The sequence below is a fragment of the Somniosus microcephalus genome, chromosome 3 (assembly GCF_052327205.1).
Source record: "Somniosus microcephalus isolate GS21.2 chromosome 3, FLI_Smic_1.0, whole genome shotgun sequence".
Taxonomy (NCBI): domain Eukaryota; kingdom Metazoa; phylum Chordata; class Chondrichthyes; order Squaliformes; family Somniosidae; genus Somniosus; species Somniosus microcephalus.
Genome location: NC_140989.1, coordinates 244,884,246 through 244,956,334, shown reverse-complemented (window position 1 = coordinate 244,956,334; position 72,089 = coordinate 244,884,246). Strand labels below are relative to the sequence as shown.

Here is a 72,089-nt window from a genome sequence, read left to right as displayed (position 1 = left end):
AGGCCCTGTTTAACTGTAGCAAGACATCCTTGCTCCTGTACTCAAATCTTCTTGCAATGAAATACCATTTGCCTTCCTAACAGCTTGCTGCACCTGTATGTTTGCTTTCAGTGACTGGTGTACAAGGACACCCAGGTCCCTTTGTACATCAACATTTCCCAATCTATCACAATTTAAATAATACTCTGCCTTTCTGGTTTTTCTACTGAATTAGATAACTTCACATTTATCCACGTTATACTGCATCTGCCATGTATTTGCCCACTCACTCAACTTGTCTAAATCGCCTTGAAGCCTCTCTGCATCCTCCTCGCAACTCACAATCCCACATAGTTTCGTGTCGTCAGCAAACTTGGAAATACTGGGCCAGAAATTCGTGAACGGGGCTTGCCGCGCGTGCAAGCCCCGTATATGCACTTACCCCACGTTCCTGCCGATCACCTCCAGGGACGCCTGGAATTGGTGTTTCAAAAAGAAGAATCCCGGGCAGCGTATGACGTCACGCCGCCCAGGAGTGCAGCCAGCGCGAAGCCTGGAGCGTGCAGTGCAAGTGAGACACGCCCCTTAAGGTCTCATTGTAGCAGGACACGCCCCCAATCTCTCCAAGCAGCTGCAGAGGACTTTGTAGTTACACAGCTGCAGGGAAAGTAAGTTATCTGCTATTTTATGAATGTTTTGTGAACTTTTATAAAATTTTAAAAACGTTTACATTATTTTGAAGAATCTGAAGTAGTTTTAAACAGAATTAAAGCAATTTAAAGACTTTTAAAAGCCCTAAAAGAATTTTTTTAATTCCATGTATTTATTTAGCAATGTCGTCGTCATACGTGTCTTCACACTGTTCCCTTTGGGGAACTGTATGAAGTGGTGGAAGGATTTATGGCCATGATTAACGCTCATTCCGTGACCATAACCATCTTTGAACCAGCCATTAGGGCGGTTAGTCCTATGGCGGGAGGGTTTTACGGGCTCCCACAAGCTATACAAGGAGGGGGGGCCACCCACACCCACGGACGCAAATATCCCACTGGATGTCAACCCAGAATTTAGAGCCGGAGCTCCGACTGCACTTGCCGGGACTGTCTGGAGCGGGGTTCGAAACCCTACCCTGATCTGGCCCAGCGGCGGGGATCCTACCGCTATGCCAAAGGCCCAATCCGATTAGCAACGTGAAATGGCTGGAATGAGCACAATTCACGGCATTAAAAGAACTCACAATTGAACTGATGATGACCTCAGCAATCTCCTCAAAGAGGTGGAGGCGCAGCGCCTGCTCATCATTGGTAATGAGAAGTCAAAGGCGCCGCAAAAAGGGCAGATGATAGCTTGGTCTTTCAAGTGGCAGCATAGGGCTCCAGTCACGGGGAGGGAAAAGGCGCAGGAAACGTATGGGTGTCACCTTTTGTGCAGAGTGGGCCTTTTGTGTAGCAGTAAGCATCCCCGCCGCTGGGCCAGAAGGAGTAGGGTTTCGAACCCCACTCCAGACAGTCCCGGCAAGTGGAGTCGGAGCTCCAACTATAAATTCTGGGTGGACATCCAGCGGGATACTTGCGTCCGTGGGTATGGGTGTGGGTGGCCCCCCCCCCTCAGATGGGTTGTGGGAGCCCGTAAAACCCTCACGCCATAGGACTAACCACCCTAATGGCTGGTTCAAAGATGGTTATGGTCACGGAATGAGCGTTAATCACGGCCATAAATCCTTCCACCACTTCATACAGTTCCCCAAAGGGAACAGTGTGAGGATACGTACGACGATGACCTCTTGCGCAATGCACCTCCTTGGACCCTCAGTCGCAGATGCGAGGGGGCAAATCGTGCAATTGTTAAATTTTTCATTTTATTGACATGTAAAATGTTGGCCCAGTAATTCCCTTCCAAATGCGCGAGTACGGTCGGGGTACTTACGCGTCTGGCCGGAGGAAATGCCGGTTTTCAGCATGCACAGTGCATGTGGGGAAAACCAGCATTTCCTGTCCTCTGAACGAAGGGGTTCAGAGGCAGAACGCGTGCGACTGCACAGGCAGCGCGTGCGCAGTAAAATTCGCCGCTTTCATTCATGCTTTCAGTGAGGTCAAGTCATTACAACTTACACATGAAAAAAGCATGGGTACAGTTGCTCCAGAGGCTGTGGAGGAAGATATTTCTTATCGTGGAGCTTCTGAAAGTATGTATGTCTGTATATATTCCTTTGCGTGTTATGTATATATTCCTTTACTTATGTGTATGAATGTATTATTTAATTATGACTTTCAGAGAAAGTAACTTATTGGAAAATCATAATTAAAAACATACATTCATACACATTAGTAAAGGAATATAAAACATACATACATATACGTAAAGGAATATATGTGGACATACATACATAATTACTTATTACTGATGAAAAGTTTCTTTCTTAAAAGTGCTGGAAATGTTACATTACTCATTTTAGAACACTCATGTTCACATTCCATTCACACAGCCACAATTGCTCCTTCTACCTACCGTTCTGAAAACCCGTTTAAAAAAAAAAATTTAAACTTTAAAACTTACTTAAAATTTCTTAAAATAACTTCCCTCCCTTTCCCAAACAAAAATATTGCATTTCAGAAGTTCCACGATAAAATATATCTTCCTCCGCAGCCTTGGAACAACTTTACACCTGCTTTTTTCAAGTGTAACTTGTAAGGACTTACCCTCACTGAATCCATGAATGAAATCTACGAAGTTCACTGCGCAAGCGCTGCCTGTGCAGTCGCACGCGCTGTGCCTATGAACCCCTTCGTTCCGAGGTCTGGAAATGCCGGCGTTCCTCGCATGCGCTGTGCATGCTGAACGCCGGCATTTCCAACGGCCAGATGCGTGAGTACCCCGACCGTACTCACGCCTTTGGTCACGAATTTCTGGCCCATTACATTTGGTTCCCTCATCTAAATCATTGATATATATTGTGAATAGCTGGGGCCCAAGCACTGATCCCTGTGGTACCCCACTAGTCACCGCCTGCCTTCCTGTCTGTTAACCAATTTTCAATCCATGCCAGTATATTACCCCCAATCCCATGTGCTTTAATTTTGCACACTAACCTCTTATGTGGGACTTTATCAAAGGCCTTCTGAAAATCCAAATACACCACATCCACTGGTTCGCCCTTATCTATTCTACCAGTTACATCCTCAAAAAACTCCAGTAGGTTTGTCAAACGCAATTTCCCTTTCATAAATCCATGTTGACTTCATCTAATCCTGTTGATATTTTCTAAGTGTCGTGTTATCACATCCTTTATAATAGACTGTAGCATTTTCCCTACTACTGATGAGAATGAGGAATTAAAGGAAATTAGTACTACTGATGTTAGGCTAACCGATCTGTAGTTCTCGGTTTTCTCTCCCTCCTTTTTTAAATAGTGGGGTTACATTTGCCACCCTCCAATCTGCAGGAACTGTTCCATAATCTATAGAATTTTGGAAGATGACAACCAATGCATCCACTATTTCCATGGCTACCTCTTTTAGTACTCTGGGATGCGGATTATCAGGCCCTGGGGATTTATCAGCTTTCAGTCCCATTAATTTCTCCAGCACTATTTTTTTACTAATACTAATTTCCTTTAATTCCTCCTTCTCACTAAACCCTTGGTCGCCTAGCATTTCTGGGAAGTTATTTGTGTCCTCTTCTGTGAAGACAGAACCAAAGTATTTGTTTAATTGCTCTGTCATTTCTTTGTTCCCCATTATAAATTCTCCCATTTCTGACTGTAAGGGACCTACATTTGTCTTCACTAATCTTTTTCTTTTTACATACTTGTAGAAGCTTTTACAGTCCGCTTTTATGTTCCTTGAAAGTTTACTCTCATACTCTATTTTTCCCCTCTTAATCAATTTCTTGGTCCTTTTTTGCTGAACTCTAAACTGCTCCCAATCCTCAGGCTTGCTACTTTTTCTGGCAACTTTATATGACTCCTCTTTGGATCTAATACTATCCTTAATTTCTTTTGTTAGCCATCGTTGGGCCGCTTTTCCTTTTGTGTTTTTGCACCAGAAAGGAATGTATAACTGTTGCAATTCATGCATTAATTCCTTAAATATTAGCCATTGCCTATCCACCGTCATTCCTTTTAATGAAACATCATGCTGTAAAGCACCATCCTGAAGAAGAGCCAGCTCCAATAAAGTGGCAACCATCTAATATCTTTCTAAATTTTGACTTGCAAATTACTTTTGTTTGGCACATGTGCCTTATATAACAAAACCCAGATCGTCATCATTTACCGTGTACCGTGGGAATGTACAGAACTGGAAAAGACTATTGAGGTCCATCTGCCTAGCCCAGTGGTCAAAGGCATGTTATGGGCAAACTTATGGGAGAAATAAGAGGGTTAATGGATGATCAAGCGATTGATTAGACAGGATTATCTATATTCCTTCAGTACACTGATTTTGCAATTGTAATAAGCTATGTTCATGTGTACCTCGCGGTTGGTTAGAATGTGGTACTTGCTACCACATGGAGTAGTTGAAGCGAATAGCATAGATGCCTTTAAGGACAAGCTAGATAAGTACATAAAGGAGCAAGAAATAGAAGGATGTTCAGATAGGGTTCGATGAAGTAGGGTGGGAGGTGTCATAAATCTCATCATCGAGAAACTACCTATGAAATAACACTGGATGGCCAGCTGGTGGCGCCGTCCAAGGAGTATAAATACTCGAGCATTGGCCCCAGCTTGCCAGGGACATTTTGTAAAAGACAAGGAGCTAGTGGATACAACTAGACTTCCATGTTCTGAAATAAGTTGATTAAAGCCTTGCTTTATGCTCAAACCAAGTGCGTAGTGAGTTTTATTATGCCAGGAGGAGACTCGTGTGGAGCATAAACACCAGCACGGACCGGTTGAGCCGAATGGTCCGGTTCTGTGCTGTAAGTTCTATGCAATGCTAGTCTAGTGTTACAAACAGGCCTGGCACTGCCATCTGCTGGAGTATCTAATCATTGCCGCTGTATCTAATCATTGCTGGAGTATCTAATCATTGCGGGAGTATCTAATCATTGCGGGAGTATCTAATCATTGCGGGAGTATCTAATCATTGCCCGAGTGTCTAATCATTGCCGGAGTATCTAATCATTGCAGGAGTATCTAATCATTGCCGGAGTATCTAATCATTGCCGGAGTATCTAATCATTGCCGGAGTATCTAATCATTGCCGGAGAATCTAATCATTGCCCGAGTATCTAATCATTGCCGGAGTATCTAATCATTGCCGGAGTATCTAATCATTGCCGGAGTATCTAATCATTGCGGGAGTATCTAATCATTGCCGGAGTATCTAATCATTGCCGGAGTATCTATTCATTGCCCGAGTATCTAATCATTGCCCGAGTATCTAATCATTGCCGGAGTATCTAATCATTGCCGGAGTATCTAACCATTGCCGGAGTATCTAATCATTGATGGAGTATCTAATCCTTGCCGGAGTATCTAATCATTGCCGGAGTATCTAATCATTGCCGGAGTATCTAATCATTGCCCGAGTATCTAATCATTGCCCGAGTATCTAATCATTGCCCGAGTATCTAATCATTGCTGGAGTATCTAATCATTGCCGGAGTATCTAATCATTGCCGGAGTATCTAATCATTGCCCGAGTATCTAATCATTGCCCGACTATCTAATCATTGCCGGAGTATCTAATCATTGCCGGAGTATCTAATCATTGCCGGAGTATCTAATCATTGCAGGAGTATCTAATCATTGCCGGAGTATCTAATCATTGCCGGAGTATATAATCATTGCCGGAGTATCTAATCATTGCCGGAGTATCTAATCATTGCCCGAGTATCTAATCATTGCCCGAGTATCTAATCATTGCCCGAGTATATAATCATTGCCAGAGAATCTAATCATTGCCGGAGTAGCTAATCATTGCCCGAGTATCTAATCATTGCCCGAGTGTCTAATCATTGCTGGAGTATCTAATCATTGCAGGAGTATCTAATCATTGCCGGAGTATCTAATCATTGCCGGAGTATCTAATCATTGCCGGAGTATCTAATCATTGCCGGAGAATCTAATCATTGCCCGAGTATCTAATCATTGCCGGAGTATCTAATCATTGCCGGAGTATCTAATCATTGCGGGAGTATCTAATCATTGCCGGAGTATCTAATCATTGCCGGAGTATCTATTCATTGCCCGAGTATCTAATCATTGCCCGAGTATCTAATCCTTGCCGGAGTATCTAATCATTGCCGGAGTATCTAATCATTGCCGGAGTATCTAATCATTGCCCGAGTATCTAATCATTGCCCGAGTATCTAATCATTGCCCGAGTATCTAATCATTGCTGGAGTATCTAATCATTGCCGCAGTATCTAATCATTGCCGGAGTATCTAATCATTGCCCGAGTATCTAATCATTGCCCGACTATCTAATCATTGCCGGAGTATATAATCATTGCCGGAGTATCTAATCATTGCCGGAGTATCTAATCATTGCAGGAGTATCTAATCATTGCCGGAGTATCTAATCATTGCCGGAGTATCTAATCATTGCCGGAGTATCTAATCATTGCCGGAGTATCTAATCATTGCCGGAGTATCTAATCATTGCCCGAGTATATAATCATTGCCGGAGTATCTAATCATTGCCGGAGTATCTAATCATTGCCCGAGTATCTAATCATTGCCCGAGTATCTAATCATTGCCCGAGTATATAATCATTGCCAGAGAATCTAATCATTGCCGGAGTAGCTAATCATTGCCCGAGTATCTAATCATTGCCCGAGTATCTAATCATTGCCGAAGTATCTAATCATTGCCCGAGTATCTAATCATTGCCCGAGTATCTAATCATTGCCGGAGTATCTAATCATTGCCGGAGTATCTAATCATTGCCGGAGTATCTAATCATTGCGGGAGTATCTAATCATTGCCGGAGTATCTAATCATTGCCGGAGTATCTATTCATTGCCCGAGTATCTAATCATTGCCCGAGTATCTAATCATTGCCGGAGTATCTAATCATTGCCGGAGTATCTAACCATTGCCGGAGTATCTAATCATTGATGGAGTATCTAATCCTTGCCGGAGTATCTAATCATTGCCGGAGTATCTAATCATTGCCGGAGTATCTAATCATTGCCCGAGTATCTAATCATTGCCAGAGTATCTAATCATTGCCCGAGTATCTAATCATTGCTGGAGTATCTAATCATTGCCGGAGTATCTAATCATTGCCGGAGTATCTAATCATTGCCCGAGTATCTAATCATTGCCCGACTATCTAATCATTGCCGGAGTATCTAATCATTGCCGGAGTATCTAATCATTGCCGGAGTATCTAATCATTGCCGGAGTATCTAATCATTGCAGGAGTATCTGAAACTCTGGCAATGATTAGATACTCTGGCAATGATTAGATGCTCTGGCAATGATTAGATACTCCAGCAATGATTAGATACTCGGCAATGACTGGATACTCCGGCAATGATTTGATACTCCGGCATTGTTTAGATACTCGGGCAATGGTTAGATACTCGGGCAATGATTAGATACTGGGCAATGATTAGATACTCGGGCAATGATTAGATACTCCGGCAATGATTAGATACTCTGGCAATGATTAGATACTCGGGCAATGATTAGATACTCGGGCAATGATTAGATACCCCAGCAATGATTAGATACGCGGGCAATGATTAGATCCTCAGGCAATGATTAGATACTCCGGCAATGATTAGATACTCCGGCAATGATTAGACACTCCGGCAATGATTAGATACTCGGGCAATGATTAGATACTCTGGCAATGATTAGATACTCGGGGAATGATTAGATACTCCGGCAATGATTAGATACTCGGGCAATGATTAGATACTCTGGCAATGATTAGATACTCCGGCAATGATTAGACACTCCGGCAATGATTAGATACTCTGGCAATGATTAGATACTCCGGCAATGATTAGATACTCCGGCAATGATTAGACACTCCGGCAATGATTAGATACTCGGGCAACGATTAGATACTCCGGCAATGATTAGATACTCGGGCAATGACTATATACTCCGGCAATGACTAGATACTCCGGCAATGATTAGATACTCCGGCAATGATTAGATACTCCGGCAATGATTAGATACTCCGGCAATGATTAGATATTCGGGCAATGATTAGATACTACGGCAATGATTAGATACTCCGGCAATGATTAGATACTCGGGCAATGATTAGATACTCGGGCAATGATTAGGTACTCCGGCAATGATTAGGTGCTCGGGCAATGATTAGATACTCCGGCAATGATTAGATACTCGGGCAATGATTAGATACACCGGCAATGATTAGAGACTCTGGCAATGATTAGATACTCCGGCAATGATTAGAAACTCTGGCTACTCCGGCAATGATTAGATACTCCATCAATGATTAGATACTCGGGCAATGATTAGATACTCGGGCAATGATTAGATACTCGGGCAATGATTAGATACTCCGGCACTGATTAGTTACTCAGGCAATGATTAGATACTCGGGCAATGATTAGATACTCTGGCAATGATTAGATACTCCGGCAATGATTAGATACTCGGGCAATGATTAGATACTCCGGCAATGATTAGATACTCAGGCAATGATTAGATACTCTGGCAATGATTAGATACTCAGGCAATGATTAGATACTCTGGCAATGATTAGATACTCGGGCAATGATTAGATACGCCGGCAATGATTCGATACTCCGGGAATGATTAGATACTCTGGCAATGATTAGATACTCCGGCAATGATTAGATACTCCGGCAATGATTAGATACTCCAGCAATGATTAGATATTCCGGCAATGATTAGATACTCGGGCAATGATTAGATACTCCGGCAATGATTAGATACTCCGGCAATGATTAGATACTCGGGCAATGATTAGATACTCGGGCAATGATTAGGTACTCGGGCAATGATTAGATACTCCGGCAATGATTAGATACTCCGGCAATGATTAGATACTCGGGCAATGATTAGATACTCGGGCAATATTTAGATACTCCGGCAATGATTAGATACTCCGGCAATGATTAGATACTCGGGCAATGATTAGATACTCCGGCAATGATTAGATGCTCCTGCAATGATTAGATACTCCAGCAACGATTAGATACTCCGGCAATGATTAGATACTCGGGCAATGATTAGATACTCCGGCAATGATTAGCTACTCCGGCAATGATTAGATACTCCGGCAATGATTAGATTCTCTGGCAATGATTAGATACTCCGGCAATGATTAGATACTCCGGCAATGATTATATACTCGGGCAATGATTAGATCCTCCGGCAATGATTAGATACTCGGGCAATGATTAGATACTCCGGCAATGATTAGATACTCCGGCAATGATTAGATACTCCGAATCATTGCCGGAGTATCTAATCATTGCCAAAGTCTCTAATCATTGCCGGTGTATCTAATCATTGCCCGAGTATCTAATCATTGCCGGAGTATCTAATCATTGCCCGAGCACCTAATCATTGCCGGAGTATCTAATCATTGCCCGAGTATCTAATCATTGCCCGAGTATCTAATCATTGCCCGAGTATCTAATCATTGCCGGAGTATCTAATCATTGCCGGAGTATCTAATCATTGCCGGAGTATCTAATCATTGCCGGAGTATCTAGTCATTGCCCGAGTATCTAATCATTGCCGGAGTATCTAATCATTGCCGGAGTATCCAATCATTGTCGGAGTATCTAGTCATTGCCCGAGTATCTAATCATTGCCGGAATATCTAATCATTGCCGGAGTATCTAATCATTGCCCGAGTATGTAATCATTGCCGGAGTATCTAATCATTGCCAGAGTATCTAATCAATGCCCGAGTATCTATTCATTGCCGGAGTATCTAATCATTGCCCGAGTATCTAATCATTGCCGGAGTATCTAATCATTGCTGGAATATCTAATCATTGACGGAGTATCTAATCATTGCCCAAGTATCCAATCATTGCCCGAGTATCTAATCATTGCCCGACTATCTAATCATTGCCGGAGTGTCTAATCATTGCCCAAGTATCTAATCAATGCCAGACAATCTAATCATTGCCGGAGTATCTAATCATTGCCGGAGTATCTAATCATTGCCCGAGTATCTAATCATTGCCGGAGTATCTAATCATTGCCGGAGGATCTAATCATTGCCATCGTATCTAATCATTGCTGGAGTATCTAATCATTGCCCGAGTATCTAATCATTGCCCAGTATCTAATCATTGCCCGAGTATCTAACCATTGCCCGAGTATCTAAACAATGCCGGAGTATCTAATCATTGCCGGAGTATCCAGTCATTGCCGAGTATCTAATCATTGCTGGAGTATCTAATCATTGCCGGAGTATCTAATCATTGCCAGAGTATCTAATCATTACCAGAGTTTCTAATCATTGCCGGAGTATCTAATCATTGCCAGAGTCTCTAATCATTGCCGGTGTATCTAATCATTGCCCGAGTATCTAATCATTGCCGGAGTATCTAATCATTGCCCGAGTATCTAATCATTGCCGGAGCAACTAATCATTGCTGGAATATCTAATCATTGACGGAGTATCTAATCATTGCCCGAGTATGTAATCATTGCCAGAGTATCTAATCATTGCCCAAGTATCTAATCATTGCCCGAGTATCTAATCATTGCCGGAGTATCTAATCATTGCCGGCGTATCTAATCATTGCCGGCGTATCTAATCATTGCCCGAGTATCTAATCATTGCCCGAGTATCTAATCATTGCCCGAGTATCTAATCATTGCCGGGGTATCTAATCTTTGCCCGAGTATCTGATCATTGCCGGAGTATCTAATCATTGCCGGAGTATCTAATCATTGCCGGAGTATCTAGTCATTGCCCGAGTATCTAATCATTGCCGGAGTATCTAATCATTGCCGGAGTATCTAATCATTGCCCGAGTATCTAATCATTGCCGGAGTATCTAATCATTGCCGGAGTATCTAATCATTGCCGGAGAATCTAATCATTGCCCGAGTATGTAATCATTGCCGGAGTATCTAATCATTGCCGGAGTATCTAATCATTGCCCGAGTATCTATTCATTGCCGGAGTATCTAATCATTGCCCGAGTATCTAATCATTGCTGGAATATCTAATCATTGACGGAGTACCTAATCATTGCCCAAGTATCTAATCATTGCCCGAGTATCTAATCATTGCCCGAGTATCTAATCATTGCCGGAGTATCTAATCATTGCCCAAGTATCTAATCATTGCCGGAGTATCTAATCATTGTCCGAGTATCAAATCAAAGCCGGAGTATGTAATCATTGCCGGAGTATCTAATCATTGCCGGAGTATCATAATCATTGCCGGAGTATCTAATCATTGCCGGAGTATCTAGTCATTGCCGGAGTATCTAATCATTGCCGGAGTATCTAATCATTACCTGAGTATCTAATCATTGCCGGAGTATCTAATCATTGCCCGAGTATCTAATCATTGCCGGAGTATATAATCATTGCTGGAGTATCTAATCATTGCCCGCGTATCTAATCATTGCCGGAGTATCTAATCATTGCCCGAGTATCTAATCATTGCCCGAGTATCTAATCATTGCCGGAGTATCTAATCATTGCCAGAGTATCTAATCATTGCCGCAGTATCTAATCATTGCCAGAGTACCTAATCATTGCCCGAGTATCTAATCATTGTCGGAGTATCTAATCATTGCCCGAGTATCTATTCATTGCCGGAGTATCTAATCATTGCCGGAGTATCTAATCATTGCCCGCGTATCTAATCATTGCCGGAGAATCTAATCATTGCCCGAGTATCTAATCATTGCCGGAGTATCTAATCATTGCCGGAGTATCTAATCATTGCCCGAGTATCTAATCATTGCCGGAGTATCTAACCATTGCCGGAGTATCTAATCATTGCCCGAGTATCTAATCATTGCCGGAGTATCTCATCATTGCCAGAGTATCTAATCATTGCCGGAGTATCTAATCATTGCCCGAGTACCTAATCATTACCCGAGTATCTAATCATTGCCGGAGTATCTAATCATTGCCCGAGTATCTAATCATTGCCGGAGTATCTAATCATTGCCGGAGTATCTAATCATTGCCGGAGCATCTAATCATTGCCAGAGTATCTAATCATTGCCCGAGTATCTAATCATCGCCCGAGTTTCTAATCATCGCCGGAGTATCTAATCATTGCCGGAGTATCTAATCATTGCCGGAGTATCTAATCATTGCTCGAGTATCTAATCATTGCCGGAGTATCTAATCATTGCCGGAGTATCTAATCATTGCCAGAGTATCTAATCATTGCCCGAGTATGTAATCATTGCCAGAGTATCTAATCATTGCCGGAGTATCTAATCATTGCCCGAGTATCTATTCATTGTCGGAGTATCTAATCATTGCCCGAGTATCTAATCATTGCCGGAGCATCTAATCATTGCTGGAATATCTAATCATTGACGGAGTATCTAATCATTGCCCAAGTATCTAATCATTGCCCAAGTATCTAATCATTGCCCGAGTATCTAATCATTGCCCGAGTATCTAATCATTGCCGGAGTATCTAATCATTGCCGGCGTATCTAATCATTGCCGGCGTATCTAATCATTGCCCGAGTATCTAATCATTGCCCGAGTATCTAATCATTGCCCGAGTATCTAATCATTGCCGGGGTATCTAATCTTTGCCCGAGTATCTGATCATTGCCGGAGTATCTAATCATTGCCGGAGTATCTAATCATTGCCGGAGTATCTAATCATTGCCGGAGTATCTAGTCATTGCCCGAGTATCTAATCATTGCCGGAGTATCTAAATTTGCCGGAGTATCTAATCATTGCCGCAGTATCTAATCATTGCCGGAGTATCTAGTCATTGCCCGAGTATCTAATCATTGCCGGAGTATCTCATCATTGCCGGAGTATCTAATCATTGCTCGAGTATCTAATCATTGCCGGAGTATCTAATCATTGCCGGAGTATCTAATCATTGCCGGAGAATCTAATCATTGCCCGAGTATGTAATCATTGCCGGAGTATCTAATCATTGCCGGAGTATCTAATCATTGCCCGAGTATCTATTCATTGCCGGAGTATCTAATCATTGCCCGAGTATCTAATCATTGCCGGAGTATCTAATCATTGCTGGAATATCTAATCATTGACGGAGTATCTAATCATTGCCCAAGTATCTAATCATTGCCCGAGTATCTAATCATTGCCCGAGTATCTAATCATAGCCGGAGTATCTAATCATTGCCCAAGTATCTAATCATTGCCGGAGTATCTAATCATTGTCCGAGTATCTAATCAAAGCCGGAGTATGTAATCATTGCCGGAGTATCTAATCATTGCCGGAGTATCTAATCATTGCCGGAGTATCATAATCATTGCCGGAGTATCTAATCATTGCCGGAGTATCTAGTCATTGCCGGAGTATCTAATCATTGCCGGAGTATCTAATCATTACCCGAGTATCTAATCATTGCTGGAGTATCTGATCATTGCCGGAGAATCTAATCATTGCCGGAGTATCTAATCATTGCCCGAGTATCTAATCATTGATGGTGTATCTAATCATTGCCGGAGTATCTAATTATTGCCGGAGTATCTAATCATTGCCCGAGTATATAATCATTGCTGGAGTATCTAATCATTGCCCGAGTATCTAATCATTGCCCGAGTATCTAATCATTGCCCGAGTATCTAATCATTGCCGGAGCATCTAATCATTGCCCGAGTATCTAATCATTGCCGGAGTATCTAATCATTGCCGGAGTATCTAATCATTGCCTGAGTATCTAATCATTGCCGGAGTATCTAATCATTGCCCGAGTATCTAATCATTACCCGAGTATCTAATCATTCCCTGAGTATCTAATCATTGCCCGAGTATCCAATCATTGCAAGAGTATCTAATCATTGCCAGAGTATCTAATCATTGCCAGAGTATCTAATCATTGCCGGAGTATCTAATCATTGCCTGAGTATCTAATCATTGCCAGAGTATCGAATCATTGCCAGATTATCTAATCATTGCCGGAGTATCTAATCATTGCCGGAGTATCTAATCATTGCCGGAGTATCTAATCGTTGCCAGAGTATCTAATCATTGCCGGAGTATCTAATCGTTGCCCGAGTATCTAATCATTGCCGGAGTATCTAATCATTGCCAGAGTATCCAATCATTGCTGGAGTATCTAATCATTGCCGGAGTATCTAATCATTGCCGGAGTATCTAATCATTGCCGGCGTATCTAATCATCGCCCGATTTTCTGATCATCGCCGGGGTATCTAATCATTGCCGGAGTATCTAATCATTGCCGGAGTATCTAATCATTGCCCGAGCATCTAATCATTGCCGGAGTATCTAATCATTGCCGGAGTATATAATCATTGCCGGAGTATCTAATCATTGCCGGAGTATCTAGTCATTGCCCGAGTATCTAATCATTGCCGGAGTATCTAATCGTTGCCCGAGTATCTAATCATTGCCGGAGTGTCTAATCATTGCCGGAGTATCTAATCATTGCCGGAGTATCTAATCATTGCCAGAGTATCTAATCATTGCCGGAGTATCTAATCATTGCCGCAGTATATAATCATTGCCAGAGTATCTAATCGTTGCCCGAGTATCTAATCATTGCCGGAGTATCTAATCATTCCCCGAGTATCTAATCATTGCCAAAGTATCTAATCATTGCCCGAGTATCTAATCATTGCCGGAGTATCTAATCATTGCCCGAGTATCTAATCATTGCCCGAGTATCAATCATTGCCCGAGTATCTAATCATTGCCGGAGTATCGAATCATTGCCCGAGTATCTAATCATTGCCGGAGTATCTAATCAATGCCGGAGGATCTAATCATTGCCCGCGTATCTAATCATTGCTGGAGTATCTAATCATTGCCCGAGTATCTAATCATTGCCGGAGTATCTAATCATTGCCCGAGTATCTAATCATTGCCCAGTATCTAATCATTGCCCGAGTATCTCACCATTGCCCGAGTATCTAAACAATGCCGGAGTATCTTATCATTGCCGGAGTATCCAGTCATTGCTGAGTATCTAATCATTGTTGGAGTATCTAATCATTGCCGGAGTATCTAATCATTGCCAGAGTATCTAATCATTGCCAGAGTTTCTAATCATTGCCGGAGTATCTAATCATTGCCAGAGTCTCTTATCATTGCCGGTGTATCTTATCATTGCCCGAGTATCTAATCATTGCCGGAGTATCTAATCATTGCCCGAGCATCTAATCATTGCCGGAGTATCTAATCATTGCCCGAGTATCTAATCATTGCCGGAGTATCTAATCATTGCCCGAGTATCTAATCATTGCCGGAGTATCTAATCATTGCCCGAGTATCTAATCATTGCCGGAGTATCTCATCATTGCCAGAGTGCCTAATCATTGCCCGAGTATCTAATCATTGTCGGAGTATCTAATCATTGCCCGAGTATCTAATCATTGCCGGAGCATCTAATCATTGCCGGAGTATCTAATCATTGCCCGCGTATCTAATCATTGCCGGAGTATCTAATCATTGCCCGAGCATCTAATCATTGCCGGAGTATCTAATCATTGCCGGAGTATCTAATCATTGCCCGAGTATCTAATCATTGCCGGAGTATCTAATCATTGCCCGCGTATCGAATCATTGCCGGAGTATCTAATCATTGCCCGAGTATCTAATCATTACCCGAGTATCTAATCATTCCCTGAGTATCTAATCAATGCCCGAGTGTCTAATCATTGCAAGAGTATCTAATCATTGCCAGAGTATCTAATCATTGCCAGAGTATCTAATCATTGCCGGAGTATCTAATCATTGCCTGAGTATCTAATCATTGCCAGAGTATCGAATCATTGCCGGATTATCTGATCATTGCCGGAGTTTCTAATCATTGCCGGAGTATCTAATCATTGCCGGAGTATCTAATCATTGCCCGAGTATCTAATCATTGCCGGAGTATCTAATCATTGCCGGAGTATCTAATCATTGCCCGAGTATCTAATCATTGCCGGAGTATCTAATCATTGCCCGAGTATCTAATCATTGCTGGCGTATCTAATCATTGCCGGAGTATCTAATCATTGCCGGAGTATCTAACCATTGCCGGCGTATCTAATCATCGCCCGAGTTTCTTATCATCGCCGAAGTATCTAATCATTGCCGGAGTATCTAATCATTGCCGGAGTATCTAATCATTGCCCGAGCATCTAATCATTGCCGGAGTATCTAATCATTGCCGCAGTATATAATCATTGCCGGAGTATCAAATCATTGCCGGAGTATCTAGTCATTGCCCGAGTATCTAATCATTGCCGGAGTATCTAATCATTGCCGGAGTATCTAATCATTGCCGGAGTGTCTAATCATTGCCGGAGTATCTAATCATTGCCGGAGTATCTAATCATTGCCAGAGCATCTAATCATTGCCGGAGTATCTAATCATTGCCGGAGTATCTAATCATTGCCCGAGTATCTAATCATTGCCCGAGTATCTAATCATTGCCCGAGTATCTAATCATTGCCCGAGTATCTAATCATTGCCCGAGTATCTAATCATTGCCGGAGTATCTAATCATTGCCCGAGTATCTAATCATTGCCGGAGTATCTAATCATTGCCGGAGGATCTAATCATTGCCCGCGTATCTAATCATTGCTGGAGTATCTAATCATTGCCCGAGCATCTAATCATTGCCGGAGTATCTAATCATTGCCCGAGTATCTAATCATTGCCCAGTATCTAATCATTGCCCGAGTATCTAACCATTGCCCGAGTATCTAATCATTGCCGGAGTATCTAATCATTGCCCGAGTATCTATTCATTGCCGGAGTATCTAATCATTGCCCGAGTATCTAATCATTGCCGGAGTATCTAATCATTGCTGGAATATCTAATCATTGACGGAGTATCTAATCATTGCCCAAGTATCTAATCATTGCCCGAGTATCTAATCATTCCCCGAGTATCTAATCATTGCCAGAGTATCTAATCATTGCCCAAGTATCTAATCATTGCTGGAGTATCTAATCATTGTCCAAGTATCTAATCAATGCTGGAGTATGTAATCATTGCCGGAGTATCTAATCATTGCCGGAGTATCTAACCATTGCCGGAGTATCATAATCATTGCCGGAGTATCTAATCATTGCCGGAGTATCGAGTCATTGCCGGAGTATCTAATCATTGCCGGAGTATCTAATCATTACCCGAGTATCTAATCATTGCCGGCGTATCTAATCATTGCCGGCGTCTCTAATCATTGCCAGCGTATGTAATCATTGCCCGAGTATCTAATCATTGCCGGAGTATCTAATCATTGCCGGAGTATCTAATCATTGCCAGAGTATCTAATCATTGCCCGAGTATCTAATCATTGCCGGCGTATCTAATCATTGCCGGCGTATCTAATCATTGCACGAGTATCTAATCATTGCCGGAGTATCTAATCATTGCCGGAGTATCTAATCATTGCCGGAGTATCTAATCATTGCCCGAGTATCTAATCATTGATGGTGTATCTAATCATTGCCGGAGTATCTAATCATTGCCGGAGTATCTAATCATTGCCAGAGTATCTAATCATTGCCCGAGTATCTAATCATTGCTGGGGTACCTAATCATTGCCCTAGTATCTAATCATTGACCGAGTATCTAATCATTGCCCGAGTATCTAATCATTGCCGGAATATCTAATCATTGCCCGAGTATCTAATCATTGCCGGAGTATCTAATCATTGCCGGAGTATCTAATCATTGCCGGAGTGTCTAATCATTGCCGGAGTGTCTAATCATTGCCCGAGTATCTAATCATTACCCGAGTATCTAATCATTCCCTGAGTATCAAATCATTGCCCGAGTATCTAATCATTGCAAGAGTATCTAATCATTGCCAGAGTATCTAATCATTGCCAGAGTATCTAATCATTGCCGGAGTATCTAATCATTGCCTGAGTATCTAATCATTGCCAGAGTATCGAATCATTGCCGGATTATCTAATCATTGCCGGAGTATCTAATCATTGCCCGTGTATCTAATCATTGCCGGAGTATCTAATCATTGCCGGAGTATCTAATCATTGCCCGAGTATCTAATCATTGCCGGAGTATCTAATCATTGCCGGAGTATCTAATCATTGCCGGAGTATCTAATCATTGCCCGAGTATCTAATCATTGCCGTAGTATCTAATCATTGCCGGAGTATCTAATCATTGCCCGAGCATCTAATCATTGCCGGAGTTTCTCATCACTGCCGGAGTATCTAAGCATTGCCCGAGTATCTAATCATTGCCCGAGTATCTAATCATTGCCGGAGTATCTAATCATTGCCGGAGTATCTAATAATTGCCGGAGTATCTAATCATTGCCCGAGTATCTAATCATTGCCCGAGTATCTAATCATTGCCCGAGTATCTAATCGTTGCCAGAGTATCTAATCGTTGCCCAAGTATCTAATCATTGCCCGAATATCTAATCATTGCACGAGTATCTAATCATTGCCGGAGTATCAATCATTGCCGGAGTATCTAATCATTGCCCGAGTATCTAATCATTGCCCGAGTATCTAATCATTGCCGGAGTATCTAATCATTGCCGGAGTATCTAATCATTGCCGGAGTATCTAATCATTGCCGGAGTATCTAATCATTGGCGGAGTATCTAATCATTGCCTGAGTATCTAATCATTGCCCGAATATCTAATCATTGCCGGAGTATCTAATCATTGCCGGAGTATGTAATCATTGCCGGAGTATCTAATCATCGCCGGAGTATCTAATCATCGCCCGTGTATCTAATCATCGCCGGGGCATCTAATCATTGCCGGAGTATCTAATCATTGCCCGAGTATCTAATCATTGCCCGAGTATCTAATCATTGCCCGAGTTTCTAATCATTGCCGGAGTATCTAATCATTGCCGGAGTATCTAATCATTGCCCGAGTATCTAATCATTGCCGAGTATCTAATTATTGCCCGAGTATCTAATCATTGCTGGCGTATCTAATCATTGCCGGAGTATCTAATCATTGCCGGAGTATCTAATCATTGCCGGAGTATCTAATCATTGCCGGAGTATCTATTCATTGCCGGAGTATCTAATCATTGCCGGAGTATCTAATCATTGCAGGAGTATCTAATCATTGCCCGAGTATCTAATCATTGCCCGAGTATCTAATCATTGCCCGAGTATCTATTCATTGCCCGAGTATGTAATCATTGCCGGAGTATCTAATCATTGCCGGAGTATCTAATCATTGCCCGAGTATCTAATCATTGCCGGAGTATCTAATCATTGCCGGAGTATCTAATCATTGCCGGAGTATCTAATCATTGCTGGAGTATCTAATCATTACCCGAGTATCTAATCATTGCCGGATTATCTAATCATTGCCCGAGTATCAAATCATTGCCGGAGTATCTAATCATTGCCAGAGTATCTAATCATTGCCAGAGTATCTAATCATTGCCGGAGTATCTAATCATTGCCAGAGTATCTAATCATTGCCCGAGTATCTAATCATTGCCCGAGTAGCTAATCATTGATGGTGTATCTAATCATTGCCGGAGTATCTAATCATTGCCGGAGTATGTAATCATTGCCGGAGTATCTAATCATCGCCGGAGTATCTAATCATCGCCCGTGTATCTAATCATCGCCGGGGCATCTAATCATTGCCGGAGTATCTAATCATTGCCCGAGTATCTAATCATTGCCCGAGTATCTAATCATTGCCCGAGTTTCTAATCATTGCCGGAGTATCTAATCATTGCCGGAGTATCTAATCATTGCCCGAGTATCTAATCATTGCCGAGTATCTAATTATTGCCCGAGTATCTAATCATTGCTGGCGTATCTAATCATTGCCGGAGTATCTAATCATTGCCGGAGTATCTAATCATTGCCGGAGTATCTAATCATTGCCGGAGTATCTATTCATTGCCGGAGTATCTAATCATTGCCGGAGTATCTAATCATTGCAGGAGTATCTAATCATTGCCCGAGTATCTAATCATTGCCCGAGTATCTAATCATTGCCCGAGTATCTATTCATTGCCCGAGTATGTAATCATTGCCGGAGTATCTAATCATTGCCGGAGTATCTAATCATTGCCCGAGTATCTAATCATTGCCGGAGTATCTAATCATTGCCGGAGTATCTAATCATTGCCGGAGTATCTAATCATTGCTGGAGTATCTAATCATTACCCGAGTATCTAATCATTGCCGGATTATCTAATCATTGCCCGAGTATCAAATCATTGCCGGAGTATCTAATCATTGCCAGAGTATCTAATCATTGCCAGAGTATCTAATCATTGCCGGAGTATCTAATCATTGCCAGAGTATCTAATCATTGCCCGAGTATCTAATCATTGCCCGAGTAGCTAATCATTGATGGTGTATCTAATCATTGCCGGAGTATCTAATCATTGCCGGAGTATCTAATCATTGCAGGAGTATCTAATCATTGACCGAGTATCTAATCATTGCCGGAGTATCTAATGATTGCCCGAGTATCTAATCATTGCCCGAGTATCTAATCATTGCCCGATTATCTAATCATTGCCGGAGTATCTAATCATTGCCCGAGTATCTAATCATTGCCGGTGTATCTAATCATTGCCGGAGTATCTAATCTTTGCCGGAGTATCTAATCATTGCCAGAGTATCTAATCATTGCCGGAGTATCTAATCATTGCCGGAGTGTCTAATCATTGCTCGAGTATCTAATCATTGCCAGAGTATCTAATCATTGCCCGAGTTTCTAATCATTACCCGAGTATCTAATCATTGCCTGAGTATCTAATCATTGCCCGAGTATCTAATCATTGCCGGAGTATCTAATCATTGCCGGATTATCTAATCATTGCCCGAGTATCTAATCATTGCCGGAGTATCTAATCATTGCCGGAGTATCTAATCATTGCCGGAGTATCTAATCATTGCCAGAGTATCCAATCATTGCCCGAGTATCTAATCATTGCCCGAGTATCTAATCATTGATGGTGTATCTAATCATTGCCGGAGTATCTAATCATTGCCGGATTATCTAATCATTGCTGGAGTATCTAATCATTGCCCGAGTATCTGATCATTACCAGAGTATCTAATCATTGCCCGAGTATCTAATCATTGCCCGAGTATCTAATCATTGCCCGATTATCTAATCATTGCCGGAGGAGCTGAACATTGCCCGAGTATCTAATCATTGCCGGAGTATCTAATCATTGCCGGAGTATCTAATCATTGCCGGAGTATCTAATCATTGCCGGAGTATCTAATAATTGCCGGAGTATCTAATCATTGCCCAAGTATCTAATCATTGCCCGAGTATCTAATCATTGCTGGAGTATCTAATCATTGCCGGAGTATCTAATCATTGCCCGAGTATCTAATCATTGCCGGAGTATCTAATCATTGCCCAAGTATCTAATCATTGTTGGAGTATCTGATCATTGCCGGAGTATCTAATTATTGCCCGAGTATCTAATCATTGCCGAAGTATCTAATCATTGATGGAGTGTCTAATCATTGCCTGAGTATCTAATCATTGCGGGAGTATCTAATCATTGCGGGAGTATCTAATCATTGCCCAAGTACATGACAGTATCAGCAAAATAAGCCATTCTTCACTAAACACTGTTTATCAAAAAAATGAATCAGCCAAGATTCCTGCTCCTGTTCAGTATCCAGTAACTCCAAGTGGAAGTGTCACTATGTGGGCATTGGGTGAGCACATAGCTTGATTTTGATGCCCGCGATGGTTGAATACCTGTGAGCGTGCTGGTTAGTTTCCTCAGTAACCCCTAGATGGCACCTTCACTTGTTTTTTTCCCTTTGCTAATTGTTACTAGTTTCTCCTGTGTTTATTACTTAACTGCCTTTTATCAGGTTTATTGGTTTCACCTGTTTTTGCTTGTATTTAAGTTCTGTAGTTTCTTCCCTCTGTGCTCAGTCTTGACAAGCCGTTTGCCTAGTGGTAGCTTGTCTTGAGCTCCTATGTTTTTAACTGTTTACCTGTGTGATTCTAGTAAAGTACTTTTATTTAGGACTGCATACGTGCTTCTCGCCTTGTCTGTCTGCACTTGGGTCCAGAACCAGCCTCGCCCTGACAGCAAGACTGAGCCAGTATGGACCCAGCATTGATGGAGGAATTTTGTTCTATTCTCTCCCATCAAGGTGCTTTCCTCGGCCGCCTTGTGCAACTTCTCCAAAGCATTTCGGACAAGTTAAATACGTGGACTCAGACCATTCAACACCCAGCCGCTGTGGCTTCTGCTCAGGATGTTCCTCCTCAGTCAGTTCCTTTGGGTACTACCCCACTGGTCACCAACCTCCAGACTCACCGAGAGCCTCACCTACCCGCGCCAAAGCGCTATGACGGTCATCCGGGCAAGTGTCGCGGCTTCTTGACCCAGTGCTTCCTAGTTTTTGAACTCCAACCCTCCATGTTCCTATCACCCCGCTCTAAGGTAGCGTTCATCATATCACTACTCTTGGGAAAAGCTCTCGCCTGGGCTCCCGCTATCTGGGAGCAGCAATCTTTCGTCTGCTCGGACATTCTCCTTTTCGCCGAAGAGGTGAGCAAAGTCTTTGACCATCCTGTGAGTGGACGGGAGGCAGCTAAGAGACTTTTGAATCTCCGCCAGGGCAACTGCAGCGTAGCCGACTTCGCCATTGAGTTCCGCACACTCGCTGCAGAAAGCTGCTGGAACACTGAGGCCCTTCTCTCCACGTTTCTTCATGGCCTTTCCGAATCTATCAAAGATGAACTGGCATCCAGAGAGGTTCTGGAGGACCTTGACACGCTCATCTCCCTTGCCATCAGAGTGGATAACCGCCTCCGGGACATGGTAGAGAGAGGAGATTCACTACTTCCACAGAGGTGAGATCTTCCGGTGTTTCGAATCTGTCCAAGAGTTTCCAAGTACCCCCGAGTCCACCTGTTAGCACTGAAGACGAACCTATGCAACTCAGCAGAACTCGGCTCTCCCAGTTTGAGAGACAGAGGAGATTGAGAGAGGGGCGTTGTCTTTACTGTGGCCTGTCTGGCCATCTCAGAGCCACATACCCTAAGCTTCAGGAAAAAGCCAGGAGGATTGGGAAAATACTGACAGATCAAATCCCTTCTCCTACCCCTTCTGTCTTCCAAACCCTGCTTCCCGCTCGTCTCTCTTGGGAGGGACAACAGTACAACCTCCAGGCTTTTGTTGACTCCGGGGCCGCTGGCTGTTTTATTGATGCCACCCTTCTGTGCAGCCTGAAAATTCCTTTTTCCCGCCTTGACAAGCCTTTACAAGTCACCGCCCTCGATGGCAGGCCCCTTGGTTCTGGGCGTATTCATCATATCACCGGAGTATTACATGTCCAAGTAGGGGAGAGACATCAAGAGTTGCTGCAGTTTCACCTTATCGATTCACCTGAGCTCCCTCTCATTCTTGGACATCCGTGGCTCTCTCTTCACAACCCTCACATTGACTGGACTACCGGGACTGTGCTGGAGTAGGGTCCTTCATGTCTAGTCAACTGTCTTAAGGTCTTCCCTAGTCTGCCCCGTCCTTCCTCTCCCGAGCCAGCTGATCAGCTGGACCTTGCTCATGTGCCCCCTGAATATTCGGACCTCCATGCTGTGTTTAGTAAGAGGCAGTCCGCTACACTCCCCCCACACCGGTCCTACGACTGTGCCATTGATCTCCTGCCTGGCACTAGCCCCCCTCGGGGTCGGCTCTACTCTCTCTCTGGCCCTGAGAATATTTCCATGGAAGAATACATCAAGGAAGCCCTCGCTACAGGTTTCATTCACCCTTCCACCTCCCCAGCGGGTGCTGGCTTCTTTTTTGTAAAGAAGAAGGATGGTGGTCTCAGGCCTTGCATAGACTATCGGGGGCTTAACAAAATTACCATTAAGAACCGCTATCCTCTCCCTTTGATGTCTTCAGCATTTGAGCAGCTGCAGGGAGCTACCATCTTCTCCAAACTTGACCTCCGCAACGCGTACAACCTGGTCCGCATTAGGGAGGGGAATGAATGAAAGACTGCCTTTATCACCCCTAGCGGTCACTGGGAATACCTCGTCATGCCCTTTGGTCTCACTAACGCTCCTGCTGTCTTCCAAGCTCTGGTCAATGACGTGCTCTGGGACCTGCTGAACCAGTTCGTGTTTGTTTATTTGGATGACATTCTCATCTTCTCAAAGTCCCCCCAGCAGCATGTCCAGCACGTCAGACGGGTGCTGCAGAGGCACTTGGAGAACCGTCTCTTTGTCAAATCCGAGAAATGTGAATTCCACATCTCTAAGGTCACCTTCCTGGGCTACGTCACCTCCTGTGGAAGCGTCCAGATGGATCCTAGCAAGGTTCAAGCCGTCTTGATCTGGCCGCGTCCCACGTTAGTTAAGCAGGTTCAGCGGTTCCTGGGATTCACCAACTTTTACAGACGCTTCATCCGCAACTTCAGCTCCCTTGCCGCCTCCCTCTCCGCATTGACCAAGGGCTCGTCTTTATGGTTCAGTTGGTCTTCTGAAGCGGAACGGGCCTTCCAGGAGCTCAAACAACGCTTCACCTCTGCTCCCATTCTGGTACACCCTGACCCCACCCTGCCCTTTATCGTAGGGGTGGATGCCTCGGATATTGGAGTTGGGGCTGTCCTGTCCCAGCGCTCCCCTAAGGACCAAAAGCTACATCTCTGTGCCTTCTTTTCCCATCGCCTGAAGCCAGCAGAGAGTAACTACGATGTCGGCAACAGGGAGCTCTTGGCAGTTAAGTTGGCCTTGGAGGAGTGGAGACACTGGTTGGAGGGAGCAGAGCATCCTTTTGTCGTCTGGACCGACCATAAAAATCTGACATATATCCAGGACGCCAAGCTCCTCAACCCTCGGCAGGCCAGGTGGGCTCTCTTCTTTAACCGGTTCAACTTTCTCCTGTCTTACCACCCAGGGTCTAAGAACCTCAAACCGGATGCCCTTTCTCGCCAGTTTGACCCCTCGGAAAAGGACCGGACCCCGGAACCTATCATCCCCAGTTCCTGCATCGTTGCTCCCGTCGCATGGGAGATTGAGACTGTGGTGCGAGGGGCCCAACGTCAGGAGGCTGACCCTGGAGGAGGCCCTCCTCATAGCCTTTATGTTCCCAGTCAGGTGTGTGCCCAGGTCCTTCAATGGGGACACTCCTCTCGATTGACTGGTCATCCTGGGATCCGTCGGACTCTCGAGTTCCTTAAGAGGAGGTTCTGGTGGCCCTCTATTGAAGCCGACACCCGGGCCTTTGTCTCCGCTTGTCCCGTCTGTGCCCAGAACAAGACATCCCAACAACCTCCGTTTGGTCTCCTGCATCCCTTGCCCATCCCCAGCCATCCCTGGTCTCATATCGCCCTGGATTTCATCACCGGGCTACCTCCATCTGAGGGATTCACTACCATCCTAGTTGTGGTCGATCACTTTTCCAAGGCTGCTCACTTCGTCCCTCTTGTCAAGCTTCCCTCTGCCAGAGAGACTGCCCAGCTGGCTGTCCAGCATGTCTTCCGCCTCCATGGCTTGCCCCTGGATGTCGTCTCTGACCATGGTCCCCAGTTCTCATCCAGGTTCTGGAAGGCTTTTTGTTCCCTCCTGGGCGCTTCCGTCAGTCTCTCCTCTGGGTTCCACCCACAGTCTAACGGCTAGACTGAGAGAACCAACCAAGATCTGGAGAGGGTGCTAAGAAGCTTTGTGTCCTCCAATCCTTCCACCTGGAACAAGTATCTGGTCTGGGCGGAGTACGCGCACAATACCCTTCAGAGCTCCTCCACTGGCCTCTCACCTTTCGAATGTCAATATGGCTTCCAACCGCCACTCTTCCCTGAACAGGAGAGGGAGGTAGGAGTCCCGGCTGCCCAGGGGTTCGTCCAACGCTGCCGCCGTACCTGGAGGAGGGTCCGATCTGCCTTGCAGCTCGCTTCTTCTCGGCAGAAAGTGCAGGCTGACCGACACCGCCGCCCAGCTCCTCGGTTCCGGACCGGACAGAAGGTCTGGCTGTCTACCCGGAATCTTCCGCTCCATGTGGAGTCCCGCAAGTTGGCTCCCCGGTTCATCGGACCTTTTAGGATTTTGGAAAAAGTAAACCCTGTGGCCTACCGGCTCCTCCTTCCTCGGTCGATGAAGATACATCCCACGTTCCATGTCTCTCACCTCAAGCCGGTACTTACCAATCCCTTGGTTCCTGCTTCCAGACCTCCCCCCCCGCCCCGCATGATTGACGGTCAGCAAGCCTACACTGTCCGTCGCCTCCTTGATAGTCGCCGGGTTAGGAGGAGCATTCAATACCTGGTCGACTGGGAGGGTTATGGTCCTGAAGAGCATTCCTGGGTTCCGGCCCGGGACATTTTGGATCCTGAACTCATCAGGGATTTTCGCCGTCGCCACCCTGATCGTCCAGGAGGAACGTCAGGAGCCGTTCCTAGGGGAGGGGGTCCTGTGAGGGTGCCGGTTAGTTCCCTCAGCAACCCCTAGATGGCACCTTCACTTGTTTTTTTCCCTTTGCTAATTGTTACTAGTTTCTCCTGTGTTTATTACTTAACTGCCTTTTATCAGGTTTATTGGTTTCACCTGTTTTTGCTTGTATTTAAGTTCTGTGGTTTCTTCCCTCTGTGCTCAGTCTTGACAAGCCGTTTGCCTAGTGGTAGCTTGTCTTGAGCTCCTATGTTTGTAACTGTTTACCTGTGTGATTCTAGTAAAGTACTTTTATTTAAGACTGCATACCTGCTTCTCGCCTCGTCAGTCTGCACTTGGGTCCAGAACCAGCCTCGCCCTGACAATACCAACCAGCACTCACTGTCTTAAGCTCACATGCCAAGAATGACCATTTAGACAAGATAACAGAAGGTTGCTAGCACCTGTGGAACTGTACCACAGCACGTGCCCTTGGGAAAAACTAAGAAAAAGCTGAAGAAAACTCAAAACTCCTGGAGGCAATGTTTTGGCACTGCAATAAAGCCAGGTAATTCTGTATCTCAGGCCGCAGCCTGCTTTACCATGACTGCCACCAGCAGCAGCCCAACTTCAACAATGTGAAGAGCCACATCAAGAGGTGGGCCTTCCCCCTCAAAGCCACAGCAGACCACTGCCAGACACCATGGCCCGGATGTTACAGTGCACACAGCCTATGCTGTCGGAAGCCTTCAGAAAAGCCCCGCAAGTTCCAGGTTTCCGTCTGCGCTGCGCATGTGCGAAAACCCGGAACTTGTGAGCTGTCAAGTTTCAGCTTGGACAGATCCACTGCATCTGCTTTAAATTCACTTTTGCATGCGCAGAGTGGAGCTATTTGCCCAAATACTGCCCAGCGAATGCCCACCAAACCCTCACACCTGGTAAAAGCAGACATAAGGCCTTCTTTACCAGCATAAGTTAAAATAAATGTTAAAATAACATTTTTTAAATGATTTAAACATTCACTTAACTTTAAAATGTAGTTAAATTTTGTCCTGTTTAAAAAAATGTTTAATTTTATTTTTCAAAAAATTACACTTTTATTTTAAGTGTTTAATTAAAGGGTATTTTAATTAATTTTGAACCTGTGATCATTTATTTTTATTTAAGTGGTGTGAAATTTTATTTATTAGGTGATTTCTATTATGCTCCTGGGGATTCCGTACGTAAATGGAATCCCCATACGCATCATAGGAATTCCCCTTTGTCATTGGTTGGGCTGGTCCGCCGTGATCCCAGGGATGCTTGCGAATCGCGTGCGCCCCTGGGATCCGTGGGCCTTTACACAGGAGGACACCTACAGGCCCAGGACCGCAAAAGTCTGAAGATACAGAGGCACAAGGTAAGTACGTAGTTTTCTTTCGGTTCGGAGGCGTACGCGGGCGGCAAGCCTCCGACTGCAATTTCCAGGCCCATATTTTTCTGGCAGTGTGCGAAGCCTGCCTGTACAAGTCAGCAGTGCGTAGTCCTGACATGTATTATGCTTTCCCTGGCCACCAGGGTAGGCTGGATGGTTAGGCAATCGGAAACCAAAGTCACATTCGCACCAGTGTTGCTGCTGGAATCCACTGTGCAGCAAAAACAGGGTGAATTTCACATCACTCGGAGCCAAGGCAAATGTCCTTGACTTTTTTCATGTTCTTATCTGAAGCTGTTCTGTACAACATAAACTCGCTATCTGTCCATGAAACAACTCAAAACATAATTATAAAGTAGGGGATGGGGGGATTACATAGTGGAAAACAATAGAATAAAATAAATCAATTGAAAACATAGTAAAATTGACCCATCAGTACCATCTTGAGCTGGAGATATTGCTATAATCATCCCACCTATGGTGTGGAGATGCCGGAGTTGGACTGGGGATCCCACCTATCACTAAGTATAACCAGTGCAGGGGCCTAAAACATTCTACATGAGAGGAGAAAAAAAATAGTTTTAACATTTCTCACCCAACCCCCATTCTTTCTCCTCCTCCCCCTCTCCCCCACCGGTCATTCAGTCACAATTCTGAAACTCCCATTCACCCTAGTACAACAACCTAGCAAGGGAGCCACATTTATCTGGATATTGGAATCCATCCATATCTTGAGTGCAGAGCTGGCCAGGTCATGCTGTTTCAGATAGTAGAAAGGTAGGCTTCCACACGTACTATAGAGTCAAATGAGTGTCAATATATAACTGACTTGTTCAAAGATTTTGTGCTGGAACTGGGATTTCTATAAATTGCAATTTTTTAAATTAAAAAAAATGCACCCGAATTGGAAATGCTGCACTGCAGCCTCACAATCATCGATGCAAATCACTGCAGACACAAAACAAAACCTTGCACTTTACACAAAAGGGGTTTGATTTCTTAAAAGGTGTGGTTAATTCCGGGTGTAATTTAGCAATGGATTGGTCATACATTTCCCCCTTGTTATGGCTTCAAGAGTTTTGTAGTTGTGTAGCACGACATGCATTATAATCAATGGCTCATAATGTAGGAAAAAAAGATGGAAATCTGAAAAGGCAGGAGCTAGGGTTGTCTTAAAACAGAAAGTTTTGTGGTAAAGTGGGGAATAATTAGTGCATATTTTGAGGGCTATAACTGGATCAGGAATTCTATATAGAGAATGGAAGTGGTTTGGTGCAATGGAAATCTAGATATGTATCAGGTATACTTTATTGTTTATTTGTTCTCAGGATGTTGGCAAGGCTTCATTCCATCCTTGGTTGCTCTTAGAATGTGGCGAATGGTTTGGTAAGAGTCAGTCACATAGGGCTGGATTTTATCAATGGGCGCGCGTTGGGGGCGGGACTGCTGGTTGTCGGGTTTCAGTCCCACCCCAACGACGTCCGGCCAACCCATGCTATTTTCCCTTGATTGACCTTGTTAAGCCCGCCCTGCGGCCGGCCAATTAAGGGAAAGCCGGTGACAGAGGATGTCAGCGTATGACGTTTCATCTGTCAAAAATTAGAGAAGCTGTCAAACACTGACAATCTCTGTTTTATGGTGAGCCTTTGTACTGAAGACTCACCAAAACCTATTTCCTCGGCAGAAATCAGATGGCTGCTGCATCTGAGAATGCAGCAGCCATTCTGTCATCTCTGCCATTAAGATGAGGCACCTCTGGAACCCCAAAGGTTGAAGTCTGCAGGAAGAAGCAAAGGTAAGTAAACTTTTTCTAACACTTTACACTCATCTCTTATACTTACCTCTCCACACTTGCACCCATCACTCACCTCCACAGCGGACTTTTCGATCCCTCTCACCCCCGCAGACCCACTGCTCGCCTCGCTGACCCTGGCAGGGTTTCCCGATGTCGGGAAGCCCGCACTTGCAGGGGTAAAATGGGGATAAGCCTCTTAACTGCCTGTTAACTACTTGCTAACAGGCAGTTAAGTGGCTGCAATCCCCTTCCCGCCTCGAGGAAATGGGTCCCTACGCGGGTCAGGGACCCGCCTCCCGGGAAGATGGCACGGAGGCAGATTGGGAGCGGGGTCGGTACCCACTCCCAGTTTCTGCCATTTTCCCAGCAGTCCCGCCTCCATACCCGCCTCCCCAGGGCTGGAAAAATTCCCCCCAATGTGTGTACTAGAGTCACTCGTAGGCCACACTGGGTAAGAATGGCAAGTACTCTAACCCTGAAGGACCTGTTCAGTTTTTACAACAATTGGCAGCTTTCATTGTTATATTTGCTGGTGATCGCCCACAGATTACCAGATTTATTGGCCCCGATATTTACTTGGGGCCATGAAGAGAGCAAGGTGGGGGTGAGGGGGGGGCGACGGTGGTGGGGCTGGTGGGAGCAGTGTTTATGACAGGCAACCTGGAAGTAAGGATTTAACTGAAGGATGTCTTTTAATTTTGTTTCAATAGGATTCCTGCCCAACAGAGAGCCTGATTGACAAGCTAGCTGCCTGTCAGGTGGGAAAGCAGCCAGGGAGCAGATGCCAGGTAAGTGGGAGAGTTGGAGATCGCGGGGGGGCGGTGTAGTTGGAGATCACAGTGGGTACAGAGGTTAGCTTGTTGGGCCTGGGGGAAACACTCCTGCTGCTCCTGGCCCACAAGCAGTGCTGTAAATGCACTTGCCTTATGGATTCAGCTCTGGGAAACCGAGCCAACATTAGTTAAAAATAAAAACCTGTAAAAATGGAGACACACAGCCTCCTTAAAGGATTTTACTGACTGGCCCGCCTCCTGTGAGCTGATTGGTCACCCACTCGCCCACTCCCTGACCTGCCTGTGTTAAGGAAGTGGGTGGGTTGGGGTTGGGTTTGAAATGTTTTAATGTTTTACTTCCTACCCGAATCAAACCCTCTCATACAGGTGTCCATCTGAGTAGATGGAAGGTGCGCAAGAGTGCTAGCTCACTGCATGATATTCAATCACATGTTCGAAAGATGTGAATAAAAAGTTAGTTAAGATGAAAATCTGGAAACCAGAAGTCCCGCCTCCAGCATGTCTCCATTGAGAAAATCCAGCCCAAAGAGTCTGCAAAGGGATATAGATAGGTTAAGAGTGGGCAAAAATTTGGCAGATGGAGTATAATTTGGGAAAATGTGAGGTTATCCACTTTGGTAGGAAGAATAAAAAAGCAAAATATTATTTAAATGGAGAGAGAGACTACAGAATGCTGCAGTACAGAGGGACCTGGGTGTCCTCGTACATGAAAGACAAAAAGTTAGCATGCTGGTACAGCAAGTAATTAGGAAGGCAAGTTAAATGTTGGCCTTTATTGGAAGGGGGATGGAGTATAAAAGTAGGGAAGTCTTGCTACAGCTGCACAGGGCAGTGGTGAGACCACACATAGAGTAATGCATGCAGTTTTAGTCTCCTTATTTAAGGAGGGATATACTTGCATTGGAGACAGTTCAGAGAAGCTTCACTAGGTTGGTTCCTGGGATGAAGGGGTTGTCTTATGAGGAAAGGTTGAGCAGGTTGAGCCTATACTCATTGGAGTTTAGAAGAATGAGAGGTGATCTTATTGAAACATATAAGATTCTGAGGGGGCTTGACAGGGTGGATGCTGAGGGGACATTACCCCTCGTGGGGGAATCTCGAACTAGGGGGCATAGTTTCAGAATAAGGGGTCGCCCATTTAAGATGAAGATGAGGAGGAATTTCTTCTCTCAGTGGGTCGTGAATCTTTGGAATTCTCTACCCCAGAAAGCTGTGGAGGCGGAGTCATTGAATATATTCAAGGCTGAGATAGACAGATTTTGAACTACAGGGGAGTCGAGGGTTATGGGGAGCGGGCAGGAAAGTGGAGTTGAGGCCAAGATCGGATCAGCCATGATCTTATTGAATGGCGGAGCAGGCTCGAAGGGGCTGAATGGCCGACTCCTGCTCCTATTCTTATGTTCTTATGAACATTGCATAAACATAAACATTGCATAAACATTTCATAGACATAACCATAAATTCAGATAGTAGTCAGATACTATGTTAAGTACACAAAATGTAGTGTAAAACAGTAAAATCTTCCATTACTAAATGAATGAAATGATTGATCGATTAATTACATGTTGCACTGAAAGTCTACGTGGCTCGAATCTGCGGGACCTCTGATGCCAGTGTGGGGAACAACAGATATTGCAATCACAAAGAGCAAGTTAACAGCCCAAATCTTGCTGGAAAAATAATGGTGAGTTCATGATACACACCGTCATTAATGCTCAAATTGGCCAGCAAGTTCAGGCCATGAGTTGTGACTCTCCAGAACATGTTGGTCGATTTACGCCGCTCTACCGTTTACTTTGCACAAATGGCATCTCGCCCTTAGCCTCCCCGTTATTTTTAAGAACTTGCTGGATTTGCACATTAAACTCGAATTAAATTTGCCACTGGAAATGTTAGAGCAGGTACTTAAGAACATAAGTGCCCTTCTAACGGCATGATAATTGTTAATGCAATGCCAATCAACCTCTCTGTCCCAGAAAGGGAACTATTTAAACTGATGAGTCTCATTCCTGCATGTGGTAAATTGTTCTCAGAGATTTAAAAAAATTAAAAATGTTACATTTTAAAATATTTTTCTTAATTTTCCTTTCTGTCTCTTTTTTTCCCCTCTCTATCTTTCTTTCCCTTTCTTTATTTCTCTTTCTGTACCTGATTTGACTTGAATTCACCCTATTCCTTTCTCCATTGTTCCTCTGTCCTTAAATCTCATTGGTTAAGGAGATAGACTGCTGGGCCCGTCGTTCTCCAAGGTCCCAGGTGCCCTGTTGCCCTTGCCGCACCATCAGCTCGCACTCCCAGCAATTCACAGGGCAAAAAAAATTTTGAGCTGAAGGGTGAGGAAAAAGTCTAACTAACGGGGCACGCCGTGAAATGCCCTACTCCAGCAAGATCCGGCCATTAATAGGTTGCTTGGCCTGCAAACTATTTATTTGAAAAGCCAGAGACTGGTGGATAATCTCAATACGTTAACCAACAGACATTAAAAGAACAGGAGTGTGAAAATAGCTAAGGCAGCAAAAAGACAGGTTTTGATTCTGTCAAAGCGCCTGTGGCCAGACGAGCTCTTGGCTACCATATGCCTTCAGCACTGCAGCACTGACCAGCCCTTTCCTTCCGACAGTAACTTAGCAACATGCGATAACGAGGGGGTTAAGTAGGCACTGCTCCACTCTTCCAAAATGACTCATGTCCATCCCACAAATAGCGCAGGCTCTCACTTTAATTGCAATAGTAACGTCCAGACTAGGATTTTTTTTAAATGTAAAAATAATTGCCCACCCTCACATTTAAAGTCTCCTCTGGGTGGGGAGACAAGTATTTAAATATTACTGCACACTTTTAATTAGCGCTGTGGATCAGGATGCTCACTACATTTTTGTGAAAAGCCGAAAGCTTGAGCAGCACTACCGTACACCCGCCATACTGTTAAATACCGTTTCTTTCCCCCTGCTGGCTGAGTAATTGGCAGGCTATGAATTCATTCAGTCAGACACATGGCATAGTAGGTCTTCAGTGGATGATGTGTGGCCTCCAGACTGTATTGAGTAGCGCTGCCACAGATATAGGTTCTGGGCATTTTCTACTGAGGCACATGCCTTCTTGCGAACAGTAGAAGACAGTGGGCTGGATTTTACCAGCCCTGAGGAGGCGTGTCTGGAGGCGGGACTGCTGGAAAAATCCCCAAAAATGGGAGCAGATCCCAAACCCGCTCTCAACCCGCCTCCAACCAATCTTCCCAGGAGTCGGGTCCCCGATTTGCGCAGAGTCCCGACTCCTAGAGGCGGGAAGAGGATTACAGCCACTTAACTGCCTGTTAACAGGTAGTTAACAGGCAGTTAAGAGGCTTTTCCCATTTTTTGACTGCTGCTGCGGGCTTCCCGATAGCGGGGAACCCTGCCAGGGTAAGTGAGGCATGATGTGGGTCTACTGTAATTTTTGTGTATATATGACAGCTGCAGAAGTGGTTTAAAGGATTCATTTGGACACTGGTGAGTATCAGAGGTAAGGAAAAGTTATGAAAGTAATTTTTAATGTGTTTAGATGTTTCTGCAGGTGACAAGCTGTGAAGTGTTTTTGTTGGATCATCTCATTGGGAGAAGTGACAGATGGCTTCTGCAATCTCAGCTGCAGCTGCCATCTGTTTTATCCTAAGGAAAGAGTAATTGGAGAGTCTGGATGCAAGGGCTCACCTTTGGACAGTGATTGTCAGTGTTTGACAGCACCTCAATGCTGTCAAACACTGTCAAATCATCTGTCAAACAAGTGTGGTGCATATGCCTTGAGGAAAACCGGCAGATGAAGCATCATCAACTGACGTCATCTGACACCGGCTTTCCCTTAATTGGTCGGCAAGCCCACAGGGCAGGCTTAACAAGGCTAATCAAGGGAAAATAGCGTCAGCTCGTCAGACCTCACTGGGGGCGGGACTAGAACCTGAAAACCAGCAGTCCCGTCTCAAACTCGGCCTTCCAGGTAAGATTCCGCCCAGTGTCTTTGTTCAAATCCCTCCATGGCCTCGCTCCTCTCTATCTCTGTAACCTCCTCCAGCCCTAAAAGCCTCTGAGATCTCAGCGCTCCTCCAATTCTGACCACTTGCGCATCCCCAATTTTCATCGCCCCACCATTGGCGGCCGTGCCTTCAGCTGCCTAGGCCCTAACCTCTGGAATTCCCTCCCTAAATCTCTCTGCTTCTCTACCTCTCCCTCTCCACCCTTAAGTTGCTCCTTGAAACCTACTTCTTTGACCAAGCTTTTAGTTGCCTGTCCTAATATCTCTTTATGTGGCTCGGTGTCAAATACTGTCTGATAACCCTCTGTGACGTGCATTGGGATGTTTTACTACATTAAAGGCACTATATAAATGCAAGTTGTTGTTGCTATGTCTAAAGCTGCTACAAAACAGTTACTTTGTCCACATTTTTGTTTTTTACACATCATAAAAATGTATTGGCTTCATAAAAAGGGAGTCCTGTGATGGTGTCTTTAATGGCACAAAATACCCTAAACAATTTGTGGGCATGACTTGCTGGCACTTTGGACTTTAGCCCGGCACTCAGATATCTCACTGGCCGAGGAGAAAAGTGACTAAACTCCTTTTCCCCCAGTCCATGGGGGCAATTCATAACATCTCTTCTCAGTTAGACTCACACACACAAAAACACAGGGGACAAATTTTCCTGTTACTGCATCTGGGTGCATTGAATTGCCTAAGTGCAACAAACAGAGGAAAATGGGGCAGGGAGGATCGGTGGATCCCCCCCTCCACCAAAAAGGGAGCCTGACCTTTTTCCCTCTATTTAAAAGCCCCACCCAATTATCTTCTGTGTGCTGTGCCTAGGCAACCCAATATGTGCCAGCACAGGATCAGGAAAGCTTGACCCATCATCTTTACAATAGAAGGGGTCACTTTTGCCCCTCTACAGCACTTGTCAGAGGTATTACCTTCTTTTGCCCCAAATTTCATTCCTCTTCCAAAGGCAGAAAGTTACTCTCGGATAAGGCTCTATGTACCCCAGCAGTGGTGGCCGCAAGAGGTAATTCTACTTGTCTAAACCTGGACAGCAAGTGTTGGCAGGCTATTGGACAGTGGAGGGTCATCCTCGCTACAGACCGCAATCTTCATACAGAGTTCCAGCGGGTGAAGGGAGAGTTGCTGTACAGAGATCAGGCTCTACAATGGGCTGATTTTGCTTAGCCCTCCCATTCCCTTGCCAAAGGACGTCGAGGTCAATTGTAGTGCCTTCATCACAGCCTCGGCTTGGTTCAGCAGACAAATGAATTGAAACTGAACCTGGGATGTTTCTGGTGTGTACAGGTCATTACCACACTATAGACTGATCTATCAAGACAAGGGGTCGGGACACACCTTTTCACTATGTTTCAAAAATATTAAACAGGTTCATTTGTACTGTCGAACAATGCACAGTGGTAATTTTGATTTAAAACACAATGAACTAGTGATGTTAAATGTCAGTAGTCACGTATCCTCACACAGTTGTATTTGCTTACAGGCAGAACTGAAGCCAACGGGTCTAAAAGTCGCTTGTCCATGTCAGGGTACAACTTGCCAAAGCTCTGCCAAAACATTGCATGACAGAATAAGAGAAACTGAAAGGGTCTCTAAATTAGAAAAGGTTGAGGCCTGAAGCAACTTCCCAGTGTTTTCCCATCACAGAGATCGATTTTTAAAATAACATTTTCTGACAGTTTTCTTTGGTTTAAAAATCCTCTACTTCTCCATTTTGGATTTTTTTTCCCCTGATGGAGAATCCAGTTGTGGTTCATTGAAATGCACTCACGTCATTGCCAAAACTCCCTTAGTGTCTGTTAACCCTTACCACTGTGTTAGAATTAAATAATGGGGTGGAGTTCAGGTGGATGTTAAAGATCCCTGCCACACTATTAGAAGAGGAGCAGGGAGCTCCCCCAGTTGTCGTGGCCAACAATCTTTTCTCAACCAACACCACCAAAAACTAGTCAATCATCTCAGTGCTGTTTATGCTACATGCAAAATAGCTTCCAGATTCACCTACATAACAGTGACTGTACTTTGAAGAAATTAATTGTATATGAAGCACTTTGGGATGTTTCTGAGAGCCATGATAAGGTGCTATATGATTGGAAGTTCTAGCTCTTCCCCCTTATGACGCTGAATTAAACTTTTTCTTGGGTTCTGTGTATCTCAATTTACGCACAGTGTTGGAAAACCTTACACAAAGATCAAACTTAAACAGAAAAGTATATTTGGAAAGAGGAGTCACGTTTGATGAGGATGATGGATTAGATTAAAACCATTATAGCAACAAAACATCACGTACGTTTAGCAGGCTTCTGCTTACTTGATCACATTAAATGGGCCACAAATCTTGGATGACACTGCAGAACTGGTGTACATTGAGAAATGCAGTTTAGTGGAGTAATATGACCAACTTGTCAAGCTGTGTTAATGCAAAGACCACTATCTATCTATCAATCATATTAAACGTCTCATACCTGCTGCACACTCCCTGTTCACATTGCCCTTACTTCTCGATTTTTGAGTAATGCTTTTTTGCCAACATTCATAATGAGAAAACCTTATGTCAACATATTCTTTAGGTTCGGGGCTCGACCCTGGTCTGTAGAGAGTGTTCGACATGATACATGCTAGGCTTTGTTCAGCTCATCTAATAAACTGTTCCTTTGTAGAATGGATTGCCACTCTGATTTGCCAATGTCTTTTGACTGATAAATCCAGTCTGTTCTGGAAAAAGATATGGAAGTTGAAATAGTTATTTCCCAAACAGAAGGAACACAGCAACATAGACACTTGTAGAGTTAACTGAGATCAGTGCAGTTGCAGCGTATTTCCCATAACAAAGTTCACTCTGGTTACAGACATCTTGTATGGCTGTCTGCTGTTCCAACTGAAATAGCTATGCCTGGCGCATGTTCTGAGGTATAGGTTTGTGCTCTGTCAACCAATGGAATGTTCACTTTCAACCCAGTTACATGACATAGATTCAATTAAAGCAACAAAAGTGTCAGCAGTGTCCTAGACAATCTGGCCTATGACATTTACGTGAACAGGTGAAGCTGCAGACATTCAACAAGAAAGACAGGTGGTAGTTACATTGAGTTGCAAGAAATTTTATTTTTATTGAGTTTAACATCCAGTGTTATGATGTTCAGAGTACAGATCTTCTGAATCTTATTGCATCATGCGCTATCTCAGTTTTGCACTATTTCTGTTATACTATCACAAATTTGGATGTACTGTAGATACCTTCTCAGGTTCAGTAGCATCAGTCGTTTCCAAAGTGGTCTGAGGATCTTACTTATATGGGGGTTGACATACATTTCTGTTTATCTACTCATACAATAGCATAACCAAGGGGTGTAACAACTGTACCCTATGTCATCTGAAATGGATGATGAAACAGACTCACTTAATTCAAACAGAACATGTCGTCACGTAATAGTACAAAATAAAGAACACAGCAAACTTCGCCACATCAGTGGGTCACCTTACTTGACTTAAACAAGATATTTCCGACTATTCTATCTAGCGCTCCAACCTTCTCATAGGGAAGGTCTACCAGATCCTTTCCCAAGCGTCCGGGACCAGCAACTCTCCAGCATAATGGACGCGCGAGTTGTTTATCAATTACCAAGGCAAGGTAACAGTCTGCCTATTATCCACAGTCCATGGAGAAATAACATCAAAGCTAGCTCATTGGCATCTTAACCACCTGTCATCTCAGAGAATTTTTTTTAACTTGCATGAATTCACAATACTTTAAAACACAAGATTACTGTGGGAAAATGTTCAACAAATCCCAAAACATGACAGATGCTTAAATGTGGAAGTACAAAAAGATTGCTGGTACTATTGCTAATAATGGGTTCAGTATTTGTTGCAGGAGGTGAAAAGTAGTTTGGCCTTTTATTGGCCTTTCTCCAAACTCCAATGAACTGTAATTCTAATATGTCAAAAGTCTTTTGAAAACATATACATGTTTACAACTATGGATTAGCGTTTGCTACACTTGGTATTGAGGTGGGATAGGACATTTGAAAATGGAAAACATGGAAATTATAGCTCATTGTTTCATAAGATTGGTTCTTTGTTGTCACATTGAAACTTTGCTCCATAATTCATTCAACTCTATATAAATGATATTACTAATCCTATGACCATGTTTTGATTTTTTTGAATGAGCAATACAATCAATACATACAATCAAGCATGAACATAAGAAATAGGAGCAGGAGTAGGCCACACGGCCCCTCAAGCCTGCTCCACCATTCAACGAGATCATGGCTGATCTTCAGCATCAACTCCACTTTCCTGCCCTATCCCTATATCCCTTGATTCCCCTAGAGTCCAAAAATATATCGATCTCAGTCTCAGTGACTGAGCATCCACAGCCCTCTGAGGTAGAGAATTCCAAAGATTCACAACCTTCTGAGTGAAGAAATGTTTTCTCATCTCAGTCCTAAATGGCCAACCACTTATCCTGAGACCATGCCCCCTAGCCTATCCAACTAGTGAACACAGCTCACAGCATCTACCCTGTCAAGCCCTCTAAGAATTTTATACGTTTCAATGAGATCACCTCTCATTCTTCTAATCGCCAGAGAATATAGGCTCATTCTACTCAATCTCTCCTCATAGGACAACCCTCTCCATCCCAAGAATTAATTTAGTGAATCTTTGTTGCACACTCTCTAAGGCAAGTATATCCTTCCTTAGGTAAGGAGACCAAAACTGTACACTGTACTCCAGGTGTGGTCTCACCAAAGCCCTGTATAATTGCAGCAAGACTTCCTTACTCTTACACTCCAACCCCCTTGCACCAAAGGCCAACATGCCATTTGCCTTCCTAATTATTTTAATTCATTACTGAGATGTGGGCGTCACTGGCAAGGCCAGCATTTATTGCCCATCCCTAATTGCCCTTGAGAAGGTGGTGGTGAGCTGCCTTCTTGAATCGCTGCAGTCCGTGTGGTGAAGGCACTCCCACAGTGTTGTTAGGGAGGGAGTTCCAGTATTTTGACCCAGCAACGATGAAGAAACGGCGATATATTTCCAAGTCAGGATGGTGTGTGACTTGGAGGGGAACTTGCAGGTGATGGTGTTCCCATGTGCCTGCTGTCTTGTCCTTCTAGGTGGTTGAAGTCACGGGTTTGGAAGGTGCTGTCAAAGAAGCCTTGGCAAGTTGCTGCAGTGCATCTTGTAGATGGTACATGCAGCCATGGTACGCCGGTGGTGGAGGGAGTGAATGTTTAAAGTGGTGGATGAAGTGCTGATCAAGTGGGCTACTTTGTCCTGGATGGTGTCGAGTTTCTTGAGTGTTGTTGGAGCTGCACTCATCCAGGCAAGTGGAGAGTATTCCATCACACTCCAGACTTGTGCCTTGTAGATGGTGGAGAGGCTTTGGGGAGTCAGGAGGTGAGACACTCGCCGCAGAATACCCAGCTTCCGACCTGCTCTTGTAGCTACAGTATTTACGTGGTTGGTCCAGTTAAGTTTCTGGTGAATGGTGACCCCCAGGATATTGATGGTGGGGGATTCGGCGATGGTAATGCCGCTAAATGTCAAGGGGTGGAGGTTAGTCTCTCTCTTGTTGGAGATAGTCATTGCCTGGCACTTGTGTAGTGTGAATATTACTTGCCACTTATCAGCCCAAGCCTGAATGTCATCCAGGTCTTGCTGCATGCTGTGCTTTATTATCTGGGGAGCTGTGAATGGAACTGAACACAGTGCAATCATCAGCGAACATCCCCACTTCTGACCTTATGATGAAGCAGCTGAAGATGGTTGGGCCGAGGACACTGCCCTGAGGAACACTTGCAGTGATGTCCAGGGGCTGAGATGATTCACCTGCAACAACCACAACCATCTTCCTTTGTGCTAGGTATGACTCCAACCAGTGGAGTTTTTCCCCTGAATCCCATTGACTTCAATTTTACTAAGGCTCCTTGATGCCACACTTTGTCAAATGCTGCTTGATGTCAAGGGCATTCACTCTCACCTTACCTCTGGAATTCAGCTCTGTTGTCCATGTTTGGACCAAGGCTGTAATGAGGTCTGGAGCCAGGTGGTCATGGCAGAACCCAAACTGAGCATCGGTGAGCAGGTTATTGGTGAGTAAGTGCCGCTTGATAGCACTGTTGACAACACCCTCCATCACTTTGCTGATGATTGAGAGTAGACTGATGGGTCGGTAATTGGCCGGATTGGATTTGTCCTGCTTTTTGTGTACAGGACATACCTGGGCAGTTCTCTACATTGTCGGATAGATGCCAATGTTGTAGCTGTATTGGAACAGCTTGGCTAGAGGCGCAGCTAGTTCTGGAGCACAAGTCTTCAGCACGACAGCCGGGATGTTGTCGGGGCTCATAGCCTTTGCTGTATCCAGTGCGCTCAGCCGTTTCTTGATATCATGTGGAATGAATCAAATTGGCTGAAGGCTGGCTTCTGTGCTGGTTGGGATGTCAGGAGGAGGCCAATATGAATCATCCACTCGGCACTTCTGGGTAAAGATGGTTGGAACCGCTTCAGCCTTGTTTTTTGCACTCACGTGCTGGGCTCCGTCATCATTGAAGATGGGGATATTCATGGAGCTTCCTCCTCCCATTAGTTGTTTAATTGTCCACCACCATTCAAAACTGGATGTGGCAGGACTGCAGAGCTTTGATCTGATCTGTTGATTGTGGGATTGTTTAGCTCTGTCTATAGCATGCTGCTTCCGCTTTTTAGCATGCATGAAGTCCTGTGTTGCAGCTTCCCCAGGTTGGCACCTAATTTTTAGGTACGCCTGCTGCTGCTCCTCGCATACCCTTCTGCATTCCTCATTGAACCAGGGTTGGTCCACTGGCTTGATGGTAATGGTAGAGGGATATGCTGGGCCCTGAGGTTACACTGTGGTGGAGTATAATTCTGCTGCTGCTGATGGCCCACAGCACCTCATGGATGCCCAGTTGTGAGCTGCTAGATCTGTTCTGAATCTATCCCATTTAGCACGGTGGTAGTGCCACACAGCACGTGCTGATGGAGGGTGTCCTCACTGTGAAGACAGGCTTACATCTCCACAATGACTGTGCAGTAGGCACTGCTGCCAATGCTGTCATTTGCGACAGATGGATTGGTGAGGACGAGGTCAAGTAGGTTTTTCCCTTGTGTTGGTTCTCTCACCACCTGCTGTAGGCCCAGTCTGGCAGCTATGTCCTTCAGGACTCGGCCAGTAGTGGTGCTACCAAGCCACTCTTGGTGATGGACATTGAAGTCCCCCTCCCAGAGTTTATTCTGTGCTGTTGCTACTCTCACTTCCAAGTGGTGTTCAACATGGAGGAGTACGGAGTCATCAGCTGAGGGAGGGCGGTAGGTGGTAATCAGCAGGAGGTTTCCTTTCCCATGTTTGACCTGAAGCCATGCGACTTCGTGGAGTCCGGAGTCAATGTTGAGGACTCCCAGGGCCACTGCTTCCCGACTGTATACCACTGTGCCGCCACCTCTGGTGGGTCCTGCTGGTGGGATAGGACATACCCAGGGATGGTGAGGGAGGAGTCTGGGACATTGGCTGAAAGGTATGATTCTGTGAGTATGACTACGTCAGGCTGTTGCTTGACTAGTCTGTGTGACAGCTCTCCCAGTTTTGACACACGTCCCCAGATGTTAGTGAGGAGTTTGCAGGTTCGACTGGGCTGGGTGTCCCGTTGTCATGTCCGAAGTCGGTGCTGGGTGATGCATCTGGTTTTATTCTTATTATTGTCATTTTCTGTAACGGTTTGTTACAACAGAGTGGCTTGCTAGGCCATTTCAGAGGGCAGTTAAGAGTCACATTGCTGTGGGTCTGGAGTCACAAATAGGCCAGACCAGGTAAGGACGGCAGATTACCTTCCCTAAAAGGACATTAGTGAACCAGATGGGTTTTTACAACAAGCCGATACTGATACTAGTTTTTAATTTCAGATTTATTTAATTGAATTGAATTTCCCCAGTTGCCGTGGTGGGATTTGAACTCAAGTCTCTGAATCATTGGTCCAGTAACATAACCACTATGTTACCGTTCCCTGCTGTACCTGCATGTTAACATTCTGTGATTCATGTACAAGGACACCCAAATCCCTCTGAACACCAGCATTTACTCGTCTCTCACCTAATAATCTGTATGTTGCTTTGTACATGGCAGCAAATGGCAACTTGTTCCAATGAGTAAACTGACTGGCAGATGTACATTGCTTTCACCATGCCAGAAATTGCTGTCATTATACTTGGTGCTGGAAGTGAGTTAAATATTACAAATTATGACTTTTTTTTTCCAAGACTGATGGTGGGTTTAGGCATATGAATTAGATGTAGGGTGTTTATTATTCTCTGGTGTATAATGTTTCATGTTGAGTGAGGTTGACAATTCTGAATAGTTTGTCATGATACTGAAGTTCTATCAATCCCCACTACTGTAACAACTATATAACTGTCCTGATTGACTGCAGGCGTATGATTCCAATATGTATCAGTACAAAGGCTGTTGATTTCAACAGCACATTGTTTTAAGCTTATCCAAAAAGTTGCAAATTGGCATCTCAATTGGATTTGTACTCCCCAGTTAATGACGATGCAAATTTCTTCAAGCGACATCCTCCAACTCTGACACGGTGATTTCACGGAAATGCCGTTGATCCTTTAGCATGTCCAGGACTTTCTAAATCACAATGCTTGGAGTGTTTCCAACACAAGGGGTCATAGTGAGATTACTAGTCAAATCTTCATGTTTGTCCATCTGAAGGCAAGAGGTACAATCTTTAGATGACCAATCACAGGTGCCAACAGCTTTGAAGATCTGCATATGATTAATTGCAGTTGGTGTGCCACATTTTATTGGGTTTACTGGAAGATGGGTGGTATGCATACCTTACAGAAGAAACAGAAATCCAAAGTAGCTGAGAGTTATGCCAGTCCTGCTGATTCAGCAAAGTTGTGGAAAGAACACAAAAATTACCTTTATGAAGCTGTGCTATGGCTATTCGATTTCTTGCAAATAATACCCAACTGATATAGAACACATAACAAATGCACCGCTGCTAGATTCAATGATATCCCATGTAAAAACATATCTGATTTATCCTGCAGGCCCATTCTCAAATGTGTGAAACTTTTGGGGCTGAGGCAAGGATATCAAAGGTTACGGAACCAAGGCAGGTAAGTGGAGTTAAGATAGAGCAGCCATGACCTAACTGAATGGTGGAACAGGCTCCAGGGGCTGAATAGCCTACTGCTGTTTCTACATTCCATAATGTGTACTTTACAATGCTGTTGAAGATGTACAAGGAAATAACAATCATGTAGATTGAATGGCTGGTCCGCATGGTGCAGGAAAACCTTCCGGTACTACATGTGTGCTTGCACCTAAATAAACTGAAAGATGTATTGATTGTGCCACTGTCTTCAGGAATTGCTGCTAAATGAACAGCTCATTCCAAATTCCTTTGGAATTTTGAATATTGGCTTCAGCGGCCTAGGTCCTAAGCTCTAGAATTCCCTCTCAATCTCTCCGTCTTGCCACTTCTTTATGCCTTTAAGACACTCCTTAAAACCTACCTCTGCACCCAAGCTTTTGGTCATCTTCTCTAACATCTCATCAAACAAATAACAAAATTTGACATATAACACTCCTGTGAAGCATCTTGGGATGTTTTATTACGTTAAAGGCACTATATAAATTGTTGAATATTAAAGTTCTACTTGCAATTGGGTGTGGCAAAATTGATTGAGTTTGCAAAGCCTGGAGGAGAAGCTCATGGGTAATAGCTTTATTTCTGAGGCAGTTGATTGAAGTTTCCACAATAATATGGAACAAGTCTTCTATGGCACTTGACTGCATTCCTAATGAGGTGTGCAGGTGACTGTTGTTGCTCCAAGGAACACGTGCACAAATAATTCCTTCAGCTCTGAAACTGTCATAGCTATGGAACCACACGATCATGAAGCTTACTATTAATATTCAACAACTTCATGGGTTTGATGCAAATGAGCAGCTCAGATTGCAGAGCGGTGAAAACAGATTAAGTGACTTTTTCCTGAACTGAAGCGTAAAGCTTTCCACCTGCTTGATGGAATGTTGTGGGACTGAGAGATCTTCAATGATCTGTTTACGATTACATGTTCAGATCTTCAACTGGAACAGTAAGGTGGTGTAGTGGGAAGAGCCATTCACTCAAGTATGATTACGTCAACAGTATTGATAAAAATGTCCTGGAACTATTCCCTGTAAGTAATAAGTCTCCTACTGCTGACTTGTGTCACTGATCAGACGCCAGCAGCAGCTTTGTTTCCAGTAGAGTTCTTTTAACAGCAGGAATTTCTCCACTCCACCCAGTGAAGGTAGGTTTACTTATCGCGCTGCTTTGTAATCTGAATCCTGCAGGAGGACTTCAGCAATGGTATATGATTAACTTGTCATGGATTTTATCCATATGATTGGTTACCTGTAGCAATCACAACATCAGTCAGAGGCATATTTTCATCTCATATCTCTAATTCCATCTCATTTTGCATGCCTTTCAGCTTGAAGTCATCTGTGAGATCAGCATTGGCTATGACAATTGACAAATCAAGGACAAACAATGCATTATAATGGACTATTTGCCAGTCTGGCTTCTCCCCATGGGCACTTTTATATGGCCATGCCTTCTGTGCATGCACAATATTTATCTATCATGACGGTCATAATGTTGGGGGGCTGGCATAGCAAATAGAGCAGTAATAGGGTACATTCCAAAAAGGTGTGTATGAAGTTTAGTTCATTTTCCAAAAGCAAGGAATGGAAAAAATTGCAGGGCTTGTACATATGCTTAAGTGACGACTCCTTTTCCCAATTTTTCTTTAAAAAAGAGGAGCTTCCTCAAAGCAAGCTTCTCATTGACAAAATATAGACAGCCACCTAAGAAGTTAATTTTTGTTGAGATTAAAAAACTACAAATCAAGGTTCTCCATAGAACATTCTTATTTTATTCAGGTATAGCGAGTCAAGAGTCCCTTTATTCCCTGATTTTCTATGGTAGTGGACTGATATACAATACATTACACAGCATTGGAGAAGGTGGGCCTGAAAAAGGAAGTAGATAAAATAAACTTAAAAAGAAAATAAATTCAAATCAATTACTCCACTAATAACAAAAAGGTTACCTGCACCATTACAAAGCAAAAAAAGGACCACTTTGGCCAAACAGAACAGTAGGTCAATGAATTATATTTCTACTTCAAGTTTAACTCTCCATTTCTGTGGTAGCAAATAAAACCCATTTACAGTGTACACAGGAAGACATGTAACATTTCAGAAGTTGGTCAAAACATAATCTTGTAGGCATTTGTCTTTCAGACAACAAAGCCAAATTCAAGTATTTTACAGAATCAGGACCAGACACCAGCAATCTTCGCAAAACTTAAATAGTAGAGAGTTGGTAAGCATCTAATCTTTCCTCTCCCTAAAAAAAAACCTCTACATGTACAACTATTAAAAAGGAACTGGCAAAAAAATTAAAGACCAACTAATCACAATTTTAGTTAGTTAAGAAATTTCTTCTGAGGGTCATAATCTTTGGAATTCTCTTCCCTAGAGAGCAGTGGAGGCTGGGTCATTGAATATATTTAAAGGTGGAGATAGACAGATTTTTGAAAGGTAAGGAAGTCAAGGGTTATGGGGAGCGGGCAAGGAAGTGGAGTTGAGGCCAAGATTAGATCAGCCATGATCTTATTAAATGGCAGAGCAGGCTCGAGGGGCCAAATGACCTACTCCTGCTTCTACGTCTTATGAAATGATGTTTTTATTGGTTCCCAGTAGCAGAGGGTTAGAGCTACACACGTGACCCAATACATGAAATATTACCCTGGTTATCACTATATATTTCCTGTAGATAAGAGATTGATAATATTCTGACATTTACAATCCTCCCACTTTCCATGTGTTAGCTTTACCTTGTCCACCATTAGTTGCATTTACAACACTCGTGCAGCTACTATTTGTTTCACAACTCAATAACCTGAAAATACTAGACATGGCTCGGCACTACTGGTATTTAATAATAACTTCTAAATTCCTGCACTCTGCTCCATCAAAAAAAACATGCACACTTGACACTAAGAGGCCCAATGTGTGTCTTAGCATTGAAACTGTAGCTCAAACAAAAAAGGTTAGTGTTACTTTATCCTGGAACTTTATGACCTGGTTTTAAAATTGCATTGAGGAAGCATTCTCTTTGCAGTTATTTTTTGTTTAAAAAAGGAGAGATGATCAGGTCAGTTGATTTTGCGCACAAGGCACAGCATTGAAATGAACAGATAGCTTTAAAAAAAAAAAAAAAAAAAAACTGTACACAATAAAACTGCAAATTTGGACATAAAATGTTGGAAATATGCAGAAGCCCATCAACATCTGTAAAAGAAAAAAAAATTGTGGTTCATCAGAAATAGGAACTGGAAGTAGCCAGCTCTTAATGGAACTGAAATGAGAAAAGGGGGGGGGGGGGGGGGGGGGTCACGTGGGGAACAAAGACAGAATTTCTTACCTCTTCCTCAGTTTGGTTCCATAAAAAAGGGCTCACTCATTTCCAGTTCCAATGAAAAGATCTACACCTGAAAACATTAACCTACTGAAAACTGGAAAGGAGGTGTCAGAGAGTTGATCATGTAGGAGGCAAACAAGATAGTTAAAAGGAATGGAGAAAAAGCAAACCTGGAATATTAAATTAAAACAGAATACGACAAATGGGAGAGAAAGTTCAAACTATTAAAGGGAAATTTAAGATCGCCTTCAGGAAATTCATTGTATACACACACACAAAAAGGACTTCGAGAAAGTTAGTGGAGACACAAAATGCCAGAATAATTTTTTTTAAAGTTGCAAATGGAGGAGGGGGAGGGGAAACTGTAGGATCTTTCTGGATAGCGGAATTAAGATGACTTGAATGGTCTTCCGCATCCATTGATCTTTTCTTTTTATTGATGATGAAATGCTGGAAATACAGTCAATCCATCATTATTAGCTTCCTATTCAAAATGAATGGAAAGATTAATAAAAAGAGCACCAGGTTTCACAAAACAATCTTTTTTAGTCAAACAAGCCCAATACAGTAACAAATTTCAGAAGTGTTATTTTAGTGTAACGTTTTAAAGTGTTGGGCCCAGTCCAATCCTAACCCACTGAAAAATTTAATCTCAACCCCCTCCTCCCCCCCCAGCCCCTGCACACCACAAATGCATTCTGCACTCAGACATGGTCAATCTACAGGTATAAACATCATGGGGGCAATGACCCCACCAGCTCCTTCAGGAAAGCTGCTGAATTGGAAACACCCCCACCCAAAACTACCCAGGAGAGTCTACAATTTATGTAAAATCAGCCCACCGACATCATGGGTTAGAAGGTAAAGCAATGAAGTAGGCAACAGCATGCCTCTTAAATACTGCTGCAGGCATTAATACCCAGAGTTGTGTGTTCTGTATCGTTTTTGCAACACTGAACACTTTGTTTCTCAAATCCAAGTTATTCTACAAAAGGGCTATCACAACAGCACAAGATTTGCCTTCACTGCTTACATTTCCAAACTAAAACACAAATGTATTCCGTGGTTGGATTGTATTTCTTTGACAGAGCTGCTTGAGCACAAACATTTATTAAGAACTTACTGGTCAAAAGGCAGGATGTGCCACTTCTTTTAAAGTTAATGCAATAGACAAAAACTTGCTTGGCAAAATTAAATACTTCAGAAAGAATTCGGTTTTGTCACCAGCAAAAAGTGAAGCCATAATTTTGCTTTGAACAAATGTTGCAAGACCTTGGCTGGTTTCCCCTTCCCAAAGAGACAGTAAATAGCAAAGTCAATGCTAAACTCCAGTAGAGGGTTTCTACTGCTTGGTCTTCAGTCAGTGTGGTCTGCTGTTGGAATCCAAAGTGTCTCTCTTGCGTGAAGCACTGTAGCCATTCAAACAACCGTTCTGGCGCTTGCTCAACCCGCCATTGAGAAGGTCTTGTATATGCTGCACTATCAAGTTTATGGCAACTGGCAGGAAGAATAGGAAAAAGAATTCTTGAAACAAACTGGAATTAATACTTACATATCACTGTACATACTAAGCACCCTTTAGGGCAAGATGACTAAAGATATGCACTTAACCAGTTCCTCTCTACCAACACCTCCCTTTCCCCCCCTGCCACCATCCAACCTTTAAACAGATGGCTTTATAATTTGCAATGACTGGGGTTAAAACGTGTATTTTTATTCTGCTTTACTATTCCAGGCTTGGAGATAAATGAATCCTTGAGGAAATACATTAGACATAAGCGTGTGAAGGAGGATCATTGGCTAAACTATTCCGTTCACATTATAGCACATCCCTGCACTGTGATAGGGTGGTAGAGGCACAATTCTTGCCCTAGCTAAAGCTACTTTGCAAGATCTACGGAAAAGTATCAGCAACAAGGAGAATAGCCTAACCAAATACTGTAAGAGGCAGAATACTCAGTCCAAGGCAAGACAGGTAAAGATTCAGATATTACATCCTCATTCATAGCATCTAACGTGCTGGTTTATTAGGAAGCATTTTTGCCCAAGATACAGTATTAGTACTCCATAGATTGCAGAATTGCTATCTGGCTCAGAATAACTACTAGACGGTGGTGTAGACTTGAGTCTGAGCACTGTCCTTATTTCAACAAGTCCAAAATTGAGGTGGGCTGGAGTCCTAAGTTTTTATTAATCCACTGATTAACAAACCTCAAAAGTTAATATTCCCATATTGGCCCGTATTTTCCGATGCCTACGGGTGCGTACACACCCGTAGGAACATCAGAAATGCCAGTTTCAGGCATGTGAAGCGCATGTGCTGAAAATCGGCATTTCTGATCTGTCAAGAATGATCTTTGATGTCCCAAGACCTGCCATTTAGGTTGCTGACAATGGATTACTCACAGTGGAGCTGGTGAGACAACAGACTATGGGGGCATGAAGTGGCTCTCTAGCATAACCTAAAAAATCAATGTATTGGATCACCCTGGATACCAGTTGAATACACAATAGGAGGAGGTCTCATTCCCAAATTCCTATTATTCTGGTTTCAACACATATTACTGCTATAGTCCATGACATGAACACTTCCTATACCTTGTCAAGATCTTTCGCCTACAAATCGAATGTGAATAATTACAGCGTCAGAAGTTAGATTTTTAAAAAGAGTCTTCCAGTCCAGGTGGTAAGCCAATGCTGAATTATGTCAGGAGATACATGGAAACAAAAAAGGTTCACAGCACAATAACTGATCTCACCCAATAGCCATCAGTAAACTACAGAACAGCTACTTTGCTGCAAGGAGGGAGAGGGAGGGATTGCATAAACATCATTAAAAACAAGCAGCTTCATACCCAAGTTTTCAGCTCCTCTTGGAATGATGACATCTGCATACTTTTTAGTCTGTTTTCAAAAAAATAATGTTTACTTGGTGGTGTATCACAACAGAATAGTAGATTAAAGAGTGGACCCCAAATTTATACGTGGCACACGTGCACTATGATGGACCAAGCGAGAATAAAAGGGGAACTAGTTAAGGCCTTTGTTATTAAGCCAAGAACCGCATGTTGGGAACCGATGGCACAAATGTGGGGCTTTAGACATAAAAGAATCTTGTGGGACTGCTGCTTTTTAGTAAAGCAGTTTAATCTGTAAATCCATGTTTCATCAAATAATACATTACACAGTTTGCTGCAGTTCTATTTACAGAATAGATGTTTTAAATGAAGGCTTACTCCTTTATTTTACTGCTTACTTAGATGGACATGACAAAAATACACCTTTAAAGCTCATTTCAAAAATTAAATCTTTTTAATGTAGTGCTCGAGTTATAATACTTGCATTTATTAGTACTTTGGCCCATCATAAACACCTTTGATAAAATACAACTTCATAACAGTCACTGCATGCAAAACAAAAGCTTACACAATTTTCCATTTTATAATTATAGAACTTAGCATTTTATAATTACATAGAATTTACAGCACAACAGGCCATTTGGCCCAATTGGTCTATGCTGGTGTTGATGCTCCACACAAGCCTCCTCCCACCCTATTTCATTTCAGCATATCCTTCTATTCCTTTCTCCCTCATACTTATCTAGCTTCCCCTTAGATGCATCAATGATTGTACAAAATGTAAGCACAAAATTATGGTTAACAAATTTTAAAAACACAAAATAAAACCCCATTTAAAAAAAAAGGTTTCTTAACTATAATATAGCAGAAGGAACCATGCTGGTAAATACTTTATCCGTTGTGTTCTTTGCCAATTTGACATTTTCTAGACATCAGGCACCTTCTAGTCCTGTGAAAGCGGCAAGGTTTTTTTTTTATATACCCAAGAATGTAAATACAGAATTTAGTCCAGGCTTACAAAGACCAGAACTTCACAGGGAAAAATATCTGTAGGCAGTTTTACATTTAATTAGTGCCTGCAAAACAGCATTCAAATAGAGACATGTGAACTCTGTGCACCATTCTCCCAAGCTCACTTAGCTTGGTGCTATTATTCTTAAATCAAGGTCTGTTAAGAAGCCATTTCCCCCCCCCCTTGGACCAGGACTTGTGCATGCATTTTGCAGCTGGCACGAGTAAAAGGCCACATCACGACAGATCAATAACAAATTGCAGAAGAGAAAATACAGACATTTGCCAATTTTACAACAGAGCTTAGTGATTTTAAAAAGGAATAGCCATATAGGGCAGGACTACAGATCAAGGTGGAACGAACAGTTTACCAAACAAGTACAATAGGCACTTAATCGGACTGCAGCACATAGGACCCATTAAAAGTGTGGTCTCCAATACTTCCTGGATTCAAAAAAAAGTTAGGCCTTTTATGCAGCCACTAGCAGAAATATTGCACATCTGCCATCAATATAAAAGTTCCCTAAAGCAGAAAAGGTCAGTAAGATATGCATCACAATTATGGGGGAAAAAAAAAAAAAAGAGTTACCGTTGCTGAATTACAGATTGTGCACAGCTCGGGTCTCCATATTACAGAAAGGATATAGAAGCACTTGAGAAAAGTGCAAAAAATATTTACAAGGATGTTACCAGAACTGAGGGGGTACAACTATCAGAAAAGACTGAACAGGCAGTGGCTCTTTTCTCTAGAAAAGAGATAGAGAAGTGACCCGATAAAGGTCTTTAAAATTATGATGTGGTTTGATAGGGTAGAAGTAGAGCAGGGTAGAAGTAGAGCTTGGGGCCATAAATATAAGATGCTCTCGAGGCGGCTCAGAGAAGGTTCACTCGGTTGATTCCAGAGATGAGGGGGTTGACGTATGAGGAAAGGTTGAGTAGGTTGGGACTCTACTCATTGGAGTTCAGAAGAATGAGAGGCGATCTTATCGAAACATACAAGATTGTGAGGGGGCTTGATCGGGTTGATGCGGTGAGGATGTTTCCACTGATGGGTGAGACTAGAACTAGGGGGCATAATCTTAGAATAAGGGGCTGCCCTTTCAAAACTGAGATGAGGAGAAACTTCTTTACTCAGAAGGTAGTAAATCTATGGAATTTGCTACCCCAGAGAGCTGTGGAAGCTGCAACATTAAATAGATTTAAAACGGAGATAGACAGTTTCCTAGCAGATAAGGGAATTAGGGGTTACGGGGAGAGGGCAGGGAAGTGGACGTGAGTTTAGGTTCGGATCAGCCATGATCCTATTGAATGGCGGAGCAGGCCCGAGGGGCCGTATGGCCTACTCCTGCTCCTACTTCTTATGTTCTTATGGTCACTAATTAATCCAATGAGGAATTCAGGAGAAACTTCTTTACTCAAGAGTGGCAAGAATGTCAAACTCACTACCACAGTGAGTGGTTGAGGTGAATAGCATTTAAGGGGAAGCTAGAAAAGTGCAGGAGGGAAAAAGGAATAGAAAGATATATTGATAGGGTGCGAGGGAAAGATGAAGTAAATAGAGTGGGAGGTGGCTCGTGTAGAATATAAACACCGGCATAGACTGGTTGTGCCGAATGGCCTGTTTGTGCTGTAAATTCTATGTATTCAGTTTGGGTTTTGGAACTGCTTGGAGACAGTCAACTCACATTTCATTGAAGACCCTTCCAGGTGGCAAGAGATTTTTTTTTTTTTTTTTTTTTAATTAAAAAAAAAGTTTGGATTTAAACCAAAATCCCAGAAGTGTGCCAACTGGTTACATTATTGGAGTGGTTTTCAAACTGGGGTTCACTGGCCTTTGGAGGTCTGTAAGGAGTTTGCAGAGTTAGAACATGAAATCCAGATTTCTACTCATACATCTGTATTTCAACAGACCCCACATTCCAAGCAGGATGTTCCCTTTGACAGCAAAGTGGCCCTTTCTGCAGTACAGCATGCTCTACCTTTGGGTCACTGTCTAGGCCTTAGAACACAGGATCTTCAGAAACATGTTGATATTTTCCAAGGGTTCCTTCCCCACATAGTAAAGTTTAAACCCATTTTAGGTGTCAGCTGTAACTCAGTGGTAACACTCGCTTCAGAGTCAGAAGGTTGTGGGTTCACGTTCCACTCCAGGAACTCGAGCACATAATCTAGGACGACACTCAAATACAGTACTGAAGGAATGCTGCACTGTCTTGGGTGCCGTTAAACCGAGGCCCCATCTGCCATCTCAGGTGGATGCAAAAGATCCCACGGCACTATTTCGAAAAAGAGCAGGGGAGTTCTGCCAGTGTCCTGGCCAATATTTATCCCTCAACCAACATCACAAACAGATTATCTGGTCATTACCACATTGCAGTGCACAAATTGGCTGCCGAATTTCCATTACAAAAGTGACTACACTTCAAAAATACTTCACTGGCTTTTTTGGGACATCCTGGAGGTTGTGAAAGGTGGTATATAAATGCAAGTCTCTTTCATTACTAGGATGCCAGCTGATTGGGCAGAGGCATGGGGGGAGGGGCACAGAAACCAAATGCTGGAGAATATGATCAATCAAGATATCGCATCATCCTTGCTTAGAACTATTTAAAAAAAGGATGGCTTTACAGTATTAAGAGACTTTAGCTCCAGTAACTGGGCCTGGCTGATCAGCTCAAGAGCCTATTAAAACAAAGATGAAAATTATAAAATTTTGGAGAATCAGGACATAAAACTGAGATGCAATATAATCACACCCAATAGCCATGTATCATGTACAATGGCTTAAAAAAGGGATAATTTAAAATTATAAGTTTTAAGTTAAATGGCCCGTGAAGCAGAAACCTCAGACTAAAGTGTGGCTAAGAAGCAAATTAGAGACTTGTTATTGCCAGCAAACATCTCAAATTAACCACAAAGCATCTATCCATCGACTATGAGCTATGTAGACAGGAGGGTCCAAAGTTCAAATCAATGCAGTGCTGGCTGATCTTAGCTAGGATAGCAGTAAAATGTGGCACTCCTAATCGCTATCCAGCAACTCCTGCTGGAAAGTGATGCGTATAAACAGAAATGGACTCAACTGTGATACCCCAGTAGTTGAATAGTCTGAAACCACACAGTCAAGACTCACTTCAGTGAGACACCAGATTGCACTGAGATCTCATGGAACTTTCACCTCAAGGCAGCAAAATGTCTTCAGCAGTGCAGGAGAGGAGGGTAAAGGCCAGGAAAGAAAATCTACAGGTCAGGTGAACTTAGATACTAGAAAAATGACCACAGAAACAGGAAAAGCTATAGGTTGATTATTTTGGAACGCTACAAAAACTAGGTCTATATTGAAGACAACAAATTTTATCTTAATATTTAGACAAGTAGATATTAACTCAGGAATATACCGAAGGTCTATAGTGGAAAAAATGCATCGAATGTCTACTGGGGAAAAATGTAAGACAAAGGCAAGTAAATAAAGTTTACTTAATATTTCAGAAAGAATTTCTGCATGGGAGGGTTTCTAAAAAGAAGTTCTTTGGAACTAACGACCATTAGCTAGCCGATTTGAAAATGCTGGTCAGTATAAAAGTAGATTTTCAGAATAAATGGAAATCAATTAGAAGTGGTAACAGCAAATAGGATTTCAGCAAGGACCCGTTTATACAATTCATGAGTGATGGTGGAGACTTTCTCCAGCACTATAAAAATTATTTGATGGTACCAAGCCCTTGTGGTCAAGTAATAGTGTGAAGAAAATGGTTTTAGACTTCCAACTCATTGGTTTCACAGGAAATGTACATTATAAATGGGCTTCCATCAGTAGTAGAAAGGATGAGGATTGGACTGATTAAATCAATCCAAGTCTCATCAACAAGGCTATCTAAGTACTGGACATCTCTCAAGGGCATCAGATTATAAGACAACACAGGCTATTCGAACCTTGTATAAAATAGATACTGGCAGAAGCCACATATACAGTACTGCATGGAACTTTGGGCATTCTCATCCATTTTGGGTAGGGCCCAGAAAAAAAAAAAAAGCGCGAGCAGGATTCAGAATGCTGGGAAAGCAGTTTTAAATGGAGATGGGTTAAGACAGGATACAAGCCAAGTTTGCAAATAAAGAGTTAAATAATTGTGCCCATGGGTGACAGAAACTGAAAACAATGCAAAATTAAACAGTGGTCAGAACACATTTTCTTCCTGACTCCTCCTCCCATAGAGCAGTAGATATGGGACAGATACCCAACAGACATTAAATAATTTATATACAGATCATGATGGATACAGTACGTTCAGACCATGAAGGAGTCATGAATGCATCTCCGGACTGGATAATCTGAACTGATGTCCTGGAAGCTTGTCAATATACCTTAAAAAGGTGTTGGGGGGGTTAAAAAAAAAAGTTAGTTTTTATTTTCTTGGAAGTTTTACTTAATCTCGTCAGTGGACGATTAAATTGAATGACAGTATCTAGAAGGAAAGAGTTTGCTAGGCCAAATAACCCTTTATCGAAAGAGCTCATCCAGATAGAGCCCACTTGGCTTGCCTGGGGCCCAGACATGGTCTACATTACCTATTTACTGCTGATAATGATATTGGTCATCAACATAGGCCAAGTACAACAGCACTGCCATGCTGTCTGGAGGTTCATGTTTCTACACCATGTGTCAAATTCATGCTGCTATTCAACCACAAGGACCGTCACAGCCAAGTTTGTAGGAGCCAATATGTATGAAACATTGGGAGTAGAACTGTAGGTATGAGATAGTTATAATTTCTGTGAGCTATGGTGACTGTTGGCTCCCATAAAAACAGCAAATTCTCTTGCCCGATTGCCAAATGCTTTCTACTACTTCTAGCTCAATATAATTGGTATATTGCTTACATTATTTCCTACAGAATTTCAGTAAAACCATATTTTAAAAAGCTCATTCTACAACAACCCCTGTCCCTTAGCAAGCTCAGTAAATCACTTACCACTCAGTCATGGCAGCATTGGTAACAGAAATTAAACAATAAGATTCAACTGCTAAAAGGAACAAGGTGGCTAAACAGCAGCACTCCACCATATTGTGAAGAGACAGAAAGAGAGTTAGGTGCACCCAGAGTGGGCACTCAGCATGCCACCTCCTAGAACCTGAACAAAATGTTGTATTGATGGCCCAATTATACTTACCGGGAGGCAGAATTCTTCAAAAGCTGGCTTGACAAATGTTATGTACTGTGTTAAAACTTGTTCTAGGTCCCGCTGTCTTTCACTGATGTCTCTTAATACTGAAACAAAACAAGGAGCCATTCTTACTGCAGTTACAAACTGAGTATTTACAGAAATACCCACTTCAAAAAAAATCAGCACTTTAAAAATAAAATTGCAATAGTCTTAATTAAATTTTAGTTGACAATGCTCTACTTTATTTAATTCTGCAGTACTGTCTGAAAAATGTGAACTTCTGCAACTGGAAGCAGTATAAATAATTGCTCTATGCAGTTTAATACAGTCATTTAAAAAAAAATCAAATATGTGCATTAATTTAAAAAGTTGCATTTGCAGGTTTCACAATATACTGCAGCGCAAGTCCACTGTGCCACAGGTTTGTTATTCACACAATAGAGTACCCAATCTCAGCCAGCTTACTCCAGGAAGCAGAGTGGAGATAAAAGGGGGGGGGGGGGGGGGGGGGACCCACCATATGCAAATTAATATTTACAAAGTATTCCCCTTTCTCCCTTCTAAAGCATTCAATCATGGAAGCCTACATTTAAAATAGCAACATGCTTTAAGGTGGGCTGGATGGCAGGAGGGGCAAGGATAAAAGAGTCGACAGCTCGGCCATATTACCACTCCATTTTCAGCTCCCCTGGCGTGGTCAAGGTTCGAGTGAAAAATCAAAGCCTTCCAATACATAGCATTTATGCAAATGAGCCACTTGATCTATGCAAGTCACATGACTTACTGTGCTGGTGCCAGTAGTCTTGCAAAAATGATATCAGGCAATGTTTGAGAAGTTCAACTTTTAAACTCCAGTGATGGAATGTCACATAAAACAGGGCCTCTCTAGAACAGAAACAATATTTTCATGCCTACAGGAACACATTGAATCAAGACAAGTATTGTTCAAAAAGTAGATTGTCAAATCCTCAAAACAAAAAACAGCAAAATGCACGTTAAAATGCAAGAGAAAATTGAAAACAGTGCAGGCTGGGTATCAGAGACTCCCAGGTGGTCTCTGAAAACACAAGAGCTCGTATCTACAAGTGTGATGATACCAACGCATCATTTAAGGTTAAAAAACTAATCACATCTTAAATGTCCTTTGCAACCATAATGTAAAGCGTCGAATCCACGGTTACTTAGCATCCACTATGCACTCGTATCTTGCGTCCTTCATGCTTTATTATGCTTCCAGTAATTGTTTTGTCTGCAGCAGTTTTACTGTACTCAATAAAGAAACCACTCATCTTCATGAATAAACCAAACATGGGGTCCAAGTGGGCCATCACCGAGATGTATTTCAAAGTCTTCCAAAAGGATGAAGGTCCACAGCAACCATCCATAGGTGGACAGGGTCCAGACAGGTGATGGTACTGCCAACAACACGCATCAACGGCTGGATCCTGCACACTGCTTTCTCCAGGTAGTGCAATGGAAGCCAGGGGTTGCCAGAGGGAAGCAGACAGGCTCGCCACATTCTGAAGTCCTATCACACTTCCTCTTCACACCAGAGATGGTGGCGGTCATTCACCTGCTACATTCTACTGTGCAACCCTGGAACAAGTTAGAGGACACTGTTGCATACCATTATGCAGTTTGGGGACAACAGGTAGAGCAGATTGAAGGATGTTTTTTTCAATATGGAGGAGCAAATGGGAAAAAAAAATTCCCAGACTTTGTCTTTCTCAAGCATTGCATTTCACAGCTATTTTCTTTTCAGTGTGTACTTTTGAACCCCCCACCCCTCCAAATTCTCACCATTGAAATGCCAACTTGTTGACTGATCAGTTATCTACTATATTTACAGACAGCACAAACCACCACATCATGATAGTTTCTACCTGCCCTGTACCTCTGCGTGACAGCCTGGTGTCTGCATCAGTGTCCACAAACAGCTTCATCTGAAACATGTCCCGAATCTCCTGCACGTAAAAGGCCAAGATGCCTTCGAATAGCACCACGTCTGCTGGGTAAACAGTCACCGTCTCAGATTTTCTGGAAAAGGTAACATGCAGAAATAACAGGAACACTTCAGTTTCTACTGCCAATGATACATGGGTGCTAACTAGAACTATTTTATCCTCCCCATTGAGCTCACAGCCATTTTTTTTGTACACTAGATTCCATTGAGCAATGAAATGCTCTTTTAAACCCAATTCCCCCTCTCTCTGCACATCATGAATGCCCCAGGGAAGCTTGTATAAGGTTCCATTCTAGGCTGTAAAACTCATCCATGTAAAACTCCCAGCGTAGTTCAGTCTGCACCAAACCTTTACTTATACGGAAGAAAAAAAACCCAGTATAAACTGAAACTGCTCAGCCACTGAACACCAAGCAGAAATGGCTCACTGTAATGGTCCCTACATGCGTTTATATTATACGAAAGAAAAAAAAGATTCAATTCAACTTCCTGAAGCACAGAAGGTACTATTGCAGCTTTGGGCACATAATGTACAGACCTACATGTTTTACTTGAAAAATTTTAAGTCAAAAGCCTTTATTAAATTCTACACTAAAAAAATCACGTTCAGGTCAGGATGATCTGAATTCCTAGTTCTAGGAAGATTGTTTTTAACAGTTTAAAAAAATTTCATTCACACTTTGTAACCAGAATACATCAAAATATACCCCAGGAAAAACAGCTAATCTAAAGATGGAGAAGAGCTGGAACAGGTTACCAAGGTCTAAATGCACCTGGGAAAAGGGGAAGTTGGGCAGGGGAGGGCAAGATTTTTTCTCTTTTTAAAAAAAAAAAAAACAGCAAAATTGGAGATTGAAAGGTTAAGTTTTCAGTTGATACTTGCAACTTGATGAATGGGTTCATTCATTCTTCAGCTCAGAACTGAACAGGAACTAGTTGATGGGAATGGAATTTCTGGTAAGAGAGAAATTTTCTAGCCTTGTCCAAGCTGCATAGCATCTCAAGTAAATCACACACAACCTGGATACAGTTCATTTTTGGGGTGGTATTTAAATTGCTTTCAATGTAGCATTACTCTCCATTTACATTTTAGTGGGGCAAGTCTGCCCCCCTGCCTCTCCCCCCTCTGGTCAACAAACCTTCATTTGGGTTGGATTGGGTAGATTATGCCAGCTGGACACACCTGGATGCTATAGCTTAACTAAGAACTTGGGAGCATCAAAGTCACTGTCCATCAATGTACTGCACAACATTCAAGATCATGCAAATTCAGAGAAAGCCAGACCACAACAAATGGGAACAGTTATGCTGTATACCCAACCATTTGGTGCAAAAATCTGCGATTTTGACTCCATTTCAGGAAATGTGTAAACCTATAAAATCTTCTCCGTTTCTCGTTTCCCCTCCTCTTAAAATCTCTAGTTCTAGCCATTTCAATTAATTTCCATATAACATCTTATTGCTTCAAGTGGTTCACCCGAGTAACAACTTGCATTTATATAGCACCTTTAACATAGTAAAAACATCCCAAGGTGCTTCAGACAAAATTTTACACAGCCACATTAAGGAGATATTAGGACCGGTGACCAAAAGCTTGATCAAAGGGGTAGGTTTTTAAAGGAGTGTCTTAAAGGAGGAGAGGTGTAGAGAGGTTTAAGGAGGGAATTCCAGATCTTATGAGTCAGGCAGCTGAAGGCACAGCCACCAATGGTGGAACGATTAAAATCACAGATGTGCAAGAGGCCAGAATTGGAGGAACGCAGAGATTTGGGAGGGTTGTAGGGCTGGTGGTGGTTACAGAGCTAGGATGGGGAGAGGTCATGGAGGGATTTGAATTCAAAAAAAGGTAAGAATTTTAAAACTGAGGCATTGCTGGACTGGGAGCCAATGTAGACCAGTGAGCACAGGGATGATGGTGAACGGGACTTGGTACAAATTAGGATCGGGCAGCAAATTTTGGATGAGCTCAGGTTTACGGAGGGTGCAAGTGGGAGGCCGTCCAGGAGAGCATTGGAACAGTTTGAGTCTAGATGTAACAAAGGCATGGAGGAGGTGAGGCAGGGCAGAGATGGGTGGAGTTAGAGGTAGAAATTGGTGGTCTTGGTGATGGAAGAGGATATGGGGTCAGCAGCTCAACTCAGGGTCAAATAGGATCCCATGGTTGCAAGTGGTCTGGTTCAGCCTTAAGACGGTGGCCAGGGAGAGGGATGGAGTCAACGGCTAGGGAACAGAGTTTGTGGAACACCATAGTCTGTCTAGTTACAGAGTCACTATCTCCCACTTTGATTATGAAATCCTGCTACATCTACCAGAGCGCTGTTGTACAAATTTACCATGAAAAAAATTAAATACAAAAAAGGGTCAAAACTCAAGCAGAAAATGGTTACTTTATTTGAAACTACATTGTAGAACCTGGGTGGTAGCACACTCACCCAAGTCAGAAGATTGTCGGTTCAAGTCCCACTCCAGAGACTAGAACTATAACCTTGGCTGACACTCCAGTAGAGTACTGAGGGAGTGCTGCACGGTCAGAGGTGGCGTTTTTCGGATGAGATGTTAAACCGAGGCCCTGTCAGCTCTCAGGTGGACGTTAAAGATCCCACAGCATTTTATTCGAAGAGGGGAATTCTCCCGGCTAACATTTATCCCTCAACCAACACTATTAACAGATGATCTGGTCACTTATTTCATTGTGGTCTGTGCACAAATTGGCTTCCCTGTCTCCCACATTGAAACAGTAGTTACACTTCAAAAGGTGCTCAATTTGCTGTAAAAGTGGTTTGGGGCATAGAGGTCATGCAAGGCGCTATATAAATGCAAGTTCTTTCTTTCCACGCCATTCAACCAGGACAGGCCATTAGCATTTAATTGCAAACTACACAAGACAAATTTCCAACTCCCCGGTTAAGTTCCTCTCCTCCTTAAAGCAAGGGACACTTGCTGGGATACAGTTCCTCGGAAGCCAATCATCATGGCACCTCACACAAGTGGTCATTATTTACATGTGAACATAAACATAGAATATGATCAAGCTAATCGATTGGGGGGGGGTGGGGGGGGGGGGGGGGGGGGGCTAAACCATGCACGAGAGCCAAGCCTGATCGTCTTCACCAGATATCTACACACCAGACACCTGCAGAGGTTAGTAATCACAAAGAAGGCAGGCAACATAAATTTTCCCTTCTCTGACGCAAATGTAGCACTCCTACAGTTACCACAGCTGAGGTCAATCAATGTAGCACACATCAGGGATCAATTTTGGGACCTTCCTATTCTGTAAGGCTCAACTAGTCACTCTGATCCAGTTGATAATTCTGAAACCAAGTTGGGGAATGCAAGTACAAAGAATATGTCAAGCTCTAAATTCATTGCCTCAACACCCCAGATAAATCAAATACATCTGTTATGCACATCATTTGACGCCAATGAAATCTGCCAATTACTTGGCCTGCAAGCTACATTTAAAAACAAAATATGATCTTTTAATATAATTTACCTGGAATGGGAAACAAAGTCATAGACAGGAATCTCGACCGTTTTTCCTTCAAGGATATCCTGCAGGGTATTCAATATTAATTCATTATCAAAGGCATCTGCAAAGAAACATAAAATTGGAGGGAAAAAAAATTAATTGTGCCTCAATAAAGATTACAGCAATACATAACTAAATTCTCCATTGCGGGCTCCTTTGCCAACATGCACGTACCTGGGTGATCGAAGTTAAACTGGCCCTTCATTGCTTTTCCTTTCTGTTCAGCGGTCAAGACTTGGTAAAAGCTGTCTTGGCTCACGACAACCACCTGCCGCTTGTGATGGTCGATCTCATTTTGGCCGAGTAGCTGGACTATTTTTGCACAAACAGAGGACTACCTCAGAAAAAATGAGAAACATGTGAATAGAGAGACTGTAGTTCCTATATTAGTTATTTCACCAACATTGGGCCCTACCCTAAACCCCCTCCAAATATTTGCCTTTAAACACAAAACTATACAAGTAGAATAAGTAAACTGTATTGAGAGTTGTGGCAGTGTTAAATAAAAAAAAACATTCCTTAACATTTTCCACACTTCAAATTTAAAAACAAAGAAGTATAAAGATACTGAAACCAACTATCAATAGCTCAGCTAAGACACTAAACTGGGATTACTGTCTCCTGTAGTCAGACAATGCCTGAGGCAGTGTGGGGCCATTATCACCAGTAGGCATAACAATACCACAAAGCTGGGCACTACTGCCACAAAGTTATGTCTGTTGCATTCTGTGAAAAATGTTTCTCACAAAATTAAGCACAGATGTTATCAGATGCAAAAGCAACAGATTGCAGTCACTTGGATTTCAGTAAAGCATAATGATCAGCATGTAAAATGTTCCCAACTATGATTGACAGCCAAATGTATATAGTTATAAATGGTATCCTTCCAAAATGGAGATTTGACCTACTTAACAGAGATGGAATGCTTATTATGGTTATAAATCAGTGAAACCCCTCCCATCCAGAAGACATTGAAAACTTGCCATGTTTATACTTAAGCAACATCCCCAAATGTGTAAGACTTGAGTTATCAAGCCCTTCCATTGAGTGGGGGAGGGGAAGAAAAAAAAGAGAGAGAAAAACCATAACAGTTGAGCCCCATGAACACCTCCAGCAGATCATTGGAAAAAGTGATGCGGGAGCAGGAACCATGAGATTCTCCCGCTAAGCCTGGGGGGTACTGCGTCCAATTGCTGTACCCCCATTTCTGCTCTGCCGATCAGCGCAGCACAAACTGGAAAACTTCCCGCTCTTCACGACTCACCTACTTGCTGGGCTAACATGCAGTGTCATCTGGGGTGCTAGGTGATGGTCAAGACGATCACCCAGCATTGGCGGTGTGCGGAGGCATGCTCATACATTTCCCCCCCTCCGTACAAGCATTTGCTACTAGTCAATTAATAAGTGCGATACTACAACATGGGAGTGAAACGTGATCTCGTCACTGCCACCTGACCACATTATTTTAAAAGTACTAATTAATCTTTAGGCACTCTTGCAGCAACTTTTGATGAATAACTGCAGCAATAAAGTGGGACTGACTGCTGCAGAACCTCCTGAAATGCAATGGGGCAGTTTCTACAGCATGGGGATTGGGAGTTGGCTTTGTTTTATACATCATCATGATTCTGGAATTTAAAAAAAAAAAAAAAAAGTGTTATTGAGGAACAATCTCATTGTCAAACTCTGAAGAATTTGTAACCACAGAGTCCAGATTTCAAGATTCTGGTTTCACAGGTTTGCTTCACCAAATGTTTTGACAATTTTTTTTAAATTTAGGAGGTGGGTGGGGGGGGGGGAAAAAAAAAAAGAGGGCGAGGAAGCAGCAACCATGTGCTGGCTCCTTGTGTTTACACTGCCAAAACTGGTCTCTTATCTTGACTGCAGAATTCTGCTGTCTGGACAGGAGAGCTGGATTTAGCAGCCTAAATGCAAGGAGCCAGTGCATTAGGTGCACAGATGCTGCTCTACGATGATCCAAAGTAAACTCCAACATTACAGTGCCTAAAAATTAAGTTATACTTTTGAAAATAGTACGACAAGTGCGGGAAGATGGCCAATGAGAGAAACTGCAGTATTATTGGTTATATATTAGTTAGACCACAATTACTGTGCACAGTTATGGTCTCTATTAAATAGAGAGGCACCAAAGGTGATACTAGAACTGAAAAAGGTTATAACCACCAGGAAAGACTGAACAGACTGGGGCTCCTTTCTCTAGAAAAGAAAAAGCAAGCAGCACCAGCACAGACTGGCTGGGCCAAATGGAATTTACAGCACAGAAACAGGCCATGTAATTAAAAATGATCTCATGTTCCAGTCTAATGTTGAAGTACAGAGGCATGGGTGCAGAATTGGGATTTGAAGACATTGCTACAGGTATGCCATCTGCATTGGGATATGTTGCAACAGAACCAAATGAAGGCAGTTTAAGAGAGGGACAGTGGAGCAGTCAATTTTGTCAAATGCTACAGAAAGATTGAGGAGGGCTAGCACATGGTCAGTCACAGAGAATGTCAACCTATTCAACAAAGTCAATGACCACTTTCCCCTTCAGCATAAATGTCACTGCTGGGACATGTGATCCTGCAGCCAACCTTCACTGCAAGGAATGTGTTAGCGAAAGAGCCAAGAACAGGACAGGCCCATACAGGATAGAACATGGATGCATAATATTTACTGAATATTAAACCTATACAAAAATCACAAGCCAAGTACCACGCTTTCACCTGCCAACAGTAATTTCAGAGTACTATGTGAAGAGTACCATGGCACTCCTCCTGTATACCAAGCATTCACCCTGATCATGCACCTGTGCGCCTAACACAAATGCTCCTGAAGATGCGGACCGTGTTAAAATAGCAGTCTGGGATCCAGCACATTTCAGGGCTTACGCTGCTGCAATGCAATCCAAAAAAGATCCACGGCTGGTTTGAGATGAAGGGGTACAATGTACAAAACAAGAATTTATAAAAACACTTAGGGACTTCAGTTATAACCAAAATATGATCATAGAAGATATGCCACTACCCTTCCAGTGGTTCCAATAAACCAAGTAACAGCTAGGATCAGAAATTCAGCAAGTTCTTAGCTCAAGGGATCATTGCAGCTCTTACTGTGCCCTGACAGATTAACCTTATTGTGTGTCTGTGTAGGTAATCAGCAAGGCCACTGGTTTAGTTGCTTTTCATTGTTTTTCCCCTCTATATTTGGGAACCCTGTAAATATTGACCGTCATAGATTGCCCTGTCCTAACTTCCAGAAAACAGCATCAACGCAGGGAACAAATCCTAGATAAGTCACCAAATACAGAAGAGTACAGAATTCTTGGTGCACTGGTGGTCTGAATGGCTCCAGGTGGTCAGACTCCACTTACAAACCCCCACACGACCATGGGCACAGTTTGAAAACTTAAAGCTTAACCATTGGACAAATCAAAAATCAGTTTTCAATACATTAAATTGCAGGGACTTTTCTTAAAAAAAAAAAAACAATGTTCTGGGGATTTCATTCCACAATTCCATCCATATTCCCTACAGGAGAGAGGAACTGAATAAACCAAACTCCCTTGTTATAATTGGATTTCCAGCATTTTGGGGCGATATTCTGTCTGTCCATTTTTCCACAGGAACTGAAAACAGCTTGGCTATAGGAATGAAGGTGAAAGCTAGAATTTGATTGTTCAGAGAGCTTTGTAGGATGTACAAAGCACCTCTCCTAAAGAGACCAGTAGCCTTTGTATGTAAATGCACAAGACATTAAAAGGTGAAAGCTTAAGCAAAGGCGGCCATGTAAAGAGGCAAATAAAATCCTTTAGCTTTTGCCTTTAGTAAAGTCGAGAAGATTGAGGGATGACCAAATTGAGGTCTTCAGGTTATGATAAGGTAAATAATGATGGATTATTTCCACAGTGGTCAGCAAGGCAATGCAAGTGGGCACGAATTTAAGATAATCACGAAGAGTTAGGAGATCAGAAAGCATTTTACACACAGAATGGGGAACTCATTGCCATAAACCACTGGGCAGAGTCTGTAATTTATTTTGAAAGGGATTAGATTGGGATGTAGTGTCTGCGGAGCAAACAGGAGCACGGAATTGACTGGGTGGCTTATGCAAAGAAAATAGCATTGCAGACTTAGGGACCAAATGACCCATTTCTGTCCTAGAATATTAATGAAATCAGCAGATTCAAATTCCATACCCCAGACATCCCAGTCTCTATGGTTCCCTCAAGCATGGAGATTTTGAATCTGATGTCAGTGTGACCAGGGCACGACCACCTCCCCTGAAGTCTGTGCTACTAGCTAGCCAATTTAATGACCGAGATCCTTTTACCTTTAGACTGGGGTTTTTAGCACAATTAATGACTTGTTGCATATCACTTGAAAGGATAGGAGGGAAAAAAATGTGTATGTGCATTTAGGAAGTGTCTGATCAATGGAGTTAGCAAAGTACTCAATACTTTATTCTATTACCGGTAATTTGAGGTCTAATGGCGCAGTCTTCATCCACTGAAGAGCTCGTGAGTGCTTAATAGATAAGAGACACAGAGGAAATAAAACTAAGGCAATGCCAGAGCAGGCTTTAGAAACAGAAAATGCTGGAAACACTCAGGTCAGGCAGCATCTGTGGAGAGTAAAACAGTTAATGTTCCAGGTCAATGACTTCATCAGAAAGAATAGCAGGTCAGCTCAGGATAGGCTATGCAAATAAAAACCAGCGGCCCTCAAGACAGCTTCAGGTCAGGTTTGCATAGTGTAGCTCCGTCAATGGTTTGGGCAAGTTGTTGCCTATGCTGGATGTCAACAAGCAGTTCCTCTATATCAGCATCAGGTCTGGCCCTGGACAGCCAATACTGGGCTGGTTACTGATCTAGACCTGCAATAAATGCTAAATCGACAGAATTTCCATAGCGCTGTTCTGTACTACCCTCCCTTCTCACTCATTAAAAAAAGGTGCCAATAGCTTTATTTAGCATCAGAGGTCTATTTTCAGCAAAAACATTGTAATGTTTCAGGTTTAGAAGGATTTTTTTTTTTTTTTATTAAATAAAAATGTTGAAATAACTGCATTTACCCGAAGCACAACAAAATACTTACAGCAAACAGCTCCTCTGACCAAAAAGCAAAATACTACCAATGCAAAATCTGGAACAAACAGAAAACGTGTAGGTCAGGCAGTACTTGTGGAGAGAACAGACAACTTCACGTTTCAGATGTGGATCCTTTGTCTGATGAAGGGTCCATATCTGAAATGTTAACTTGTCTGTTCTCTTCACCCTGATGAGTGTTTGAGCAAGAGGAATGCAAAATGCTGCAATCAATGAATTGCAGCTATGGTTTGGTAGTGCTATTTATTTAGATGCAAGTTTCAAAACCCAGCCATTCCACATCAAAAGGTTTAATATATTTCAAAGACATCACTTTGATAACTTCTGCAATTATTTATGAAAAGAACTTTTAATCTCAGGAGGTGGCAGACCTTTACTACCAGGCCATCGTCTTAGCATTTAAGGCTCAACAAAAAACCAACATCCCATTTTAGCATCTGAATTCAGAAATGTCGATGAGGGTCACTAATTTTTTTATTTAAGTTATAAGGTTTAACCTTGGAATATCCACTTTCAATCACATGCTTTGGTAAGGATAGCAATCAAGACAACTTGTAGTACATTTACTTCAGTCCACTGTTGCCACCAACAGACACACAACTTTAGCTGCAACTGGTAAACAAGCCAGTGCTTCTGCTTTCAGGGGGTCAAGAGCCCTGCCAAACAAAGCGATTGCCCACAGGCACTTCAAGAGAGAGAACACTACCCCACCAGGAGACAAACAATCTTACCACAGAAGGCAGAAACCGCTGTGCTTTTGCTTCCCGAGTAGGTAGAGCAGCTCATCCCACTTAGGTAGTGGAAGGAGGAGTAGCAGGCAAGTAGAAATCCAAAATTCAGCTTTTTGGGAGAGTTGAGGCTCGGTCAATTGAAAAATGCAAAAATTAAAATAGACAAGATTTGTTAGGCAAGGGTATTAAGGGTTATGGAACCAAGGTGGGTAGATGGAGTTTAGATACAGATCAGCCATGATCTAACTGAATGGCAGAACAGGCTCAAGGGGCTGAACAGCCTACTCCTGTTCCTACGTTCCAAGTGGTTCTGTACAGCTACTGAGGAAAATATATTCAAACCTGGAAACAAAGTCACAAATCACACTAAAAACTGCTTGTGCGCAATAGTTTTTCTGCTGATCCAGCTGCAATTTACCCTGTGACATCAACTGAGCAGCTTTTGCCACACTTGCACCCTGAAGCACTAAAGCAGAAAGAACTAGTGTACTTGTACTGACTTTGTAATACAAAAGCCCCAATCGAGAGGAATGCAGTGATCAACAGAAACAAAGTAGCACAAAATGACTGAAGGATCAATTAAGGGATGCAATGCATGGCACAACTCAAGCTGCTAGCCAATGAGGAAGAAAGGATGTTAACACAATCTTCCTAGACAAGAGAAAATGCTGGAAAAACTCAGGCCAGGCAACATCCGTGGAGAGAAATTAAGAGTTGACATTTCGGGTCGAAACCCTTTCAAAACTGGAAAGGAAATAAAAGAGATCGAAGGCAGGGCTGCGATAGAACAAAAGAAGTAAAAGAGGGAACAAGAGAAGTAAAAGAGGGGCATTAAGAGGTATTCAAAACCAGACAAAAAGTGGTAATAGGACAAGTGGAGACAAAAGACAGTTGAGATTAGGTGTGAAGTGTACTGGCAGGATGGGAAGAGAGAAAAAAAGGGCAGGGGGGGGGAAAAAAGGGAAGACCCAAAACAAAGGGGTGGAAAAAAAAAAGTAAAAATGTAATAGGGGCTGAGGTTATGATCTGAAATGGTTGAACTCGATAACAATTTCAGATCATAACCTCAGCCCCTATTATATTTTTAACTTATATTTTTTTCAACCCCTTTGTTTTGGGTCTTCCCCTCCCCCTTTCCTTTTTTCCCCCCCCCCCCCCTCTCCCATCCTGCCAGTACACTTCACACCTAATCTCAGCCGTCTTTTGTCTCCACTTGTCCTATTACCATTTCGTCTGGTTTTGAATACCTCTTAAAGTCTCTTTTACTTCTTTTGTTCTATCGCAGCCCTGCCTTACCTATTTTATTTCCTTTCCAGTTTTGAAAAAGGGTTTCGACCCGAAACGTCAACTCTAATTTCTCTGCACAGATGTTGCCTGGCCTGCTGAGTTTTTCCAGCATTTTGTTATTTCGGATTTCCAGCATCTGCAGTATTTTGCTATCTTCCTAGACAAGGCTCAGCTGTGATTTTTTTTGGTAATTGAAACCTTCACTGGGTCAAGATTTTCACTCAGTAGTCAGAACATTCAGCAACTCAATGAAGTACAAGATGCTGAACAGGCTGAATTGCCCAATGCAGCAAGCATATACCAGCTATTCAACAAAACTATGTCACAATAAGACTGCGTTCATCAGCACAATGTAGCGTAGCATTAAGCAAGGCACTGGTGTGCATGAGTGGCAATGATGTGCTGCAAGGTTGGTGTTAGACTAGTATATTACACAGAAAAAAATGTTATGCTTGTTCCATACTTAACCACATGATATAACACTTAACCAGCAGAAATGAATAGTAGCAAATTCACAATACATGCAATAGAGAGATACAAAAAGACATAGCACTTTTCACTATTGGTGATGTCATTAATCTGCAATATGGCAGGATTTAAAGCCCATAATTTAATTTTTAACAGTAAATAGGAGTCTAAGCAAACTGTGATCCAGCACCCATATGCTATCAAAAAAAAATTGCATGAATTTTAAAAGCCAATTCAAAAAGGAAACTAGAAAATGCTGGAAATATACAGCATGTTAACCTGTTATTTCTCTTTCCAGATGCTGACTGGCCTGCTGTACATGTCCATCATTTTCTATTTTTATTTTACATTTTCAGCACCTGTTGTTCCCACCCCCTTGTATTCTATTTAAAAAGAGAAAACCAGTCTTTTTGGTTGGCGTTTGAAAATCAGGAGTGCTATATATAGCTTCAGACTTTTTCATACCACTAAACAAGTGAAAAGCCAAAACAGCAGCAACCACAAAAACGACCTGCATTTATAGAATGCCTTTCACAACATTCCAAAGCGCTTTACAGCCAATTACATACTTTTTGAAATATAGTCACTGTTGCAATGTAGGAAAAAAAACAGGACTGCTGCAAATCCAACTGCCCCAAGCCCTTGCAATCCTTTATTTGCAAGGCAATAATTTCACCAAAACTAACTGATGCCGCTTATAAAATCAGCAACATTCTGGAGCAAACTGTGCACACACATACAGTACAATTAGCAACTAGATCATTGTACCTTTGCTTCATTTGTACAAACAGATTTGAGGGCAGTTTTATGATCATAGCTTTTACACCACTCCTGGTGAAACCAGCCTACATTATAAACATGGCACTTTTCACCAGGACAGAAATCCAAATGTGTCGTCACTTTTAAAATCAGTTCTGTATAGTGGAGGTTCCCTTCATAGTATTGGCAATAGGATATAGTAAACAAGTGGTAGATTAGACATTCTAACTAACCAGTTATTTATATTTTCATGTATGGCTGAACATAAGAGAACCCCCCTTTAATTCTGTATTATAGGAACCCTACCTATGTATCTAATGATTATATCAATTCCAGCTCTAAATCATAAGTAGACACCGAGAGGGATACCAGTCACTCAAATTCAACAAAAGTATTACTTCAGTTATGACAACTTTTACAGAGACGTCATCTTTCTCCTATGAAAGCCATTCTAAAATGGGTACATAATCAAAACAATTTAAAATTACGTTCAACACGCGTAATTTGGTTAATTTTATACATGGAGCCACCCCTGGCAAATTCAACATCTCTTCCCCCTCCCCCAACAGAAAGAAAATGGCCGGACACTCCTCTTCCCATAACCAGTTACTATTTCTCTCTCCACAGATGCTGCCTGGCCTGCTGAGTTTTTCCAGCGGTTTTGTTGTTATTTCAGTTACTATTTAACTTGGGAGAAGTTTTCTAATTGCAAAAACATCCGATTTAAATACGGCTTTTTTGTTTGTTTTGTTGCTTTGGAATTCAGGAACATGTGCTGTGTGACTAACCTTGAGGGAGGGAGAGAGAGAGATTCTCACAGGAGAATAGCAGTTTAACACATGGCGGGAAGTAAGCAGGCGGCTGACCAGGCACAATATGCAGAGAACATATAGCAACAAACCGTACCCGTTTGGGGGAGGAGTCTGACGTATTAGACAGGGCTCAGACTCTTTAGAAACACAAGAAAAGTTCAAGCGCGATTTCCCGGTTACTTCCAAAGTACCCCTCTGCAAATTTATAAAACTTAAAGCGCTACCAAGCAATACACATCAGAGTGTAAACATGAAGGGCATTAACACATTCAAACCTGACCTATCTCCAGCTTGCACCCCAAGACACTCCCTCCGAGCAAATCACTGACGATATTTAAAAAAAAATAGTAAGTGACTTGTAAAGACAAAGGATGCGGATGCAATGACTGGAGGGTTGGACTAGTTTCCCTTCACGCTTCCGACTCGACAATTTCTAAAGCACCCGCCATGGCTCGCACATTAGATTGATACATTTCGCAATAGTATTCCGAGAGAGAAAAAAAACAGAACCTGGAGTATCTAGTTCCCCGATATACAGTAAATCATTTGCAACTCTGTTGCACCGAACAATGCAACCCGCACCAGCTGACACACGGAGTCCTCGCAGCCAGGCGAGAGGGTCTAACCTCCATTCTCCCTCCCCGCCTTCAGCCCTTCTCGGTGCCGCTACAAACCACACCGGGAGTCCGGGACAAAGCGGCGTGGGCAGCAGCGGCTAACCCAGCGTAAACCACGCGGTGCCACCGCCACCACTTTAAACTCGCGAACAAATCGATGTTAAAACGCATCAGTCGGATACATAAGCCATACTTTCCCGCTGGCGGTGCCCCCTCCGACCCCGATTAGAAAGGGTTTGTGGTTCTGCACCGTCTGGTCGCTGTCTCCTGCCATGATACACACAGAGCCCTTGGTTATTTTTTTCCCTTTCCCCCCCCCCCCACCTTTCACTCCGGTTTTGGCTGGTCCTAGTGAAAAAAACAAGGTTAACTGGATTGGATTTCCTGTAGCATTTCTGAAGAATACCCAAATTTATAATACTGGATGATGACTCACTTCCCCACCCACCCCGCTACAGTAGACTGGGTAAGCCAGGCTACTGATTCAGATAACCGCCATCCTCAGTAGCACTGCATAGGCATTCCAACTTTATACTCAAGGGCAGGGGCGGAGCTGCATCTGAGCGATGGAGAACCAACCATCCACAGCTCACTTTATGGGGAATAACCAATCAATGGCATCTGAAGTAGTATGTCGTAAAAAAATCTTTTTTAAAACATCTTTTCTTAAATCTGTACTTTTGCAGAAATAATTATTAAACAACTTTACAAAAATCCAAAGCGAGCATGAAGGTATAACTTTTATCTATGTTAACTTCAGTTGTAACTGGTATTTAAAAAAAAACTCT

The 72,089-nt window shown here is 42.9% G+C and overlaps 1 protein-coding gene across 2 annotated transcripts; it reads right to left on the bottom strand.

Annotated features, from left to right (window-relative positions):
- Nucleotides 1–45,411: 45,411 nt before the first annotated feature.
- On the bottom strand, nt 45,412–71,817 carry LOC147121791 (uridine-cytidine kinase 2). 2 transcript variants are annotated; one of them, XR_015077618.1, is made up of 8 exons: nt 71,495–71,817; nt 61,692–61,851; nt 61,482–61,578; nt 57,917–58,059; nt 56,029–56,126; nt 49,843–49,891; nt 46,991–48,484; nt 45,412–46,857 (listed from the first exon to the last, which is right to left on the bottom strand). XR_015077618.1 is itself a non-coding variant. In XM_085982301.1 (7 exons), exons 1-7 carry the CDS (start codon nt 71,573–71,575, stop codon nt 48,348–48,350), a joined length of 765 nt encoding a protein of 254 aa, XP_085838427.1. In that variant the 5' UTR covers nt 71,576–71,817; the 3' UTR covers nt 45,412–48,347. The 2 variants fall into 2 exon arrangements, 1 of the variants encoding a protein (XP_085838427.1); XM_085982301.1 differs by having other exon boundaries at nt 45,412–48,484.
- Nucleotides 71,818–72,089: the final 272 nt, after the last annotated feature.

Excerpts from the sequence above, each read along its gene's own strand:
- LOC147121791 (XM_085982301.1), bottom strand. The coding sequence starts at position 71,575 with ATGGCAGGAGACAGCGACCAGACGGTGCAGAACCACAAACCCTTTCTA. Across the intron at positions 61,579-61,691 it reads GTTTAACTTCGATCACCCAG|ATGCCTTTGATAATGAATTA; the intron begins GTACGTGCATGT and ends GTTTCTTTGCAG. Across the intron at positions 56,127-57,916 it reads CACCAGGCTGTCACGCAGAG|TATTAAGAGACATCAGTGAA; the intron begins GTACAGGGCAGG and ends GTTTTGTTTCAG.